The sequence below is a fragment of the Ixodes scapularis genome, unplaced genomic scaffold (genome assembly GCF_016920785.2).
Source record: "Ixodes scapularis isolate PalLabHiFi unplaced genomic scaffold, ASM1692078v2 PGA_scaffold0__279_contigs__length_252992795, whole genome shotgun sequence".
NCBI classification, from domain to species: Eukaryota; Metazoa; Arthropoda; class Arachnida; order Ixodida; family Ixodidae; genus Ixodes; species Ixodes scapularis.
In genome coordinates, this window is record NW_024609835.1 from 179444552 (window position 1) to 179516640 (window position 72089).

At 44.2% G+C, this 72089-nt stretch overlaps 1 protein-coding gene across 1 annotated transcript; it reads right to left on the reverse strand.

Annotated features, from left to right (window-relative positions):
- Positions 1 to 16087: 16087 nt before the first annotated feature.
- On the reverse strand, positions 16088 to 51800 carry LOC120842350 (major facilitator superfamily domain-containing protein 6). Its single transcript, XM_040213418.3, has 7 exons — positions 50532 to 51800; positions 47328 to 47597; positions 44938 to 45034; positions 34851 to 35012; positions 28799 to 29122; positions 18317 to 18507; positions 16088 to 16252 (listed from the first exon to the last, which is right to left on the reverse strand). Exons 1-7 carry the CDS (start codon positions 51798 to 51800, stop codon positions 16088 to 16090), a joined length of 2478 nt encoding a protein of 825 aa, XP_040069352.3.
- Positions 51801 to 72089: the final 20289 nt, after the last annotated feature.

A 72089-nucleotide genomic window follows, 5' to 3' on the forward strand; every position in this document is an offset into this window, starting at 1 on the left:
CTCGGCCACGCGCTCCCAGTGGGTCTTTCATATTGCCGGAGAGTGTACATATAGCGCCCGACTTCGACCAGCCGAACGGACACTGGCTATTCAGAGCGCTCCAAGAGGCTAAACTAGATTAGCCAAATACACCATTAGTAAACTGTCCTGATTATACTCACGTTTACCCCCCCCCCCCCCCACACACACACACATACACATTATGTCCCCCTTGTGACCATATTTATTTATTTATTTATTTAAATACCTTACACGCCCTCAAGGGGCATTATGTAAGAGGGGGGGGGGGGGGGGTTACAAAGCAAAATAAATCAAAAGTATAGAACACAAAAAACACAAAATCAACCGCACTTAAGTAGAGATGCGACAAGGGTCGCAAAAAGTAGTCAAGTCTTGTCAAAAAAGAACCTGATCACGTTGACAAACAATGTTATCGGGCAAGTCGTTCCAGTCAGCAATGGCGGATGGCAAAAACGAGCAGAAAAACAAGGATGACTTACAAGAAATAAGTTTAATCTTACGTGAGTTATCGATGCGGGCTGAAACATAAAACGGTTGAGAGAGAAGTGATGAGTGAAGTGATTGCGAGTAGTATATTTTATGCAGAAGACATAGCTTTGATACCCTGCGGCGTATCTCAAGTGAATGAAGGTCAGCACGAGTTTTAAGGTTAGTTTCACTATTATGACGTGAGTAATCAGAAAAAATGAAACGAACGGCTCGGTTTTTAAGTGCTTCCAGTGAGGCAGCTAAGTAATGATAATGAGGGTTCCAAATGCTGCAAGCGTATTCCAGGATCGGTCGAACAAGCGTGACGTATGTTAGTCGTTTAAGAGAAGATGGGGCAGAATTAAGGTTACGTTTTAAATAACCGAGACTACGGTTAGCTTTTGAAAGAATGTGATTAATATGCATGTTCCATGATAGATCCGAGGTTAGGTGAACTCCTAGGTATTTGTAAGATTGGACTAATTCCAACGGGGTATTTTGAATGTGATATTGACTGGGGTACGAACAAGAATTATTAGGACGAATGAAACGAACGCGCTTGCATTTAGAAGAGTTTAAAAGCATGAGCCAGTTAGTACACCATGAGCTGATATTTAGTAAGTCGTCTTGAAGGGCAGTAGAATCTGATGGGTTAGTGATCCGACGATAAATGACGCAGTCATCCGCGAAAAGACGAATTTGTGAGGTCAAGGAGTTAGGCAAATCGTTAATATAGATAGAAAAAAGAAGCGGGCCGAGCACACTACCCTGAGGAATACCGGAGGTGATGGGAACAGGATCAAAATGATGGTTGTTAGCGCTAGTGTAATGGGTCCTGTTATGTAAAAAGTCTTTAATCCATTTGAATACATGCGGGTCAGTATTTAGTGCAGATAATTTCGAGAGCAAACGCTGATGAGGAACGCGATCAAATGCCTTAGAAAAGTCGAGAAATATAGCATCAGTAACTTCATTGCTGTCCAAATTAGTGTGAATATGATGTAAGAAAACAGCTAGCTGTGTCTCACAAGACAGTCCTATCTAAAACCATGTAGATGATGTGAAAAGAAATGATTGTTCTCAAGAAAAGTAACGAGGTTAGTATAGATTATATGTTCAAGTAATTTACATAAAACACTGGTTATAGATATTGGCCTGTAGTCATTAGCAGATAATTTATCACCACCTTTGAAGACAGGAACGACCCGCCCGATTTCCCAATCATTGGGCAGCCTACCCTCTAGCAATGACTGGGAAAATATTTCGGATAGTAAGACACCGCTAATGTCCCTAGTACACTTCAGTAATTTCGAGCTAATGCCGTCTTCAATAGCGGATGCAGAAAGTTTAGAGCTGTTAATAAGGTTAAGAACACCGTCCGGTGTAATGTTTACGTTAGGCATGATATTGCTTAAATACGAAGGAAAGGAAGGGATGGCCCCTAGTGGTTCCTGAGTAAACACGGCACCAAAAGTCATATTCAACAGCGAAGCACACCCTTCCTCAGGTACAATGTTTCCGTTATCAGTTAAGTGAAATGCGGCATTAGCTTTTGGATTAACCACCTTCCAAATTGTTTTTGGGTTATTCAAGAGAAGTGACGGCAAATCTTGAGTAAAATATTTTCTACGGGCTTTCCGACTCTTCCCCTTGTACAAACGATAACACTCCTTATAACTCGCCCAGTCAGAATCGGAGCAGCTTCGCTTGGCTTTCCTGAAGCGACACTTTTTTTTTATTTAGTATTAGCTTCAGGTCCCGGTTAAACCAGGGCGCATAATGATTAGTTTTTATACTGATGACGGGAACAAATTTTTCAACTAGGTCAAGCATTGCATTTTTAAACAGTAGCCAGTTGTGTTCCACAGTACGAGAAGAAAAATCGAAAAGAAAATCTTGAGCGAAAACTGTTAGATTAACATTAATTGCATTATAGTTGCCGTTCCCGAATCATGCATCGCTCTGCCTTCTAGGCGATTTTAACATCGACCTTTTGAAACCTTCCAAATCTTTGGTTTGTGAATATCTTACTCTTTTGGCCGATCACGGTATTGAACCTCTGATACTTGCACCCACAAGGGAAGAAATCTTGGGAGACAAGTTAGTGATTTCGGCAATCGACCATATCAATGTAAGATCTTCATCCACTACAACAAATGCGGCAGTTATATCACACAAACTAGCGGACCATTACTTTGTAGCCTGCCACTTGGAATTTTCAGTTTGCGCTTCAGAACCAATCCCCAAAAAGCTTCGTCCTCTTGAACTTGTAGATAAAAAAAAATTCGATCACTTAATATCTACTCATGATTGGTATACTTTTCAACGATCTGTAGCTCAATCTGACATCTACTCATCCTTTGTGCTACTAATCAAGGAGTTCTCGCAAGCTTCAAAAAGGGTTGTTATGCTAAAGCAAAGGAAAACAAATATCCGCTGGCTAAATACCGAAATACTATCTGCTATAAAACTTAAGGAATTGGCCTGGAAAAGATGTCGCCGCTCGCCTCATAACACCAGCCTACGTGATGACTTCAGAACATTACGGAACAGAGTGAGTGCGCTTATTAGATCTGCGAAGCGGCTCTATTTTCAGAAGCAATTCACTGACTCGATCCAACTCAATTAAAACCTGGTCTTTAATTAACGAATTGCGCGGAGCTACATCGCCTCGTTTAAAAGCAAACAATTTCAATGGTGTTTTTGGACATAGTGCGCAAGCTACAGCCAATATCTTTAACAACTTCTTCGCCTCCTTCTCGGCCAGAGCACGCTCAAATGCCACACCGTCATCTTTTCCAAATTCGAATTCAAATTCCGCATTTCTCCCTAAAATGTCCATTAATGATATGGAGTCGATCATATTAGGGCTCAAACCTAATAAAGCTCCAGGTCACGATAATAAATGTCTTATTGATCTTCGCAGAAATTTAAGGTACATACAGGATACACTTCTTCTTATATTTAACGAAATAATCGAGACTGGGTCCATTCCAAATGAAATGAAAACTGCCATTGTAAAACCGCTTTACAAGGGAGGGCAAAGAGATAAAGTAGAAAACTATCGACCAATATCTATTCTATCATGCCTAGTTCAAATATTGGAAAAATTTATTTATAGAACCATGGCTTCTTTCGTTGATAAATATAACATAACAGCTTCTTCTCAATATGGTTTTATTCCAGGACGGGTACACAAGCACTGCTCGAAACACTCTCTGACAACCTAAATTTAGGTTTTGAACACAACCTGTTTAGCTGTGCATGCTTCCTCGACGTTGCGAAGGCGTTCGACACTGTGAGCCATTCGATTTTGGTACAAAAACTTTCTTCTGTTGGTTTCCGGGGACCTTTCCTGTGTCTATTACAAAATTTTCTGCAAGATCGATCCCAAGTGGTTTCGATCGACGGTGTATACAGTGCCAAAGTTTTCTTAAAAGCGGGTGTTCCTCAAGGTTCAGTTCTTTCTCCTCTTCTATTTAATATATATGTGAATGATATGTCTAGCATGGTATCAAACTGTACCCTTTTTCAATACGCTGATGATACACTCCTACTAACGAGTCATCGGTCTTATCATACAGCAATACAAATGCTTCAGGAATGTACACATAAACTCATGGAATGGTTTGAAATTAATCTTATGAACATAAATATCTCCAAAACAAAGCTTGTCTGCTTTCGCAATCCTTTAAAAGTTGTGGTTCTAAATATTCCTTTTCTTATTCACACATCACACTGTGTAGGATGTCATTGCAGTCCAATTCCTTACTCAGAGACGGTAAAATACTTAGGCATCCACTTTGATTCGGACCTTTCATGGAATTCCCATCTGACAATAGTATGCTCAAACCTAAGAAGCGTCCTATGCTTGCTCTACAAGATTAAGACGTTTTTACCATTCAGAATTCGGAAGCTCTTAGCCTACTCTTTAGGATATAGTATACTTCGGTATGGCATTACAGTTTTCGGCCAATGTTCTGGATTATGGCATAAGAAAGTAAATAATATCTTAAAAAGTATTGTACGAGAGGTTAATAACAAACTTTCAACCTCAAACGTGAATCGTTTTCAGGCCTTATCTATGCCCACCTTCGAATCACTGTTTTTGGAATCAGTTATTCTAAGTCACTATTGGACAAAGGATTTTAAAGCATCTCGACCTAATTCACGAGAACTGAGAACGGTTTCACGGTTTCTTGTTCCAGTATAATACACCCGCTATGGCAAGAACCTGCGATCTTTTTATGTCCCTCAGATATTCAATTCTTTACCTTCCGAATTCTTCGACTTCACATCCAAAAAGAAACTCAAAAAAGCGCTTCGACATCTTTTATCTACCAACGAGGCCCTGTAATCCGTCACAATTTCATTTCACAATTCCTTTTCAGTCCTATAAAGAATGTTGAACACCAGATTTTATTATTTTTATTTTATTTGGTTTATGTTTGAGCAAATCAACACGACTTACAACACCCAGTCTTTCTGCTTCAAGAACCACAACACCAAGAACATAACATCTGTCAAGACCTTCTTCAATGGTGACAATGACCGGCTTGCGTGTTTGTGCATATGTGTAGGTGTGTGTATACGTGTTTTCCCTTGAGTCTAAGTGTAATAAGTGTCACAACTGTTATTGGAACTGACTCAAACTTTTTTTTTAGTACGTGGCATAGTTATGTTTGAGGCCACTGCAGATAGGTTCAGTCATACAAGCCCTGGATGGCTTTGACGAACCTGACTTGTGACATGGACATGCTAGTTTTATTAAATAAATTTATTATTATTATTATTATTATTATAGTTACCCTTTGCGTAATTTCTTATAACTTTTCGGGAAGTTACATTAGTAGGCACTGGGAACATGGCATGAAGGTGAACAAGCTTATGGTCGCTTAGGCCATCGAGGCATGATATATCTGAAAACACTTCGGTGAAAGTAGTCAAAAGAAGGTCTAAAATAGCGCTGCAATCCGTGGTAATTCTGGTAGGACTTTTAATGAGTTGGGTAAGATTAAATTCAAGGCACAACTCAAGAAACCGTCCCGGTTCTGATCTTTGTAGCAGAGGAGGATTAGTCCAGTCAATGGTAGGTAAATTAAAGTCAACGAAAAGTGTGATGGATGCATTGGGATAATTGGCAACGAGCCCGGCAAGCGCATCATGCAGCGCATCAACAAAAGAGGCATCGCATTTCGGCGGGCGGTAGCAGACTCCGACAAGATGGCGCGACGCTTTGGTATTTATACATATGAAAAGCAATTCGAGGTTAGTGGTTATGTTAACTAAAGCAGATGTGATGGTTTTTCTGATTCCTATCAAAACGCCTCCTCCGCACCGACCAATCCTATCGCAACGATAAGTGTTAAAAGATGGAACGCAGTCAAAAAGTTCTCTGTTTTCAATAGAATCATGTAGCCATGTTTCCGTGATAACAATCATATCAGCACTGGTGGAATCAATAAAACTTTGTAATTCATCGCACTTGTGCATGAGGCTTCTTATGTTAGTAAATAAAACAGAAATGGGTTTTTCAGAGATACGTGAAGGTGCTACGCATAGTTATTCAATCTCAGGCACAACAGTTTTACTCATAGGATCGTAAACGAAAGCATTATTACCAATGGAAAGTTTATTCTAACGAAGCTTGAATCTTTCACTTTGAGCTTTCGCAAAGGTGAGCAAAACTCGTCGCGCTTCACGTATACTGCTGGAGAAAAATCCTCATTTACAGAGTATGCCGTACCTTTTAGCTTGCGGCCATTTTTAAGAATCAAATCCTTGTGCTTAGTAGACAACATTTTTACAATTACTGGGCGGCTTTTGTTCGGACCAAAACGACCCAATCTGTGGGCACGTTCAATCCAGCTTTGATCTAAACTAAGGCCAAGCTTCTCTGAACACATTTTTAGGACCACTTGTTCGGTGATCGTTCACGTTTCATTAGCTGTATCAGGTAAGCTATGAATAATCAAGTTGTTACGCCTTTGTCTATTTTCGGCGTCTTCGCAACGAGCTTCAAGAACAGAAAGGCACCCCGTCACCCCAGATAACACTGTCCCAGATGTCACAATCTCTCCACGCAAATCTCTTAGTGTTGAAGCGCTAGCGGACGCTTGCGTTTCAATAACCGTAGCTCTATAGAGCTACGGTTATTGAAACGCAAGCGTCCGGACAGCTCGGTAACCGATTTATTTGTACTTTGCAGATCTTTTTTGAGCGTCTTTAATTCTTCGATTACGTTCCTTTGCCCTATTTTCAGCTGCTGGGCAATAGCGAAAACAGAAGCCAACTGTTCCGTCTGTTCCTTAGTAATTGGACCCGGATTGCATTCAATATCACCGCTAACGAGAAGCAGGAGGCGCATGTACAAGAAACAGACATAGGTATGAAGCCTATGGCACAAAAACACAAATATCATTCAACTGCACAAACAAAACAAAACAAAAAAAAAACATATTAAGAGCCTAAAAACACCCTATAATCCACATTGGTTCTTGGTGATTTATAAAAAAAAATATTAGAAACCAATGGCAGCTTATAATTTTCCTAGTTCTGGTCGTGGTCCTAATTAGATCCACGGGATGCTAAAAAAAAAAAAAAAAAAAAAACACTTCAGACAGCTTGGTGCTCAACATCAATGTTGTCAGTTATCAAGCTTTATCTGAAATCAAAAAAAAAAAAAGAAAGAACTTTACGTATTCCAGGAACATTAAAACAGCCAGCGACAAACCAAGACTATATTGCCTGAGATTCCTGATACCACATCGAAGGCCTATGCAGTCGTTCCGCTCTGCACCAAGATGGCAGCGCCCACAAGTGAATCAGGGAGCAGAGTGTTGATGCTATAGGCGTAGCCTATTTATTGGCTCTCGCTCTGTGAACCAACGGTTGGCACCTTGAACACGGCGTTCGTGCAAACGCCAGGGGGAAGGGGGAGAGGGAAGGGGAAGGCTCGTCCTGTGCCTCCAGTCACCACCTTCTTCCTTATAGACGTGGGACAACCTTCGCCCTCCTTTCGGGAAATTAAAGGAAGTGGGAGAAAGGCGAAAGCAGGAAACGAAGTCGGCGATTTTCGATTTAATTTATTACTATAGCACACCAAAAATACAGTATGTATACTTTGCAGACAAACCGGAGCGCTGCACCTACTTGCGCCCCACCACTACTCGGCAACCACACGAGGATCGCACGAGACTCTCCCCTCCCCTGTGGGCCTCAACGTCGTCCCGTTCGACGCGGGTGGCGACAGAGGGAAATGATTGTCAAGTGCGAGGTTCGTTTCAACCGTTCGACTCGGTTCAAGGCAGTGCGGTGTACGACTCGTTCCCTCTTCCTCGGGCGCCGATCGGCAGGTCCCGTATGCCTGTTCACTAACAGCCTTTATACGGAGAGAAGCTGAGGGAGAGGATGTGATGAGAGCTTGCGGTGACGTCAGAACACAGACCTTCGGCGGGAAGAATAGAGGGTAGGCGCAAAGTCTAGCTGCCTTTTTCGCTACCCACTGCCTTCCCTCCAATCACAGCAAGCAAGTTCATCGTCTGGTCCTCACGCAGAGGCAGGCGTTCAAACTCCGAACGCCGGACACCGGCGTTCGGCCGTCAAACGCCTGACTGAGCGCAAGGAGCAGACGACGCCCTTGCTCGCTCTGAGAGCAGACAGTAGGTATAAAAAATCGTTCAGCCTTTCCACTCTCGTGAAGAAGGAAGACCAGCGGAGCTGTACTCGATACACTGTGTGCTTCTTCTTCATCGTCGTTTGTTTTTCGCGCTGTTTCCTACGATGAATTCCCACCAACGCGCCCAACTATCCATTGTTCTATTATAGCTGGAAAGGTTGCCGCCATCTACGAGCGACGGCGGAAACCATACTGGTTGTGTGCTTGCCGCCGTCGCTCATAGATGGCGGTAGCTGTCTAGATAGGCTTGTGTCGACATAGGTGGAGACGATCCTGGGGAACCTAGTCCTTAACAGCTCCGCTGTAAAAAAAGGCAGCTAGCCTTTGCACCTACCCCCCATTCTTCCGATCAGAGTTCTGTACTAAGACGTCATCACACGCTATCATCTCCTCCTCCCTCAGCTTTTATTCCCTCATTAATTTCAAAGCTTTGGCGACGTTGGCATTTCGTCTTCAGTCCTGATCGCCATTGCGATTTTAAAGTGGCATGCAAACCTTACACGAAACTTGTTTATTCGTGTTGGTGTCGGTCACACCGTGGCAAGCCAATGAGACAGTGTCAGAAACGGAGCGTAGGTGTTAGTTCGACGTCATGGCGCGCACGACCAATAGCATTTGGCCTCGGGGATTGAGAAGAGGGGGGATAGAGGCGGTGCATTATTTCTCCCCTCTCTCTCCTCCTCCTCCGCTGCGTTGGAGCGAAGGCTTCGCAGTAGGTTAGAAACTGAATGTTAGTGTTATCGCCTCTTAATTGCATTTGACAGAGCGTCTAAGCCGGACACTTTTTTATTGTACTTTATTGCTCGGTAGCTATTTTGTTTCCGACAGCAAAGTGGCAATGAGATTTTCTGTTTGGTAGCCACTTTAGGTTCCGGTTAGACTCGTAGTTCCTGTAATGATGCCAAGTGGTGTGTTTACTATGTATACATATGCTTACAACATACACAGGAGGTGGCGTTGAGCGCAACGAATCATCAAACTGCTGTCTACTTCGCGTTCGTTTCTTTTTTTGCATTGTTGTCAGTTTTTAGAGTGCAGCTCTTAAGCGCCGTTCACATATATGCGACCGAGTAAGAGCAAGAGAGACCAGACCGGTTTTTAAACCTCTTGCGACGTCTTAGGACCGGATGCGCTGCAGCGGAGCTGGTCCTAAGACATCCGAAGAGGCTTAAAAACCGGTCTGGTCTCTCTCGGTCTTACTTGGTCGCAAGAGTGTGAACGGGCCTTTAGGCGCCCGTTTCCCGCTTGAGCGACGTCGCCGTCGCCGTCGGCGTAACCATGGCGACATTTCGGCATGGTGATGTTTCGGCACCGTGCCAAAACGTCCTCATGACTCCCTTATGGGGGGTTCTAAGGGGGGTCACGTTACACCCCTCAGGGGATCCTCAGGACCCCCTCAGAAGGGTCCTGAGGGGGTCATGTGACCTCAAGAGGGTCACGTAACCCCTCAAAAAATCACGTGGCCTCCATCAGGGGACCTCAGGACCCCCTGAGGAGGCTCCTGAGGGGGATCAGGTGACCCCTTTGAGGTCACATGACCGCCATAAGGACATGAGGGCCATGCGACGTCACGAGTGTCACATGACTTCCCGATTACGCCGACGGCGACGGCGACGCCGACGCCGCTTGGAGGGAGGAGTAGCAGGCAGGATGAGGAGGTGAGGAGAAGGGGTATACCCTCTCCTTAGTGCCTTTCCCTCCTCCTCCTCAAGAGCTGCGCTCTAACTCGGCGTTACAGGGAGTTGCGAACGGCTTTCATTTTTCTTTTTCACATAGGCGAGTGAATTTTGTGGGTCAAGCAGTGATAAAGGGCAAAAGCACCACTTCCGGGGTCGCCGTGCAATTGGTGAACCACTCTTCTTTTTGGGTTAAAATATTACAATCCCGAGCGTCTGAGCCCAAAGGACAACTGCGTTCGTATACTGTCAGTTGAGACGTTCAGCAAGATATTAAATATTTGGACACCGAAACCGTTCTCTCCTTGGGCCGCTGCATTCAAATGCGTTTCTTGACTGAAAAAGAAGTTACGTGGCGATCATAACCAATAAATCACTGCCCAGCTGATGATTATGTAGTAACCGTCATTAAAAAAACAAAAACAAAAAAAGCGAAGAAATAGAAATTGAAAACGCCGTATTTTATCTCAAGATGATGAGCAGCGCGCGAGACGCGCGACGAGACGCAAAACGTGTATATACTGCCATTAGGATCGGTGCGCTATTTAACCTTGAACGATGTCACGTACAGAGCGCGAGAAAGTTGGCACAAGACAAGATTGGCAATTTTTTCCCTTCATCTGCCGAATTTGAAAGTTCGATATCCACACTATAATTCATTCCTCCTTAAGCTGAAACTAGAAGCTCCGCCTTCAGCGCGAGCTGGCTGGCTTCCGCAGTGCTTTGGTTGCGCGTGTCTGCGCGTTCACACTTGTGTTAGCAAGGGCAGAAAACTTCCGCTGAAGGCGGAGCTTCTAGTCTTAGCGTAAGGGGGAACGAATACACTGATGTACTGAAATGTGCTTGCACGAGGTGCCAACCTGAATGATAACAATTAAGGCCCGATTAACACACTTGCGTTTGACTTTGACCGATCGAGACAAGACCGGTTTTTAAGACTCTTGTGACGGCTCGCGACCGGCCGCGCATCAATACAGTCGTTCGTTAGCCGCCACAAAAGGCTTAAAAACCGGTGTTGTCTCAGCTGGTCGAAATCAAGAGGAAATGTGTGGATGGGCTTCCGGTGTAAGGTTCTAACCTGAATGAGTGATTAGCGAAAAAGCGCGACTGTCGTGCTTGACCATAGCCTTCTATATACTGACAAAGCCTGGCAGAGCGCCTCGAGACGCAGCCGCCAAAAGTGTAAAGCCAGTGCGGCAGACAACGGAGCAGAGGATAGGCGTCTAACGGGCGCCCCGCTGTGGCGAGACGCCGAAACACACTTCTCCCGAGCGATGGAATGTTCACTCGTGCTCCTCGCGTTCTTCGCGATACCGCTTCTTTTCTCCTTGGGTTCGAAAGCTATGTTTTGGGTCCTGACCGCTGCAGAAGCTTTGCACTGAATACCAGAAATGCTCTCTGCTACCAGATCCTCGCGCTCCAAATCTGCGACCGGGCACCCTATGGCTCCGTCGTCGGATTGCCAGGCTTTGTGAGTATAGGGGAGGCTATGGTTTGACCGATGTTGCACAGTGTATGTGCAATTCTGTTCTCGTAGTCAGCGTTTCTACAAAAAAACAAATTGGCACGAGGCTTTCGCTGAACAACTTCTCATACAATCGAAGCCGCGAAAATGTTCTCGCTTGTGAGGCCGAAAACCACTCGAGACTTTTCTGTGGCTTTAATATAAGATGCCTTAAAGCTAATATCGCAAAAACTAATTGCAGCGTGAGCTTTTTTTTTTTTTTTTGGAAAGTGCTATTTGTTCCTTTGTGATAGAGTACTTCTTTCTTTCGATCACGGGAGGAGAATTTTAAAGAGTCAAGGTTTTACACCGAGCAAAATAATATATTAAATTCCTAGTAAAGATGCGTTATAACTTTATGCGGAATGTACTCAAATCTCGGGACAAAATATCGAACACTGTTTAACAAAACCGGAGTGCAAAATACTTTAACGCGTACAATCCAACAATCGTAGATATTAAAACATTACAAAACAACCCTTACGCCTCGTTCACTGCGATGCTTACGCAGAGAGTGAGAAAGCATTTTTGGTGCCAGAGCACGCAATTTTTGTCCCGATTGAAATAAATTGTAAGAATTAGGGCAGCTAAGAATCATTTTGTGTACTCATATATGCCAAGGAGCCGAAAGGAGAGGGAACAAGCGCACGGCAGGCGATCCACAGGAGAGAGAATAGCTCGCATTTGTCTCTCTTTTGTTTTCCCCCAAGAAGCTTGCGCTATCACAGCAGCAGCCGTAAGGTAAATTAGAAATCTGAGAGTAACAGTAACAACTGCGAATAACTACAACACGCGTACAACTGTAGGTTAATTCACGTGTACACAAAATCTAATAGCCATTCAACGTTCAACACTCGACCAGGAGATATCGTCAACTACAGTCCTTTACAGCCCAAAATACGCGGGACGTGGCGAGTTCAGGGCATGTTATTATCCCTTGGCAGTCAATGAGGCTGCATCGTCAGCTGATAAGAAGTCCAAAAGAACAAATCACGAAGGAAGACCCGTAATCATAAGAGGCCCCGTCCTACGTGTTTTAAGCTGTCACGTACAATCGAAAACTTTCTTGTCCCAGTACAATGCCCGGTGGCACTAAGAATATTCTCAGGCAGAACATACACAAATCATTGGGAACATTCGCGAATGTTTTGCATCAAGAAGCATTATAGTTTTTTTTATACATTTATATATATATGTATTTCTTTATATTTCAAGCTGCGGTTTCGGGCAGTATATTTGATATGATGAAAACTGGGCGTTTTTGTTCCTCTTAAGGACCAGGAATTGCTTTCAGCATTTTTTAATTGTGCACATTCATTTCAGCACCAATTAGGTATGATTTTATAACAAATCCTTTGCTTTTTTCGTCTCACTGTTGATAGCTGAGACGCTGCTACCGGGGAAACGGAGACAGTGCCTGCGGCGTTTCGTTCTTAACAGCGATGACGCGAAAAAAATGGCCCACTAAACTGCGTTTAATGCAACGCTACAGCTGTCGAGGGTGGGTAGTTTCTCTCACATAATAGTACACGCACGTTTGTATAACACAACGAGTTGATGACAGTCAGGAGGCGAAGACGATGACCGCAATGTATAATAAGATGAGTAGTGAAATGATGTGCTTGAGTCAACCGAGGTGACACTCCTGCGTGTCGTTTGGTCTGCATCTTCACAAAGAGAGCATTGCAAGAAACAAATGATATTGCATGTCCTTGGTGGGGGTCCCCGACTACTGTGCAGAAAAGTAGAGCAGTGATTAAATTCAACCCCGTAATTTGCTTCTTCAATTTTACGCCTCGAATTGGGCTTCTGTTGTTTTGGTTCTTTGTGTTCGTAATACAACGTGATTCAAAGGTGACAACGAGAAGACATAAGTAAAAAACACTGAGCGCTTTCTTAAAGATATGATATGTTGGAAATCGGATACCCAACCTCTGGCACGCGCTCGTTGATGTCCGTCGTGCTTCGGCTGCGCGTCGAGATTGGTAGCTGACGAGACGCCCCAAGTGCTATCGAAGGTAAGACGCTTGCGCTGCAGGTGGGACGAATCGAAATACCTCCATGCCGTTTCTGTCCTGGCGGGGACTACAGTAGATTTACGGCATACTGCGCACTTCAGAAACACATTGCAATGTAGGTTACCTTTTATAAACTGGTTACAGGTTTCAATAAGTAGCATCTATTGTATACTAATAGCGTTATTTTGTAACTATGGAAGGAAAAAAAAACAGGTAAACAGCTTTACTTAGACTCCGCGATACAGATCTACAGGTATTCAGTACAATACATACAATAGTATACTTTTTTAAATAAAATATTATATTATTTATGCTAAATTGTTGTTATTTTGGAGCGCCTGTTGCTTATCATGAATTTTTGTATCAACCAACTTTAAATAGAATTGATGAAAACGAGCTTATAGCTGTGAGATGCACCATTTGGAATGTTTATGAATTCCCTGTGTTTTCCTTGACTCGAAGTGTTACAGCGAAGACCGAAAGTGGTGCATACTTTTTTAAACAACGGGCAACATGAACTTTTGAATAGATCAGTTTTTTTATAACCAAAGCTAAAAGATTTTGTGACAGCTGTTATTCTGCTTAAAAAGCTTGATATCTCTAACAAAGATTTGCGATTCGAAAGAGAACAAAAAAAAAAAAAAAAACTTGGGTTTATTCATGTGATTGTTATACCTTAATGTCCACAGAGTTCTGAGTCAGAAAGAGGGGCTTAGGCGTAACATGATATGTTGCATTATGTACCGTAGAATATACATGTAAAATTCTCAATGTGGGTGGCACAAGGTACCGCAATAGTAAAGCGAAATACTTTGCTGAAATCAAGATAATGCTAATAATGTAAACCTTCAGAGCAACAACGGAGGCGTTTTTAATACTGCAGTCAAATAAAATAACTAAAATATTTAATAAAAGAATGAAACCCAAAGCCATATGCCTTCATAAACTGCAAAATAATTTGTCGTCTGTAGAAAAATATGAAACTAAGGTAATTGCACGTACATGTGTAGATGATACATCAGTGAGTAGATTACACTGGTCATGTTACTGCATATTTTTTTTTTTTTACTTTAGGAAAAATTCACACACTTTGGTCGCGTGACAATTCAGTTTTTCCTTTTTCATTTGAATTACATTCCTGGCTTCACACTGACCACTGAAAAACTGAAACCAAAAAGTTTCCCAATTCTCTCAATTATTGCAATCAATCGCATTCGTTTTCCGTGCCCTATTCATAGCGACTAAGGTACATGTACGTTTCTCACTAATCACATGTATAGGGAAGGATAATAAGACCTTCGATGAAAATTTCTTTCTTTCAGGTGCAGTTTCATAGAAATCATGGCAACAGAGCAATAGTAGGCAGAACATCAAACGATCAAGCTCGTTCGACCAAAGCACCAGATAATCCGTCGTACTTTGTCAAAAAGCTTCGTAATAAATGTCCAGGCCTTATTCCATGTCGTGCGAAACTTCGAGCCGCTTTTAAAGGGAAACTAAAGCGATCCTCTATTTGAGACAAAAAACAACACTTATACTGTCTTCCTTTGGCGTCCAGGACTACAAATATCTAGATTATTTTTCAATTTAAAACATCGAGGCTGCAGAAAATATTTTTTTGAAAGTACCGTTTTTCCTTCCAGGAGTGTGACGTCATACGCATAGTTTTCGTCATCTCCGCTCTCGCGCATCTTAAGCGCCTATCAAAGCTATGCACGCGCACTCTCGCTATTTTCATAAAGGTCAAGAAAAGGCGTCTAGACTGGTATCAATGCGAGGGAATATACCTGGCAAGCTTGCCACTGCACGAGCTGTCCACACGAGCGATACGCACTTGGCGGCCGAATGATCTACGTATGACGTAACGACTGGTCGGAGGGTTTTCGTGCTTTCTCGCCTTCAGTTACATCTCCGGGTAAAGCGAACGTGATATCCAAATTTACGGGACAAAAATACTCTAGAATTCATCTGTAACACGTTATGTTTTTCAAGAACCTTCTTAGCTTCCCTTTTACGCCTGACGCTTTTAAACGAATGCTGGGTCTGACTGTGCTGTCTCAAGCCAAGAACAGAACGTAAGGCCTTTTCTTGAAGAACCATTTTTCGAGAACATACTTGGCGGTAACCAAGCAAGTCGTTTCTCAACCACAACCGTAGATGATATGTAGTTATTAAAAACTATTTTATTTTACCCTAATGGTTCTATAAAGAAATAGCGCTTTAACTCTTCTTAAAACGCAATGAGCCTGCGTACTAAAAGCCGTCAAGTCACTAGGTATTTAAATAAAACTTGAAGATAGACCGCAGCAGACGAGAACAATGTCTCGTCGGGGGGCCTTAAGGTGCGGTCATACTGCTGATACATCATATAAAGGACCATCCGCAGACATGTTCTCAACATGCAAGAACCAAACACGTTTCGAAGACACATGAGGCGTGTCCGCAGACAGTTCTGTCGTCGTGTCTGCAGCAAACACCAGCGAGGAACGCCAGCGAACACAGCGTCTTTAGTATGGAGTACGAGAGGTGTGAGCGCAGCTTTAAGAGGATGGCTTTGTTATGGCATGTCTAGAGCCCAAGCAGCTGCGCTACAAGGGTCGCTGGCGTGTCGCAAGCAACGACATTCATTAAAGTTTCCAACCTTTGTACCAGAGCCACCGCGCCCTATCTGCTTTACCACATAACGCTGCGCCCACCAGGAGGCGAGTCTTCCGTCGGACGTCTACCAGGCGTAGGCGCCAGCAGCTTGTCTCCGGTCGGGCTGGAGAGCGAATGGTGAGGTCTTGAGTCGTGGCGCTTCCAGGACCTTCCCTTCGATGCACGAAGGGTCTTCTTTTATTGATGTGATGTCCCGGTAGGCCTGAATGAGAGACAAGTAGACATATACCTTCGATGTAGATCTGCCCATTGAAATACTTTACTGGGAATATATGCCCCAGTTATTGACCTAGCTTGACGAGCTTCTGTGCCGCGCTCGCCCACGCACTAGGCTCTATACTGTACAACGAATGCTCGATTCTGCTTTTCTCGGGTAGCATTTAGTAGAATATGGTGGTGCAGTACTAAAAACAGCGCCAAGGCCCCAAGTTTTTTTGTTTTGTTTTGTTTAGAACTTGCTTGTGGCACTCTTTCCGCGCTATCACACAAGAGTAGGGCGATTGTGTTTTTCCCCTCAATATCTATGTCGGCAGCATGGCCAAAGACATTAATTAATTAATTATTTTATTTATTTATTTATTTAACTTTCGGGCTTTTACAGAAGACCCGTGGCCCTACAGAAGAGTGCGCCTATTGACAGGTACATGCGTTGTAACATTACTATAGAGCACGTGAAATCATGCATTTGACGTAACGGAAAAACAATTTGTGAGAAAAAAAAAAAAAAAAAAAAGCTGGACGTCGTAGCGACGGCGACCGGGACTCTCGGCGGTACGCAGGCTTAACTGGCATAGAATGCACTACCCCGCACCTCCACCAAAATGTCACGGATAACAAGTGAAGAGAGCGAAGGACTGAGTAAACTGAACGTTTAATGGGGCGAACTTGTGCCCAAAAATAAAAGGAGAAAGAAAGACAACAACAGAGCGTCGGGGGCGTCGAAGGCGGTGAAGCAGCACGATCGAACGCTGAGGCGAAACTGACCGTAGCTCGCCACGCGGAGCCCCTTATGTACAGTCGGGGACAAAAGTCCCCAGGACGTGCGAGCTGCGACTGAAATCGCGCGTGTTTATAAAGGCACTCTAGACTGAAACGCACTGCTCTGCCATCTGCCGGCGGGTCGCGTGGTTTCGAGATCACCGAAAAGCGCGTGCGCGTCCTACTCTGCCTGCCAAGATGTGCGCTTTCCCGCTCTTCTGTGGCGCGGCGCCTAACTCGGAATCGGGCGCATGGTACCGCCTCTGAGATGGCGCTTACTGACATGGAACCTATAAAGAAAGAAGGCATGGCAGCTCAACTGAGCCATAAGCTGAACTGGTTATAAAGCAAGGTGAGCTGACACGGCGAAATTCGGCGCAACGCCGCAGGCGGTATCTCCAGTTTCGGAATATGTAGCAGACGCTCATCAGCCGCCAGTGCTATTTCTGAGGCGGTACCATGCGTCCGATTCCGAGTTAAGCGCGGTGCCACAGAAGAGCGGGAAAACACACATGTTTGCAAGCAGAGTAGGACGCGCATGCGCTTTTGTGTGATCTCGAAACCAGGCGACCCGCCGGCAGATAGCAGAGCAATGCGTTTCAGCCGCAGCTCGCATGTCCTGGGGACTCTTGTCCCCGACTGTACATGCGTGGTCTTCTAGATTAATCGGCATAGAAAGTTCTACGCGTAGAATATTCGGACCTCGAAGAAGCAACAGGATTCTCGATTTTTATTAGAATACTAGTCTGCAGGAATAAACAAAAAGATGAGCTGCTCCCAGGAATCGAACCCTGGCTTATTTTTCGCGTGGGAGCCAGGTACGATAACCGTTAGGTCACGCGCGCGCTGCCTACTTGGCCAGCTGCGCGCGCGGCAATATAGAACATCAGAAAACATGTGACTCGTTACATAATAAAAAAAAAAAAAATGAATGGCACGCGAGATGGCTCAGATAACAATATTAACTGAAGAGTTTCAAATGCATTAAAAAAGAAGTTATTCACTCAAAAAAACTCTAAGTACTGATGGCGTTCTAAAATCTTCACGCGTAAAAGTATCTACCTCAGATGAGTTCGTTACTCTCGACCGATTGCAACACATAAAAAAGAGCAGTCTAGGTTGTGACACTGGGTATGGTGAAGCTTCAGACTTGGTGCCTCAGGCCGTTTCATTTTAGGTCTAGACATATCTTTAGCATCGTCATTCACCAAGCTGCCTCCGGCGATTGCAACGATTGACACTCCCAAGTGCTACGCGAGAAAGGAGACGCTCCAGGTTCTTTTTTTAGAGTGCAGGCCAGCCATCAAGTGCTCACCTCAAAGTCCCTGTTGATGCGATCCATCTGGTGAGGTGCTTCGGGACTGACGGCTCCTGCCATGATCCCCTTGGGATTGAAGGCAGCAGCGAGGGAGGATCTGCCGAAGGCACGCGACGGCACCTCCGGAGACGTCTCTAGCCTGCTCTTGGGGTTGATCCTCGAGTACGTGGTGCCGAAACCCTGTTGATCTGCAGTATGAATCGAGCACTCTCTAAGTCCACGTTAATTTGTTTTACCGACAGCAGCCGATGACACGATCCGATGAAGACAACCAAGCAGCGCCAAAAGCGCATCCACATGATGCTCGTTGTCTTTCTGGGTTTCTTATCACCGGCTCAGTCAATCAGGCACAGCGAATACACCGTGATCCTGCGATTTTTTAATTGCGTTACCGGGTTTTCGTCAAAACGAGCCTTTTAGTTTTCGTCGAATTCCTGTGCACAGGTGGCGCGGAGCCAGAGAGGAGGAGGAGCCACGTCGCCAGCCCAAAACGCAATGCTTAGTGTTCCTTTTACGAAGCCGCTCCTTGTGGCTCAGTTTGTCGGTAGGGAAATGACCAGATTGTACAGTGGGGACAAAACGCACTTGTCCCTGCCTGCGCTGAAAGGCAGTGCGGCCATGTAATTCAGACACTGCATGTAAAGAAGTAGAAATTTGATACCTAACACACTGTTAAGGTTTAAAGATCCTGCGACTATAGATTGTACTTTTCTTTGCAGCTGGCACTTGAAGCCACACTCCGGTTCGGCTCTATGGTGTCCGAGATGGAACTCAAACTTCGCGAAACTCGAGCACTACTAAGCAAAGAAAGTTTCCATGATATTGACCAGGACCTATGGCCCAGCAGGGCAGAGTTCTCTCTGATAAGCGAGTTAAGAGCGGTTTTCCACTCTAATGTACAGAACAGAGCCAGTGTGATTCTGAAAGCAGATATCTGAGGAAGCAGATTGTTAAAAAAGCATATCATCATTCTTCCAAAAAAGTCTGAGGAAAGGTGAGGAAAGACCTGTGACCTGCATACACAGCGGTTATAAATGTTACTCTCTGAATGCTGCTTCTTACAGTTATGATCATGTCATGGAAATACCTCTGTCTCTGCTGCTATAAAAATAAAGCTCACTTCAATAAATACTGGAACTAGATAAAAACCTTCAAGTGTAACACTCAGATTGCCGATCCAAATTTCTTTTTTAATCCATGTTCGGGCTTGCAGTCTTTGATTTTGGTCCAGAAGGCAAATATAACGGTTGAAACTACATTAAAGCATAGACTTTTAAAGTGATCACAATTTCCCTGCCTATAGCAAACAACCGAAATTTATCGCTGCGTCTGCCACTTCTGACACACCAGTGGAATGCTTCATCTTCCCTTGAACTTGTGTGTGGAACTCTAGAAACACATTAAGGATACAATAATTAAGAAGTGTTATGCACCATTCATCCGCTCCTGCTTGTGGATGCCGATGTTATTATTCCAGGCTCTGGATCAACGGCGCCACTGGACGCTGGTGTTTGACACAGATGGACGCTTTATTCGGAGCAGCGTTTAGTTTTCTTTCTGTTGTAGTGCTCTTGTAAGGATGTGCAGCTAATTATGTCTAAGTGTCTTACTTTGCATCCTACAAAAAGAAGTTGCATTAAATCGTTTCAGAGCTAGTAACTGTGAACTTTTTCTATGCTTCGGTAACGGTTTAGTTTGAACATGGCGGCAAAGTTTTTGCTTTAGTTCCGGTTCGGCTAAAAATAGCAGTTCCGTTTTGATTTTGACACTTGGTAGCAACCATTCTGCAAATCTATATCATAACGAAGCAATAAGATTAACATGTCGTATTATAAATTTCACAAGCAAGACTAAACAATTGACTTAGTTTTATGCACAAAATTTCACCGAAGCCTATTTTTTTATTCAAGGGTCAGCATGAGGTTGGGTCGCTTCTGCCAGGACCATGTATCTTCTCGACAGCAGCCAGATGGCAGTTGTTCTCTACAAAAGGACGGTTCACCTTCCACCATGTTGTTTCTTGGAATACGCCTTGATAGAACTACTAACCATCTACTATGTCCTGAACCTTTCCTACCCACACTGTTTTGGGCAAACCTTAGGACTAGTGCCAACAGTATTGCACGAGCGTGAAAGATTTGACAGGTGCCTCATGTCTTTTAAGCTAAAGATGATGCTTGAACAGTTGCAACCGATGCAGAAAAAAACGCGCAGCGAAAAAACGGGTAGCGAGCACATTACCCACCTACTAACGGTTCGGCTATTAGATTATGTGCACTTTGCTTTAATGTTTTTTTTTTTCGATTATGCCAATTCTCAGATGTTTAAATCGTTACTTTTCTGGGCACTATTTTTGAAGGAAGTATTTTATGCCTAGTAATTCTGAAGAATAAAGAATTCAAATTGGGCATTGTTATGGCATTTATGCTTTGTTACATAACAGCTCTTAATTTTGGAGTGGAGCTCAATGCTGCACAATTTCACCATGCATTGCTGTTGTCTACTGTCACTGTCTTATGCATGTTTGTAAACTGTGCACAATAGGGATCTAAGCTTGATATTTGTTATACTGTGGCACATTGTTAAAACGGTGATTAATGGAAAGTGCAACACACAGCAAACGGTATGAAGCCGAACATTGGTTTGTTAATGACAAATGCCAGAAAACGGACGTTGGTTTTACAGGAGTTATGCATTTCACACTGGCTTTGCTTTTCCAGGAAAAATCTGATTTGAGATCCCTGATTGGAATATTTAAAAGGCAGCATGCCTATTTTATGTGGAAAAGCATTTCAGAGAAAACCTGCCTTTATTTACCTGGAACAGTGTTCCAGATACCTGTAGCTGGAACGCGGTTCCACAAGCATTAAGCGAAACATGGTTCCAGTTATTGCACCATAAAATATGCGGAACAGTGTTCCACCTATTTTTATGGAATTTGGAACGCAGTTCCACCTAGATTAACTGGAACATTTTTGCAAAAATTTTCCACTTACTAACCGGAACTTATGTGGAACCAGCTTAAGAGTGCAGTGCTGATTGAGATCGCGTCACCAGAGAAGGCCAACGCCGGACACGAGTGCCGCGTCAGCGTGCGGCTTCGAGTCAAGCTTGAACTTTGAGTCGAACGTTTACGTAATTGTCGTGTCCAATCTGGGCCCATCGTTGGCCTTCTCTGATGGCGCCACCTCCTTCAGCATTATGGCTTTGTTATGTGGTATGTGTTGCGCCGCAGCGTCACTAGGGTCAGCGGCACCTGGGGTGATAGCCCGCCGTGACCGGCCCCCTCCCCTCTACCGCCAATCTCGTAGCCCTGCCGCGACACTCTCCCTTCCCCCCAACCCCACTCTCGTGGCCGCCGCCACACCGTCTTCCCCTCCTTTTCACTGCCCAGCTGCATCCCCCTGAGCGCTGTACCGTGGGCGGCCACCCGTCCCCCGCCCCCCTCCCCGCTTCACCCTTATGACGCCACTATGAGCGCGTGCTCAGTTTCTGCTCATGCCGTCGCCGGTTGTTCTTCGCTCTGGGTTTCCGAAATAGCTGTACGTGGGCAGTGATGCGCGCGTGTGTAGTTAAAACGATGGATGCTGTTCCCTCTGCGAGTGACATGAACGCGGTTCCTTTTACAAGTGGTATAGATGTGGTTCTTTCCACGAGTGATATGGATGACCTTATCCAAGGGCTTCGACGTACTGTGATGTGCAGAGTACAGAAAAGGGGCAAAACAGATGACAGGAAGATCCATTGGTGGATTCTTGGGGAATCCATTAGCCTGACCCTTGGAAAACGCCGCACACCTCCTGCTTTGGTAAACGCTAACACTGACCCTGTAACAAGGCCAAAAAGAGGAAGCAAAAGCGAAAGCCAAAAGAAAAAAAAGTGAAGGGGTCAGCGTTAGGGTTTCCTAATGGAGGAAGCGTGTAGCGTTTCCAACTGTCATGCTAACGCATTTCTTATTTATCTGCGTGACTGGTTTAGCTGAAGATTGCATACGCGCATAGACGACGAGCGCCGTGATGATGCGTAGAGCAAGTCGTCTGCTTTCTAGGCAGGAGTTGCAGGGACGACGGAAAGACGCCGAGCTCTGATTGAAAGATAGTGGGTATGCCTCAAAGCAAGTTGCCCTTGAGGTATACCCTTCATTCAGAACCAATCAGAACTCGGCGCAGTTTTGACTTCACCACAACCCCTGCTAAAGAAGCAGACGAACTTGCGCTCCGCTTGTGACTCCGCATGCCAGAGTCTTCGGTGGCAGCGCATGCACAATTCGTACCGGAGGGCCCATCGTACCAAATGGGATGTGCAAAAACGGTTACTTAAAACTCTAATATTAGATTAAAATTACCGAAATCTTATCTACTTATCTTCATTCACACATTTTAGTATACCATTCTCTTGTCGGAGACTTGGTTCGAGCATTCCTCGGTAGAAAACTCGTACAAACCACAAAGGAATGGATAAATGGTAACGGCTACAACTAATTTTTGATACTATGGAAAGTGATCAGGTTACTCTTGCGATTACTTTCTAGTAAATATAGTCAAACAATTAAAATATATCTCCAAAAAGATTTCGTTCACAAATGATTTGAATAGTTGTTGTCAGTACCGTACAACTCTGGATGTTGCATAATTGCGTGAACTTCGCGAACCGTTTTATACATCATACATTTTCAACAAATAATAGTGAAAAAAGCTAACACGATTTGGTCTTCGAACGGAGAATGTAACTTCAAATGCAGTTATTGCAAGAGAAACAGGGCAACAAGCTTGCTGGTATGTTTGATGTAACAAGGATTAGCCATTTCTTACAGCGAAGCTGTTTATGGCTAGGGTTCCGGGGATGTTTCGTGTGCGTGTACAAAAACTCTACGATCGCACCGCACTTATACGCCGCACGTGCTTGCGTCATCATCAGTAACTGTTCTAAACAGAATGCCTAAAACAAATGACATCTTGCACGCGCGTTCGTCAAAGCTTTATTTTGGTTATTTACTTCGAATCTTTTACACGGGAAAGGCGTGCGCATGCAGCGTATAGACCACCATTCCCTGCATTCTCCTTAAAGCTTGGGTAATTTAGCAATTTTTGTGTGCGTGACCAAAAACTCTACGCTTGCACCTCCCTCTCTTTGTCGTCGTTCCAAGCGCTCGCGTGCCTAGTTTCCTTTGCTTCCGCTCTCCTGAGGGTGGCGGTCCCGTCACACGTGTCTAGTTTCCTCCGGCACCTCCGGGCAGCGATAGTCGTCCTCACAAATGTGTGTATATAGATGCAGGATGTTTTTTTTAAGCTTAACAGATTTGTTTAAAAAAAGCAGTGAAAGTTACACTTATGCCGCTTGTGGAGGTGAGTAATACGGCCAGGGGGACATATTATAGGGGGCTAATCGTAACGATCAGTCGACTAATTAATTAAAATGTGTTAAGTAACTTTTTAACAATGAAAATAGACAGTTCCAATTAGAAACTTGCTCAGCGTCATCGAAAACCACTAAATCAGTAATTTTCAAAAAAACTTTCAGCGCATGAGAAGCGTAATAGTGCACTAAAATTACCACTCGTGGAGCAGGTACAAAGCTAGCGGTTGCGATAAGGCGCCCGCGCGATTTTTCCGTCTCTTATCTAGCCCCAGCCTTGTACCTGCTCCACGAGTGGTAACTTTAGTACAATACTACGCCTCTCCACGCGCCGAAATTCTTTCTGAATATGACTGATTTAGTGGTTTTCAATGACGCTGAGCAAATTTCTAGTTGGAACCATATATCTATCTTCATTAATTAAGAAGCTAATTAACGAATCTTAATTAATTAGACGACTGATCATTACGATTAACCCCTATAATATGTCCCCCTGTCCATATAACTCACCTCCACAAGCGGCATAAGTGTAACATTCACGGCTTTTTTTAAACAAATCTGTTCAGCTTAAAAAAAAAAAAAAAAAAAAAAAACTTGTATAGATATATACAGGGTGCGGCCGTAAAAACTTTCACATTTGGCACACCTAGCAAAAAACGAATTTCAAACGTACATACCTGAAATTGGGCACTCGAACGTCGTTTATTCCAAAGTTTTTTGCCTATTTTTTTCAGACGTCAACTCGGGAGTAGCGAATTATTAGAAAGATAACAGAAATGGCAGACGTGCATTTCCTATGGCCTATACCCACACATTCGCCGTCTGCTATCTAATTCGCGACGCCGCTCCCAGATGGCGCACTGAACGCAAAAACGCGGGAAACGCCGCACGAAAGGCTGGTGTCGGGCGAGATAATCGCGATAAAAAATTATTTTACCGAAATATGTGAACGCTCATGCCCTTTTACTTGAAATTTAGAAACTGGCGGACGCCCTCGTTTAATGAAAATGTGTTCTAAAGCAGACGAACGTGTGTCTTCCTTCGTCGTCTGCTTATCTGTTGACGGGTCCGTTCCCGGTGAAAGCTCAACTTTGGAATCAAGAGTGCCGCTGCTGGGGCATCTTGATTGTTCCTATTTATTGTTTTTGTTGCACTATCTTCTGCAGTTATTATCAAAATATTTTGATAATAACTGCAGCGATGCCGCAATACTTGGCAAGTGAGTGTGCCCAGGCAGTCAAGTGGTACGTGGAGCGGAGCTCTGTGGCCACAGTACCACGAAAACTTCGCACTGCATTTCATAAACGCCCGCCTTCACGCCCGACTGTTTTGAGTTGGGCGGATTGTTTTGTGAGTTGAGACGACTTTAAAAAGAAGAATCCAGTCAGTGAACGTGAGAGCCTGCTGAAAAATGAGAACATTGAAGCGGTGCTTGCTGTCTTCGAGAGCGACCCGCAATTGTCAACAAGACGAGCAGCTGTAAATTAAATGATCTCGTCGCATCATGGTGCTTGTTTTCTTGCTTGCATGACGATCTGTCATAACTTGACTTGAAACAGGTAATTTCAACAATCGTTCATATATTTTGCTCAAATCACTTTTTATCGCGATTATCTCGCCCGACACCAACCTTTCGTGCGGCGTTTCCCGCGTTTTTGCGTTCAGTGCGCCACCTGGGAGCGGCGTCGCGAACCAGATAGCAGACGGCGAACGGGCGGGTATAGGCCATAGGAAATGCACGTCTGCCATTTTTCTTATCTTTCTAATAATTCGCTACTCCAAAGTTGACGTCTGAAAAAAATAGGCAAAAAACTTTGGAATAAATGACGCTCGTGTGCCCAACTTTAGGTATGTATGTTTGAAATTTGATTTTTGCTAGGCGTGCCAAATGTGAAAGTTTTTACGGCCGCACCCTGTAGATATATAGAAGATGGGCATTTCACGTCATCGTGCGTGGTCTCCGAGGAGGATATAAACGAATATGTGCAGATGAATGAACCGTACTTAATCCAATGATTCAAAGAATCCAAGTTTTCAGGAACCCGCCGTTTTTTGGCTTTCGGCGTGTTCCTGAAAACTTTGATTCTTTGATTCATTGGATTAAGTACGGTTCATTCATCTGCACATATTCGTTTATATATCTATATATATATATATATATATATATATATATATATATATATATATATATATATATATATAAAGAGCAAGACAAATTGTTGTTTTCCCTTTTCAATTCCGTTTTTCTTCTTTTGTTGTAATGGGAAGGCAGCGCAGAGTCCGCAATCCCGAAGAGTAACGCGCGTCTACGAAGAGCAACGGCGGGAACGGCAACGAGAATGTCAGCGGCGGCGGCGGGCGGCACGTGTGCGTGCGTACCTTTCGTCAAGATGACCACAGATAAAGACAGCAAATGTGTTCGGGCCTTTGTTCAATATTCTGTGTCAAGTCTGCGTCGTGTACTAAACAGCTTCACTGGTTATCCACCTTCAGAGCGTGGAACGGCGCCCAATTTTTTTTTATTTTACAGTACAAATACTTGTGACAATTACGTGGAATTGCTTTGAATAGTTATTTTCTAGGGTATGTTTCGTTATTTTCTTCACTAAGATTGTAAGCTGTTGTAATCCCTCTCGTCCAATTACCTTAAATGAGATAGAAGTATGTACGAATAAATATATAAAATAAACTAGTGTGGTGTAAATTGCTCAATTCGAGTACTTATAGAAGTGGCACAACTTTCTGCTCGTTTATAGGTAGTATTTACTGGTGTTCATTACTGCGTCAATTTCATCTGAGTACATGTCGAGGGCAGTCATTAAAACAAAGCTTCAGCAATTTCCGTACACACTATCAAGATTATCGTTCTTGGCTGATAATACGTGGAACCTTGTCTCGAGCACACACTGTGAACCACAAACTCAGAGATATGGAGATCAGTAATTTACACAAATACCTGCCTGAGTAAAATGCCAAGATGCGGCGATGTCGTGTTTGCGCTAACCGCGTTGCGCATTATATCTATGAATATGCACAGTGGTATAAAAGGCGCCTGCCGACGAAAAAGATTTGTACATTGGCCGCGACCTGTAATTCCTGAATGTTTAAACTGTATACAAGTTAAACGAAGAAGCCAGGAAGGAGGGGAATTCCAGCACAGATGTTAGGTACTTCTATTCATGGAAAACACAGGATAGTTGTTTTAGCATTTATTTATTTTAAATGGGTGTCGCACAACCCTCATCAATACGAAATACCTACTCAGAGCGTCTGATGCATTTGAAATAACGAAGGAATAGCATGTATTGTTTTATTCGGTATAGTTGAAATATGCAAACAAAATAAACCGCACTGATCGGAAAAAAAAAAAAAAAATTGCAACGAAGTCGGCGAAAGATAAAATCTCTGACGGTGCGGTTCTGTTCATTCATTTGCATATTTCTACTAGTTCGTCTCTATAGAGACGACGTCAGATGACAAAAATTGCTCGTTCTATACGCTAATTCCCTCCCTGGCCGCTAGAGCTGTGAAGTCTGCTGTCGACTGTGTTCTGACAGCGATCTACTGCGACGCTCGCTTTATGCTATCAAGTTCCTTGTTCGCATAAAGCTAGAGCTATGCTTCAATTCACACTAATGAGGCATTCACACTGTCGGTTGAACTGCATTCGCGGTTCAACCGCCAGTTTAACAATTTAACGCGCATTTGCTGATGAAAATGAGCGGATCCGTTTCGCGGTTGAAATTCGAACACGAGTGTACATACACCTTCTCCCCTTGAGGTACGATGGTATCAAAGAAATACACCCGCCCCCCCCCCCCCCCCCCCCAAAAAAAAAAAAAAAAAATGGTTATAGAGTACAAGACACGGTGACGTCAAACCGAAACCACCGCGCTTTTCAGATTGATAGCGCCTCGCTCAGTAGACAAAAAAAATATATATATCAGTTCTTTAATGCGAAAGCTTCAACATCCCACAGAGCGAAGCCGTCGCCGTCTGTAGAAGCAAAAAAAAAAAAAAAAAACGCGAAAGCAATGTTTATTTTCTTATTGGCCGAGCAAAACGGCTGCTAGATAGCCATTCGCGGCCGCTTACGAGAGCGCGCGCTCGGCCACTGTTCTCGTGTAAAGCCTAGTTCACATGCAGCGGTTTTGGCCCTAGAGCGGCGCGATTTCTGCCGTCGCGGCGCTCTGGCCAGCACCAGCAATTCTGCGGCACGAGCGCCGCGACGGCAGAAATCGCGCCGCTCTATAGGCCAAAATCGCTGCATGTGAAACACGCTTGAGGCGTTGCCGGAAAAAAAAAAGGGGGGGGGGGGGGGGGGGGGGGGGCTGCGGCAACTTTACGAGAGCGCGCGCTAGGCCGACGCGCTTGTGGCGAGCGTTTTTGGAGGGGGGGGGGGGGGGGGGGGGGGGCTGCGGCGGCTTCACGAGAAAGCGCGCTTGGCCGCCGGCCGCAACCTTGGCAGCAACGAAACGTGACCGTCCACGCCAGTACACCGCAGACAAACTAAGTTGCAATTTTTGCAACTAGTTTTCATCTCGGGACTCGCAATTTCACCTCCACATTTAAGCATCGAATTGAGCACCAATTCGCTAGAAACTGTTTGAAGCTGATTTTTGGGGAGTTTTTCAACCGTTCGGTGAAGTTTCAAGTTTAAACGTGGTTATGAAATGCACCCGTACCTGAAAGGGTTAAGCCCCAGAGCAGCCGACGCTAGGAACCGATGGAGCCAATCAAAACAACGCTAAAAACTGCATCGTCATGGCGTCATCTCTTTACGTTCGCCATCACTAATTCAACGCAGCGCATGCGCAGTTCCGACAAATCTTCGCCGACGGCCTCCGCCATTAAATTGCAAACGCTCTCCACGGTTTCAGGTGGACCTTCTCTTCAATCTAGGCTTTTTAAAAATTTCATCGCGGCTCGCGCCCCTCTTTATCATTGCTCGTATACGGTGCCCTCCACCCTACTCCACCCTTCCCTTGTAGCTACCATAGCACCAGCGGTCCTGTGTGACCGGCTGCGTACGGACTTAGAGTGAAATGGAGTATGCCACCCCTCCTTCTTCGGAATCTTTCCCACCCCCAAACATCAGAGCTGGGCTTTCAACAGGGAACACACCTTGGCTTCCAGTGCCAGGAATATTGAGGAAGCCTCCCTGAGTGTGTCCTCCGGGCGTGCCCCCTTGCTGATCCCCCTGCTGTCCGCCACCTCCGGGTCCGGCACCCTCGCTCAGGTTCTGCTTGGACAGCGAGTGCTGCATCGGGTTGGAGGGCACCCCGTGCGGCGCCAGGTGCGACGACTCTTCGACCACCAGGTGGGGTTCGTCGTCGTCGTCGCTGAAGGCCGCGAAGCCCCGGTCCTTGCGGTAGTAGTTGACGAAAACAAAGGCCACCAGGACCACCAGGCAGGCGAAGCCGTAGGCCCGGAACGTGACCTGCGTGCCTGTCACGTTGACCGCGAGGGACGCGGGTCAGTGGAATGCCGATCTCTAGATATATAGCTCTATGTTAAATAAATGTTAGAGGAAAAAAAATACTGGCTAGTTGGCGAAAGCCGCCGCCCGATACAAAGGATTCAGCTCCATCCGTCCATCCATCCACCTAGAAGACAAGACATGGGCATGACGTCATCCTTAGTTTATCCCAACGTTGGTTGATCCCCGAGCCGCGTCAAGGGATAAACACGTCGAAGCTCTGTCAGAGTCGCTAAAAAATGTCAGACGCCTGCATGTAGGCGCCGCCGCTCGCTAACGTCGCGCCCGTTATAAGACGATCAGAAACACGCTGATGGCAATGCCGACGCAAGGTAGGCGGCGCTGCGTGAATCCAGTATAGGCACGACGTTTGTGGGTGATGGCAGAGGCCTTACCTTCTAAGGCTAAGTGATACTGGTCAGTGACGATCCGAGTTTCAAGGAAGGCACGCTTACTTCGATCAACGACCGCCGTCTATCCGTTAATTCGTTATTCAGGGATTGATTCTTTTTTTTTTTTTTTTTGCGGCTCTCTTTTTTTACTTTGTCTAATTATGTACCCGCCCGTGTAAATCAGGGAACACGTGAGCGGACAAAAACGGGTGCCGCGCTCTGATTCCCATAGCAACAGACCAGGACGCTGTGACGTCGACCTGTGCCAAGCCGCCACGTCAAAGCGTGCGCGCAAGTTGGCATAGAAACTGTTGCGCCGTTCCCGTTTTTGTCACTCATGTGTTCCCTTGGTGGTGATAGTGCCGTTGCTGACGATGTGACCTTTCCATCGCGCGTGGCAACGGCACCATCTCCACCATAGTTGACCGTTCCGACAGCTACGATGTCCATGCCACTGATCTATCTTGTAGTAGGTTGAATTGGTGATCGGGGCTTGTGTTGTTGGGGTCGAGTGGCACCACCGGCAGCCATCACTTGACACCAGCTAGTGCATGGGACTCCGTGGGAAAAACGAGAAAATGTGCCGTTTCCCCCGTCTTTAAGCTGTTGTCGGCGCTGAAAATAGTTGGCTACTTTTTGGGAAGCCTTTCAAACGGCTAGTGTAAAGACGTTTAAATTGACAGATCTCACAGTTTTTATAAATACTTTTATTGTGGTCAAGAATGACTCCGATGGACGAAAAATGTAGTAGAGCTCAAAGAGACACGAGTTACATATAGAGTTATTCCAGAGTCTGTGGCAGTTTTAATGAGTTGGGTTTAGCTGACGACAAGCTTGAAGGCTTTGCTACGCGTAATTCGCTTACTACCGACCCTGAAATTCGCCGTTAAGATGAAAATTTGTTGACATTCATCAACTCTTAGGCTCCCCCGAGGATGGTCTTATTGACGGCAAGTTCCTTTGTTTACTTCAAGCTCGCCAGCTCAGCCGTGTGTACTCTGACACCTTAGATTTTTTTTAATGGACGTTAGAACGCTTGACAATTAACAATTCGAGCTCCAAATACCAGATATATTGATCGGAGCCATATCATAATATACTCACCTTTGAGAACCGCGTAGAAGCTTCAATATTTATACGTTTGTGTGCTTGTCCCATAGACTAGCGTGTATGGCCTGCTGTCAAGCAACGGCCGCCGGTGGTGCCACCAACAGGCTTCCGATCTGCGATCCAGCCTACTAAATAGAGATCAGTGATCCACACCTGACAACGATACGATGCTTAAGCAGGGGCGCCTCCAACGCGTTGATTAGTCAAAATGTCGAGAACAAATGTTAATAAAAAATTCACACGTAGAACTAAGGCGTTACAAGTAGCATAATTACTTGTAATCTGTTACTGTTTGACCTCTGCTGTTGTTACTTATGTTATTATTATTATTATTATTATTATTATTATTATTATTATAATTATTATTATTATTATTATTATTATTATTATTATTATCATCATTAATTAATTTTATAACTTGGTTGTTAACAAATGACTGAAAATTACTCTTTACATTTCTTTGATTCCTTCAATGCCGAGGAATGGTTAGTAGAAGGGCGATTCAGTGGGCACCTAGCTCGATTGCAACACGATGGATGGGTTGCGTTGCGGGGCTCCGTCCCGGACCACCGTTTTTTCTAGCGAGAACGCGTCCCAAAACCCCGCTAAAAAAAAAAACAAAGAAACACGATAGTATGGTACTTTTAATTTTGAATTTGTTTTTACGCTCAGCCAAGTTTGGAGGTTTTAACCGTCTACAGACAAACAACGGGCCCAGAGCTCTTGTTGGAAAACAAACAGGCTTGAAGCGCCGAGTCACAAAAGAGTAGAATAATAATCGCCAATAGGAATTGTCGCATGGCGTCGGTGAGCGGCCGCTCACCGACGCCATGCGACAATTTTTGCATAGCGAGGCGACGAGGCCCTCCCCTCTTCCGCCTTGTCCCCCACCTGAAAAAAAAAAATCATCTTTATTTTATTTTATTTGTCACACGAAGCTGTGCCGGGGGAAGTGAGTTGCTTGTTGATATTTCTGCCTACTCGCACCCGCCCCGCAAACACAAAAAGGCCGCCGATGGGGTTTTGCCCTTTATCACGTCTGACTAAGCTGGAAAAGTCAGATATTGGCTAGGCCAATCGTTTATGCGCCTTTTTCCACGTGACCTCGCCCTAAAATATTGACAGAAAAAATAGGGTATGAACTATGCTGTGAGGTTCAGAGGGTCCATAAATGGTTTTTCTACTTCTTCCTTTTAAGCTTAAAGGGGTCATGAAACGATTCTCCTACTTGTTCCTCCTTAGCTTTAATCCTCAACTCAAATGCGAATTGTGAAATCACGTGGTCGTGACATTCCTTCGGTACCGGTGCGATGACTCATAGCTTCCACCGTGCTTTTTATGCACACCATAGAACTTGTCATTCCCCAGTGACAATAAGTTCCGTCAGGGCACTCATTGGCCGCGAACGCGAATCCAAATATTCGTCGACGGATTGATTGTTGACGAGCGCATACGACGCAGTTCTCGTATCCAATGCGTGAGCTGGGCTCTGCTGACGTCAGTTTGGCGCCGGTGACGCGGTTTTGGAACCGCGGATGTATCATAGTGAAAAGACGGAGAGCTTTTGAAGGCAAGAAGGTACAAAATAGTCCGCTCTATTTTCAAATGTTCGTACCGAAAAGCTGGCTTTTGACTTTCTAGCCTCTTTCTTTTGGCCAACTAAACGATATGCGATTAGTAAAGTCCCAATTTAAAATCATTCATCCCAACCCAAATTTTGTTTCATGGCCCCTTTAATCCTTAACTCAAAAGCGTAATGAGAAGTCCCGTGGTGCTGACGTGGCTTGGGCACCGAAAGCGTTGACTGCAAGCTTCCACCGTGCTTTTTCAGCACACTTGTCATTCGTAAGTGATGATAAGTGCCGTCACGTCACCCATTGGCCACGAACGGGAATTCGAAAATTCTTCGACGGATTGATTGTTGACGATCGCATTTATCCGAGTTACGCATTGCTCGTGTCCAATGTTTGAGCTGGGTTCGGCTAACGTGCTCAGACACCGTGGATGCATCAGAGTGAAAATCCGAAGTGGTTTCGGAGGGCAAAAAATACAAAATAGCCTGATATAAAAGAAAAAGTTCGAAAAGCACGTTTTAGGCTTTCTACTCTCGTCCACTAGTTTTATTATGGCGTACTAAACGAAATTCATTCAGTAAAATCTGATTTTAATTCAGCCGTAAATCAATTTCATGGTCCTTTTAATCAGAGATCGGCGGTAAACTCTAATTGCAGACACTTACACTAGCAGGCAATGACCTAATAGGAGAGCACTGCCGAAATGGTTTTGGACTTCGAAAGTGCGCCTTAAGTTTTTAGAAACAAGAAAGTTAGAGGGAGTTCAATGAGGGGCCGGCTAAATTCATTGTCAGGAAACTGTACTATCGGGGAAAAATGAAATCCGAACAGAGGAGCACATGGCTCGCGGTACAGGCTGCGCCGCCTGGAAGTGAGCCTAGGAGCGAGGGTGCGTGGTCTACTCTGACGTGTTCACGCCCCTACCTCTGCGCTCCCCAAGCTTCAGTAGCGCGCCTCTTAGCGTGCTGAAAGCTATCACCGCTATCTTTGCCGGCTCAGCGCTTGCGGTGCAAAGAAGCTCGCCACACTCGCGGAGCAGGCAAAGATAGCGGTGACAGCTTTCAGCGCACTGAGAGGCGCACTGCCGAAGCTGGGGGAGCGCCAATCGAGGGGCGTGAACACATCAAAGTAGGCCACGCACCCTCGCCCCTAGGCTCACTTCCAGGCGGTGCAGCCTGTACCGCGAGCCACGCGTTCCTCTGTTCGCATTTCATCTTTCCCCGATAGTACATGCACGACTTCACACTGGACACCAAACTATAGAGTAAAAGAAGATGCCATGGTTTTTCTGAGAATAAGTAATGGCTAACATGGACACTGGAGTTCAGACAGGGTAAGACGGCTGTGAACTCGTGAGTGACGTGGATGCAACCTCATAAGTTATAATGATACTTTTAAAAATTCCTATGAGGCATATTAAGTATGACTGCAAGGTCGTGTGTTAATATCTCCTGTGAAAAATTGGTTGTGACGAGAGTGGTGAGAAACAAAAAGGGAAGATCAAGTGGGTGATTCGATCGGATAGCAAACTTCATTTATCAACAATCTTCAAAATGTGCCTCAAGGCAAGCACCGCGTACTGCTCTCACTTCAAGTCGGTTTTATATTGGTGGCCAAGAAAAGCACTTAGTTTGTCACCATGCCGCAAACATAGAGCACCAAAGCTTCAGGTGAATTGTGTCTTCCAGTTCCCTGATGGCGAACTTGGATTGTTTGAAATGATGCACGTGTATCCACCACCTTAGTGCGATCCTTGCATGATCGTGTGATTTAATTTTGTATCGGTTGAACAACGCAATGGCCACTTATTCCGAATACTAGCTTAAGTCGTTCATAACTTAAGAAAGTTTTGGCCTAATATTATTGATACTAACAAAAGGAATAGATAGTACTAAGTTTGCATACTTTGCGTTCTAGTTTGATGGGTCAAAATAAGTTCACTCATCAAACACGCAGTAGCCATTGCATGTTCTATGCGCGATTGTTCGGAACAACGCAAAAGTAATAAAATAAAGTGAGAGAGTAAGTATTCGATTACGTTTTACGAACTTCAGTTTGTGTCGGTAATCTGTTACATTTAGGCCAAGGAATTGTAATTCTATTCAGTTACCTTTTAAAGTTACGATAACAAGTCTAACTAACAACGTACATAAAGACGTTTTAAATGAGATAGCATTGCTTTCGAAAGCACCGAAAGAAATGCTATCGCCGAAAACGAGAGAAAAGTCCAGAAAGAAATTCTATTCCGTGTTTCACTCTAGTTTGAAATATTTGAAGAAAAAAAAGTCATACAAGTTATCTATGAGAAAGAAAAAAATTGCGGAAAGATCACATTTTAAAATTTGCATTTTGACAGGAATTTAATGGTTAGAAATGCTGCATGCATCGCTAAAATGTTTGGCCATCAATTTAAAAGCTGTTGCCTATTAATTTAATAAAAAAACGCTCCAAATAAAGTAATTTATTAAAAAAAGATAATACTTATAATTGGTATATTGATCCCAGGTAAAATTTGTAAAAAGATTCATGATCCCTCCCCCCCCCCCCCCCCCCCACCTTAAAAAAAAATAAATAAAAAGGAAGAGGGAGAAAGAAAATTATGAACAATTTGAATAGCTCACCAAAGTTGTTGACGAAAATTCCGCCGATGACAGCGCCGCAGCCCCGACCCAAACCGTGGTGCAGACCCTGAAGAACTCCCTGGGCCGACGACCTCAGGTTGGCGGGTGTGGCCTGGCTGATGTACGAGCAGCAGGCCGCCCAGACCGCGGCGTGCGTCACGCCTGGAACATGCGCACACACATAAAAACATCTCGAGTTATATCCGCAACCTCTACAGGAGGGGTCTCCAAACCTCTGCCCGCGGGCCAGAACCGGCCCGCCTAAGTCTTCCACCGGCCCTCGGCTTACCGCGGGCCTTCCAATAAAGCCCGGCCCGCGGCCCGCTTCTAGCAGAAGCTTCACTACAGGCGCAAATTGTAGTGAACGTAGAGAAACGGCGTTGCAACGCACTCGAAGTTACCAGTGCGCCAACGAAGGTACCAGAAACAAGAGAAACTGCATTGTAACGCGGGTTCTCTCGCCTAAATATTAATTGCACATTATAATCACCACCGTCATTATTCTTTGTCCCTGGCTTCATGTCTCTGCAACTATGTTAAAACGTTTTTGCTTTCTTATGTACAGGGTGGCCACCCAAAGAAATTTACACAGATTTTTTGCCCCTCCAAAATAAACGATGCCTCACCGAACGCTCAATTTCCGTCCAAAGGTAGCGCTAGAGGTTTGAGCCGGATGCCAAAGTTTCGGAGCGAACAGATATTTTATTCAGAAGTTATGTGATTTTCTGGAATGTTCACTGAGAAAATGGGGCCCATTTCCACCCGGTTTTGCTACCTGGCGCCATAAAGCTGTGTGTATTATAAGAAATCCATTGGCCGCCATTTTCCCCAATGAAAATTCCAGAAAATCGTTTGTAACTTTTGAATAGCATAACGATGAGTACTGAAACTTTGGCATCTGGTTCGAAGCTCTAGCACTACATTGGGTAAAAAATTGAGCGCTCGGCGTAGCGTAATTTACTTTTTGAAATAAAAATAGTAAATGTTTTGGATGACGTTTAGTATATTGTATTTAGTGTCCTTTGTCAGCATACTGTCAGGAGTACTTTTATTATTCTCGCTAGCCTGGGCGAATGTGCCAAGTTTACCATGCGCTTTTATTTATGCCTGGTGAAGTTTCCTTTTCACAATTTTTGTGTAGAGTTAGCTAAATGTTAAATTTCGAACTGAGGTATTGAAGTGCGTATTACTCCACCTTAGGGTGCTGTTTTTATTGCTTACTCTAACAATAATTGTTGTGTCAAATTGATTGCCTAGAATTGTTTCTAGAGTTTTTTTTTTTTTATCATTTACTATTACTTTTTTTCCCGGCCCTCGAGACTGCTACAGATCCCTAATCTGGCCCCTCAGCCAAAACGTTTAGAGAACACTGCTTTAAAGCATGGTCTTTCAAACTGGGTTCCCAGGAATCTCAAAGTTTCCGGAGCTCTCAAATTTCATTCTTTGTCACAGCACCAGGTATTATCCCCAGTTTAAGCACTATTTTAGCAAATCGGAGCCATCCACTGATGCAGAGCTATATACACCAGCTTAAGAGTAGCGATCGGAGGTCTTTCTGCCTCGGGCAATTTAACGCATCTTCAATTACTCTGCCAAATTGTTGAACCAAAATAACTAAGATTTCATCGGCAAATTAATTCGACAAGCTCCAACTTTGATACACACAATTCGGTTTCGCCCCTCGACGAAACCTGTGACGTAACAAGATACTACATCCACTAATTGTGGCGTCACGGCTTTTGCTGTTCCTCTCCTTACCAACATCGAGTCGCTCTCAGAAGCCCCGTCCCGTCTAGTCCCGTCAACAGACGAGACGACGAGAGGGGAAGCAATGTATAGATGGCGAGGAGGGTAGAGGAAGGAGAGCCATAAGGAGATGGCATCCTGATCCTGTTATATCCCAGCTCGTTTATCGATTTGCAATGCGGGAATTTCCAGGCACGTTTTATACGCTTTATTGTTCAAATCGCGAGCTGAACTTTCGTGGACTCGTTCACGAGTAGATCCTGATACCTGCCACAATTTTTTTTTATGAAACTAACGACCCTCATTGTAGGCTGGAGAGATATTTTAATTATGTGCATTTATCTTCATGGGTTTGTAGGCTTCTGGAATGCCATGTGTCAATGCCGATACGAAGGGGCGGGGGAGGGTAGGGGGGGGGGGGGGGGTCTTTGGCATCCGTACAAGAGAAAAAAGTGTTCCTCGAGATTAAAGAGTTTGAGATACCATTATGTACAGGTGATAATAAACGAGGAGAGCGTCATTAAGTTTTCAATAAATTTCAATCGAAAGACTCATTTTTTAACGCGTTGGAATATAGCTATACAACGCACACAAACACCTATTGCGACCTGCACAGAAAAAAAAAAGAACAACAAAAAAGTAAGGTTATCTTGTTTTAAACATCTTCAATTTGAGGAACTATTTGAACTATATATTATTTTACTTTATAAATTCTATATTAGCGAAGAAGGGAAAAAAAAAAGAAGAAGCTACACGGTGTGGTTTGATATGTCCCAGCCCCAGTCAGGCTAGTGAGTTCGTTCTTGAGGCTTGCAATTTCGCCTTTTTATTCCATTTCCAACGACCGCCCCCCCGATGCGAGCGAACTTATGCATTTTTTTTCTCAGTGCGCCTGCTTTTTGTATAGTGACGGATATTTGTAGGTCGATGAACACATGCCAGACCGCGGAATGTGGATACAGTATTAAAAGATGGAGTATTTTTTTTTTTTAATTTTAACGGAACCCCCCTTCCAAAGTTTGGTCCGTGCGTCTATTCATTAGTCCGTCCGTGCATGTTCTGCTAAATATATCGGGGAAATATTTTCAGATGGCCTATACACCAGGTGGGGACATTGACGCCACGTCGACTTATATGTCAATTCCGTTTCCCCGCGAAATTTCGCTGAAACATTCACGTCTCGTGACCTAAACACCAATGCAGTTTACCCGCTAAATTCGGGGGGAAAATTGGCCTCACGTGACAAAAATACCAGTTCAGTTTTTCGGCTAAATTTATGGGAGAAATTCAAGACAGGTGGCCTATACACAAACTCAGTCTCGCGTCTAAATTTATCGGGAAAATTGAGGTCACTTGACATGTACGCTAATTCAGCTTCCACGCTAAATCAAACGTAACAAATATACTCTACGGGACCCAGACTCCAATCAAGTTTCCTCCCTAAATTTAGCTCGGGAAATATACATCACCTGACCTATGCGAGAATTAAGTATCTACGCAAAATGTGGCCGGAGAAGCGTCACATGGAACACACATCCCCTCTACCTATTCCTCCTCTGTCCCCCCTCATTTCTCACTCCATCCTTCCATTTCCTACTAGGAAGCCGTCTCCGCTCTGATTAGTTTAACTCCCCCCTTTACACACCTGTGTTGCTGCTGTGGTTGGTAAATGGGAAGGGCGGAGGGTATGGGTATCCAGAAGGGACTCTGCCTCCGTTTTTGCTGTGATAACCCTTCGGAGGCCGCGGCGCCGGAGCTGTTAATTGGAGGTGCCTCGGAGTGTAGGCGTGAGCGCTGTGTTCTTGCGCTTCGAGTCTTGAAGCCGTCTGTCTCCCTTCCCCTCTTTTCCTTTCACTCTCCCCTTTCACCCCACATTCCTCCAATTGTTTAAATCGCTCTCCTTTCCCCTTCCTTCCTTCCTCTTCTTTCCTTCACCACCTTCCTGTTTCCATGACAGGAAATCAGTTTTCTTGCTAAATTTTGAAAGGAAATTCGCGTTACGTGGCACACCAATTCCCTTTCCCCAACCCTATTTTTTTTCTTCATTCTTTTTCCCTTTCCCAATTCTTCCCCTCACCTTCCTACAGTGCTATTTCCCCCTTCCCATAGCCGCCTCGGTGGCTCCGAGGCGAGAGCGCTGGCCTACGGATCCCCATGTGGCGGGTTCGAATCCCGGCCGAGGTGCCCGCAATCTGACGGATGCTTATTGAGGAGAAGGCGCTGTGTAACCGAGCTTTCGGTTGCACGTCAAAAGATCCCCAGGTGGTCCAAATTAATCCTCAGTCCTCCGCTGGAGTGTGCCAGATGCCCATCGTTGGTTTGGCACGTAAAACCCCCAAATGTTTTCCCCCTCCTCATCAGCTTCCCTTCCCTCCATCCCCCTGCTCCTTGTTTCCACTCTCACTCCCTCCGTATCCCCCTTCTCCATACAGTGGCTTTGCCTTCCTGCCGCTCCCCTCCCTAGTCATGTGTGCGTATGCAAAAATTACAAAAAACTTCAACGAGAGAAAAAAAAAAGCAATACAAAACTTCTTTTCGGAAATCTTGGAAACAGTTGAAAATTTGTCTTAGCAGGAGTAATGCAGTAACCTTTGGAAAGATACCGGCATCTATCCACAACGGCAAGTGTTTTTGGCCAGTTTAGCATTGTGATTAATGTCAATTTTACCTTTTGTTACAGAAATTTGCCTGTTAATACTTGAAATAATTGAAATAAATTATTGAAATAAATTGGGTTTCGTTTTTTTCCCCAAATTTTTATGTCAAGAAAAAACATTTTTCTCCAGAAATAATTTTTTTTTTCGTGCCCTCCATCACTTTTTTTTATTTTTAAATGCTTATGAGAACCTTGTCTATTGAGCAGATTTTTGACTACGCATCTGGCAATAGCAAAAATCTTGATCATACTAAACGGTGTATCGGTTTTCATGTAACGATTAACTTAAAACCATCGTTCGTCAATTATGATACTATATTACACAAAAGTATGAGCATATGGTGATGCAGTAGCGGTGGCTCGGTTGCGTGTCATACATATCTCACGGTTTTCCTTGACTGCAAACCGTGACAATGTATTCACCAAAATATATGCGATAGATGAAAAAAATGGCATGTTTACATGTATGCACACACTACGCGAACAAATATTAGGCAGCGTTCGGTTATCATTCCTCTCTTATAAATTTTATGAAATTTAGTTTGAGATATTTTTCATATTTATAGCCCTACTGCTGCACAATTCATGCTGAACAGCAGAATAATGCTCATTTTCTGTATGCTTTTATGGCACTACAAACAGTTTGACGACGGATAGAGGCAGCAGAAAGCCACGAGCACTTGCGTTTCCTCCCATTCTCTACGTTGCTCCTTCACCACATCGGTTTTTTTTTCTTTTTTTTTTTTGCTACCGTTCTTTTATTATTTTTTTGCTATCGACTAGCACATTTAATTATAGTATAGTGTGTTGAACCTTTCACCTGCACTGTCTACGAAATGACGGGCGATACGAATATTTGTTGTTTTAGTGTTGTGAGTAATGCCAATTTTATATTTTGTAACAGAACTTTGCCTATTAAGACGCTTCTTAATTTTTTAAATAAATCTAGTCTCGGTTTCTTTCCCCCGATTTTTATGTAAAAAAAAAAAACCAAAAAAACCCAAGGAAAAACGTTTTTTTTTTTTTTTTTTTCAGAAATAATATTTTTCCGTGCCCTCCCATCACCGGTCACCTGGCAAAACACCAATTTAGTTTCCCCAAAATGTACAAACAATATAGGTTGTTCACTTCTGGAACTTTAAAACAATTTAAACGATCGCTCCTAAATACTGCATTCTACGCATTATGCAACTTAGCCGATAAATATCGCTGACATTTCTTTTTGGTTAGTGAAACAGGGGCCAGAAAATACAGTGGCCTACTGGACTACAAAATAGTAAAACGGTAAAATAGTAATTGTACTTGTTTGAAGTTATTTATTAGCCACTTAAACCTCCAAGACGTGTGCTCAGTGTACTACATGTTTAGACGGTTAAGGTCATGATCGCTGAGTAGTCGACACTAAACCTTTTAATTAATCTGGTTTCGTGTAAATACTGAATGAAATTGTTTACTTCAAAGGTACTTTAGAAATACGTTCGCATTGCGCTGGTGCTTCTAAGTCGGTACGCTATGTCCTGATATCACGTACTCGGCACAGCCGCTTAAGCGCGACGTTCTTTCGCATGAATGTGATCTGACTTGTGGTGCCAAAAAAAAAAAAAAAACAACAACAACAATAGAACAATATTTTTTTTAATGATCTTATTGGCGATCTTATTACTATTGTGCTCGATATTATGCGCCGAATCAGCGTGTGGCTGCTTGCTAGAATCATAACTATACTCGGCGACAACTTTTCTTGGCAATGCAGTGGAGAGTACAGGCACATGTTTTCTATCCAATTTTGAGCGCTGGATAAGGCTGTGCGTGGGCTATCGTCAACTTCCTCTGCATTGCCAAGAAAAGTTGTCGCCGAGTATAGCATACTATATTTTATACTAACCATTAACTGCTGAACATGAAACCCTCGTATTCATTCCATTCTCTCCTTGTCGTGCACATACATTCCAATCATAGAAATATAGTGAGAATAAGTTCGTTGCTCCTTCCTACACGAAGGTTTTCTAAGGATTGGGCGCACTCCTTAAAGGCCTGCCGCTCGCCAAAGTAACCTGCGCGCTCACAATCTGGCTCCTCAATAAGCGTCTAATCTTGGCGCGAAACTTCGCCGCACGAGCGTACCATTCGTCAAACCAAAAACACACAAAACAAGACATAAAATCAACAACAAAAACAGTCAAGGTGCTTTTCGTCGCAGTTCGTCAGTCTACCAAGTTCCCTAATCCCGAATGGAACGCGAGCGCCGTCCTCTTTGACACGTCTCCGCTCCGGCAGTGGTCAGCAGGGCGCCTCTTCCCATCCCTCCCTAGAGAGCCTAGATTGAAGAGTGTCACGAACTGTTCGGTCGAGGTCACGTGGTTTATGGGCCGTGTTTGCAACGCAGGCTGCGAAGGAGAGGCTAACGCGTCGATCGAATGCAAGCGCCTCTGCCTCTCCGCCCGCTTTCCTCCTCGCCACGCTACAACACAGCGCATGCGTACTTGCGATGAATATGCGAGGGAGGCGTCCGTCATTAAGTTCCAAACGCTCTCTTACGTTTGAATTGCTTCTTCTCTTAAATCTAGGCCCCTCTAGTGAGTCTACATATTTGAGAGTGCAAACAATCGACGCGTTCGCGTCCTCTTCGCACTTGGCGTTACAAACGAGGCTCGTAAACCACCGGAGCCCGATTAAGCAGTTTGGAACACTCTCGATATCTGGGCACATTAGGTTTCCCGGCCGTCGGCGTTTCCGCAGCCTCGTTTCCATGCCGACCGAGCGCACGCAGCTTCGCGTTGCAGTCTCATCGTTGAGCGCAAACCCTCGCCCATCGTTCGGCTCTATTTTATTCTTTCGCGCACGTTCGAGTCAAGTAAAGAAAGAGAGAAGAACAAAGTACTATAAGCGGTGGAAGGATGAAGGAAAATCGGGCCGCTGGAAGATAGAGCAGGGAGATCTAAAAAAAAAAAAAAAAACACTCAAAATTTCGATGCTGAAGCCGTCGCCCGCACGATGCAGACAAGCAGACAAAAACAACAAGCGGAGAGGGAAAAAGTGTTCGCAGACAATAAACTAAACAGTAAGGCCAAAAAACATATTATAAAGGGAGTCGAAAAAAATGAGGAAAGAAAGAGGCTAAAAAAAAATACTAGATGAAAAAAAAAAAAAAAAAAAAAAGGAAGTGCATGAATGAGATGGAGTAAAGGCGGAGGAGTCCAAATGAATAGATGGAACATAGAATGAAGTGGAGAGCTGGGGTGGACGGACATGGCGGCGAGCCTTGCACTAGATGGCGCGCCGGCGGGGCGGAAGACAGGAGTGGTCAGAGAGGGGAATAAATACTCCATAGATAAATGTGGTGCACAATAGAGACGCGCAACAAATGTTAACTGGAGGACTAAATAAACGTCTAATTGTTTGCGGTCGGTGCACAAAGTGCATTGAATTATAGTTAGATGCATTCCAGCTAGAAAAAGAAAAATATTCCGTGAGAAGAAAATAAGCCGTGAGGCGGATATCAAGATCTAGTAATCAGGCTATTCAACCTGGTGTTTCTATAATTGCACGTACAGATTGCAGTTTCTTTGAGATAACTAATATTGTCCTATTTACTATAATACTGCCTTACATTAATTCACACGTGCCAATGGCTCTACACGTACATTTGTTTTCCCACTAGTGATCCTGATTTACCTCAGCGAGGGTAAATGTTTCACATCCTATACCGCAAAATCATTATTAGAGCTTCAAAAAAGTGCTTAAAACAACTTTGAAAACAAATTAACAGGAAACACTTTGCAGTGCGCTTTTTCACTCTAGATAAACATGCAACTCAAATGAAGAGGTTGCGTTAAACTCTCCCTATTTTTTCCTGGTAAATTAATCAATGTTATTAGCATATAAATCATTAAAAGAACCCAGAGAAGATAAAATATGCCGAATTCAACGACATGAAGTCACGTTAATGAACGAGCTTTAAGGACAGGCGAACGTTTCACGACATCAGCAGCTCTTACGTCTATTTACGTAGCGACATTCATTGTAGCTATTTTTTCGTTAGTTTTTAATACTTAAGCTATAGGTGAAGGGACAGAAACCAGCGAGAAGAAGCCATAGACTGTGTTAGCTTACAATGAACTGCAGAATACGCTACAATCCCCGCGAAGCTAACCCAATGCCGCCTGAGCATCACATGAACTTCAGGAGGAGCGCAGCGACAAGTGGGGCCCGAAGTCAAGTGCCATGTTTGCAGCCCGCGATTGGTTTGGATGGTTCGCAGTGTTCGCTACGGTCCATGGTAAGGTGAAACGGAGCATAAAATCCGCTGGAGTCCTCATCGCCGGTAGCGTACTGGTAGGAGTCATAGACGACCGTTTCCATGGTTACCGCATTCGCCGGACCGGGCCTGTACTACGGCTGCTTTTTGACGGGTACCTCATTTGGGGCCAGATTCGCTCTATCCGCGTGCGAGTCGGCAACCAGCCAGACCAAAGGTTGATCTAAAAAAAACAAAAAAAAACCTATTAGGCCTTTTAAAGGAGCCCCCAGTTACGAGTCGCGTTTAGAAGTTCAGTTAGCGCGGCTTTTGAGTGGGATGCACTTCCGGTGATGGTGCAAAAACGTTTTCCTCTTAGAAAACAAACAAATAAACAAACAAAAACAAACACAGTTCATTGGTTTATGCAGGGAAAAAGAGACACTTACGAAATTCGTTAATGCAGTGGTTCTCAAACCGTGGGTCGGGACCCCAAGGAAAACCGCAAACCGACTCAAAAATTAAAAAAAAAAGACTTGTTTTTTGGTGGTGTTGATGAAATCAATGTACGGGCCGTAGCTCCACATTGAACAGGAAATTAGGGTTGCGGTGTAGAAACTGCGCTCTCGTTTTGAGAAACAGCGCTTTCACAAATAATATAGCCCTTCTAAACGCGCCTGCTGCCATGCGCTTTATTTATTTATTTGTTCTCGGTAGTTTCTTGCTCAGCTTTCATCGCGTGTTTTTGAACCTACTTGCACGGCTTAGCCTTTAAACCACAAGGCGCTTGGAGTAACTGTCAAATAAAAATTCAGCGTCAGTTTTGACGCGGCAATCTAAAAGCTTGTGTTATTGCGCAGAGAAAGAAAGAGAAACAGAGAAAGGAAGAAAGTAAGCGAGAAAGAAAGGGATAACGATAATTTATATTTAGACGGGTTGCAGGGTAATTTACTTTAAAAGGCACTGCGTTAATGCTTACGAATTAGAGCTTTGAGGTTAGCCTTCTCCTCACTTTTACAGATAGTGTGGAGAAGCAACCGTCGCAGGGGTCGTGTTTTTTTAGTTTTTTTCTTCTCTAAAATGAAAGCATAATAAGAGAAGTGTGAAAACACGGACAAGCGGATGCACGACCTCCCATGAATACCCAAAAACTACAAAAAAAAAAAGGAAAATTAACAAGCATATACAATATAACAAAATTTGCTAGTGCTTTTCTATTATAATTTTGTATGCACTCACCAACGTGGGAACATATTTGCTTTTTATATGTGGCTACTGGATTCGCATGAAATCATAACCTGGCTCGGTTTAAGTGATTAGTATAGTTCTTTATTCTATATTATTACCTGCAAATATCACCCATATCACTTTCAGAAAAGGGGGGGGGGGGGGGGGGGGGCGTTACTGAACGCGAATTCCACGTTAAAGAAACATTGCAGTTTGCTTACCTTGAATAAACTCGAATGGTAGAACCCACCAAGGGTTTGTCAGCCAGGATATGTAGAGAAATCGGCACACGTTGCCGATGAGTCCAACGCAAAGTACCTGCGAAAATAGCACATCACAAAGCAATTCTTCAATGTTGTGAACGCTTTAATTTTATAATTTTCGCAATACATAATAGTTACATTAAAAATATAATTTCTGAAGTATCAGTAGTTATTAAAAGCTTAATCACAGAAGGAACAGTTTGGTAACCAGTTAAATATTAGGCAAACTTTAAGGAATAGGATTTCATTTGCCTCTTTAAGTTAAATATTTTCATCGCATTAACAACACTCTCTCAAGACTATTCCGAATAATTTCCATGACTTTTTGTAAAAAGTGGAAGACATTTTGAATAGTTTTGTTAGGCTTTTTTTTTCCAGCAGCAATTCTGGGCAGCGATTGTTGCCGGGGTTTCAAAGCGCTGAAACGCAAGTAACTAGAAACCAGCAATTACTAATATTACTAGTAAAAATAACTAGAACATACTAGTAATTAAAAGAGCTAGATATTTTTCTAGTGATACCAATATCAATAAAATATATTAAATACGTCACACATAAGAACTTGACAAACTTTGCATTTTGATGTTCTTCCCGTTTTTTACCCGCTCCTAGGTTACCATGGCTGGATTGAACCAGCTCACTTACACTCTTGCTTTAGTTTCAGTAATCAAAGGAGCACAGTCCAAGACTTGTTTCTAAAGTTATTCGAAAATATATTTTATTTTTCAAATCATTAAGCACAATTAAATTTTATTCCAGAGTGTCACAAAAGTGTCCTAATGCCTTTACTTAGAGGAGTGAGAAAATAGAGGGCAGTTAGACATGTGATTCATGACAGACGGAAGACACGTCAATAGACCATTTGCTATATTACCCAAGCATCAAGGAGAATGCAGGGATGGCTGTTTTACGCGCCACACGCGCACGCCTTCCCCGTGTAAAAAATTCGAAGTAAATAACCAAAATAAAGCGTTGTCGAACGCGCGGGCAAGATGCCATTTTTTTTAGGTATATGCTTTAGAAAAGTTACTACTGCTGAGGCCAACGTGTACGGCGCGTGAAACATAAATTCCTGCATTCTCCTTGATGCTTGGGTAATATAGCAATAGGTCTATTACTGCCTTGGTCACTTCAATATTCTGATAAAAAAAAAGTTTGCCAAACTTGTTATTTGGGTTCTTCGTTACTTCAAGACGGCCCTGAAAACATTTTACTTTGGTAAAACTAAAAAAGAACTGACCTTAAAGCAGTGCCTCATTTGAGGAGAAAACACCCATATGCATTGATCTTGAAGTATAAGGCCGGTGCATTCCTGCGGTTATGCATGACGAAATTGACGGAAGTAAAATGCGCACTACGATCGTGTGGTTCGTACCATTATCAACTGTAATGGCTGACCAACTACGCGCTGTATAAATATCCCCACAACCCAATTTTTTTTTTCGTACCATTATGGATCACGTAATAACGAGATCCGTGCTACTATGGGTCACGCGATTGACGTCACTACGAACCACGTGGTCCCATAACGACGTGACGCAATATCAGGTCAGGTGGCATTCATGTGAACTTGCGTCCCCTTCAATTTATCTACGGGTGAACGCATGATTGGCTACAGTTTCGTGGTGGAGGGGGCAGCCCAGAGTCGTAATCTACGTTCAAATGTCATAGCGCAGATAATTGGGGAGCCCAAGTGTTATTAAAAGCGCAGCATTTATAGGCCCAGTTCTTAAAGTTTTATTCATGCGCCTAGGACATGGTCTCGACGATGTCATTGTGTCACATGACACTATGTCGTCAAGTGACAACGTGACGGCATCAAGGAGGCATAAATGTCAAGCATTTTGAGGACTTTTGAAATAGACCAAAAATACAGGTAGTTTTTAAAGCGTGAAATACGTTTTAACGCTACCCCCATGCCGAAGATGTTGTCCCTCGGCCCGTTTGTGCATTTCCCGATGAATTTAGCGGGGAAAGTAGCGTCACGTGATGTCACGTGACTTACACAACTTGGAAAAATTAACGGCACCTGACGTGTACGTCAATTGAATTTCCCCGCTAAATTCAGCGGGATAATTCACATCTTGCGGCACAAACATCAATGCAGTTTCCCCGCTAAATTTAGCGGGAAATGGACGTCCGGTAACCTATGCCCCAATTCAGTTACCCGCTAAATTTAGCGGAAAACTTTACGTTTTGAAACCCAGACACCAATCCGGTTTCCCAGCTAAATATAGCGGGAGAAATCGAAGTCAACTGACCTGACGTCATGTGACCTATGCAACCATTCAGTTTTGCCGTTACATTTAGCGGGAAAATTCACGTCACTTGACGGATCAGTTCTCTACCTTGACGTGTCCTATCTGCCGGATGAATCGGAAGCTGAAGAAGTAGGCGAATATCTCCGAGACGTGGTTGATGACCGAGGCGACGCCGAAAAGCGTGGGCGTGCCTTCGAGGTCCTGTAGGTGCCAGAAGAGGAAGGTGAAGACAAGGCCGATGCCGAAGCCCATGAACCAGGTGACGCACAGGAAGGCCGCGTAGCGCAGGGTGGCGAATGACCGCAGCACGGCCAGCAGTTCGGGCAGCTTGCGCGTCGTTTGCGCGAACACCGTGCTCTGCGAGTAGCAAATGGACACGCTGTTTTTTGGTGGCCTAGTGTCAAAGCTTTTGAGGCTGGTCGGGTTTGTGTTTGTGGGAAACATAAATTGATGTATAAAGCACTCAACACTGATCTTCGAGCGAAGTAGAGCCGCGAGTTTAACGACACGGGACGTCTACATTAATTCACAATCTCTACTAAATATACTGGGAAAATGAGCGTCACGTGACTCTGTTGCTTAACTCAATTTAATGAGAAAACTGATTGCGCATGACTTGACGTCACGTGACGGAACCCGAAGTGGCGTGGCGCTAATATTTCAGCTCAATTGAGTAGGGAAATGAATATTCAAAATGTTCTTCGCTTCCTTAAACGAACATTTAAAATCTTCCAAACAACCTTAAACGATCGAGCCGTAATTACCGCATCCCACGCGTTCATTTATAGGATATCTGAGATAAACGTCGCTACCAATATATTTATTTTATTAGCTCATTGATAGCTCAATTTTGTCGTGTGCGAGGGTAGAAGTGACGATTAAGCATTGTAGTCATCGGCAACTTAAGAAATGCAGGGTGTGGCGAGCCCCCCCCCCCCCCCCACAGCCTTAATCTCGCAAATAGTGTTAAGGGCAGATCGGAAGTTTTTGTGGACTACCTGCTCAATGGTGCCAGTTGTCCAGTGTGTTTTTTCCTCGTAAGCAGTCAGATTACGACTGTAGTCCACCAGAAAGTCGACGAACGATTTACAAACCAGAAGCGTGAGAATAATTATCCACTTCCTGCGATGCTAGCAGTTTAAGCCGCCAGTGTCTATAGCTGGATTAGGAAATCAGTCGACGAGAACAATCTCTCTCTCTCTCTCTATATATATATATATATATATATATATAATTTTAAAGTTACGAGGAATACAGGCTCTAGTATATTATATTAAAAGCGGGCTTAAAACATATAACCGAATTTCGACTTTGACAGATTTTTAAAATAATATAACATATTTCGTAGGGAGTAAATAAACCACAGTACAGTATATAACCCACGTCAGGTCAGTTCATACTGGGAGAGCTTTGGTAGTATTTCGGAATACGCCGACAGCCCAGCAACGGCGAGAGGTACTCTGCGATCCAGAAAATAACGTGTCGTGTTTGAAAGTTTGTGTTTTGACCAGTATTGTAGTCGCTACAAAAAAAAAAAAAAAGTAACGAAATACCTTACTGGTTGCTTGCAAAATAAAGGAACGCGTTAGTGACCTACGTTACCTCAAAATGAAAAAAAAGCGTTACCGTTACCCATAAAAAGTTATACACGTTACTTTTGCCTTACCTTTCAGTAATAAATTGACGGTAACAACGTTTTTATGGCGACAGCGTTTTTCGATATTGGGACAAAGGACGTTGGCGTTGTGGTTTCTCTAAACTGTTATTCTTTGCGTGGGGAAAAGACAGGTAACAATTTGAAGGTATGTAGAATGAGTCCATTACTTAATGACTTGGCGCATATATTACGTATCAACTTAAGTCCAGATACAGCCGAAGCTACCAGTTAATGGGCCCAATCAAGCAGCGTTAAAAACGCAAGTCATGGTGCCTTTTTTGTTTATGATTTGTTCAGCCATAACATAGCACTTGCAAAAACACGGCGACCACCATCGTGGTGCCCTATTGACCTTGTCTGATCGGTCACATCGGCTCGCAGCGTCAGCTGAGTCTGGACTTGGGATAAAACAAAATGTATAAACACGAAAAAGTCTAGGTGCACTTTTTTCAAGTTTTCGAAAGAAGACGTTACCAGTAACGTAGCTGCGTTATCCGTCACTTGAATTAATTCACGTAAGTACGTTACCCGTTACTTTTAGAAAAATAACGAGTACAAAAATCTAACGCGTTACAGGTAGCCCCGCTACTTGTAAGGCGTTACCGTCAACACTGGTTTTGACACATAACATATTATGACTGTAACACGATCAGATAACGCACTAATTTTTTTTTATCGGGAAATCGACTAGCTTCAGTGGGCGACGAGCCCCGCCCACCGTCTGAACTTTCCTAGTGCAATGGGCTCTGACTCATGTGCAAGATTGTGGGCGAAACACATTTAGTAAACGCCGCACGTTTTAAATAATCTGATACATCGTTTAAAAAATGAAACCAGAATTTATGTAGTACAACGTTTGACTTTTTAATTTTATTTAGATTATGAAATATGGTCCATTTTGTTCATTATAGATAAAAAAAACTAGTTGACATCCGAGACATTCCTACTGACAACTTCTTGAAGATGCCAACAGTCTAGCAAGCAGGGCTGAAAGTCTGGCAAGCGGGAAATGGTATGATCCCTCCGCCATCTTGTGTTGTTGACGTGAAACAAACTATGCCGCTATCTCTATAAGATAGCAGCGGACAATGTTCTTTTATCATGAAGTCGGCTTGTTCTAGCAGGCCACAGACTTTATTTATTGGCCACACTCTCTCAATATAAACAAATGTGGGCAGCAGATTATATATTTGCAAAAAGTAAGCTATTTTCGGACTTTATACCACTCAATATAACCAAGTAAAAAAGCTTACGCAACCGAAAACGAATTTTTACTTTGCTACACTTACATTTTCTGTAGCACAATAAAATTTCTGAACGTTTTGGAGAACAATTTTGCTTTTAACATACATGGCAATCGTATGATTCTATTTTACTTCAATTAAAAAAAAATGGTAATCATCCGCCCCTAACAGTCCTGGCTGATTTGATATGACAACCCACTGTGACCTAAATAAGCTTGGTTCTCAACATAATTTTTGACCTATAACTTGAGCCCTACTATCTTGTTATACCCATTTGCGTATAACGTCATGTTCGGCCAAGCGTCTTAGTACTGACAGCCGTATTGTATACAACGAAAAAAAGTAGAAATATATTCCCATAGCTAAAAACCACGACTTGTAATTACTTACTTTAGCTGTTTCAGGAACCACCTCTTCCTCTTTCTGTGGCCGTGCAACAGGAATTCCCGGCGCGATGTCTTCTATGGTGATGGGCTTGTTGGCGTCGCTGTTCATCACGACGGGTTTCAGCACAATGTCGTCCTGCGGGCCAGGGTAGTACTCAAACCTGAGCTGCGTGGCCGAGATAAAGGCGCAACCCATGAGCACGGAGAAGGTGGCGAAGCAGATGGTGTAGTTGCGCTCCTTCTCGTAAGGCCCGCACGGATGGTTCGGAAAGGACGTGGAGTGGTCCAGCGCGATTCCTACGAAGAACATGGCCACACCCCAGCCCAGGGAACCGAACATCCGCTGCCTCCCGTAGTTGTCCAAGTTCTCTCCCAGATAGGAGATTGTCGCAGAGTCAGCCAACGTGATCGCCGGAGCGCTGAAGTACTCGCCGAGTACGATCAGCAGGAGAAGCAGGAAGAACACCTCTTGGACGTCTTCGTACTTGTACACGATGGAGCTGAACGGCGGTGAAATGTAGGACGTGTGGCGCTCCTGGTTGTAGTTGAGCGTGTACTCCACCGTATTGGGAGACTTGCCCACCACGTAGTTGGGTGGAAGCTGCTTGGCCTTGGCACGGCCCTTGCCGACCGGCGGAAGAGGAGGTGCTTGAGTGCTGGAGGGCTTCCGCTGCAGCCTCGGGGGCATATCCTCCTCCTGGACCGAGACCTGGTCCGACCAGAAGTCGGCGCCGCGCTTCTCTCGCTGTCCGGTGTCTGGTAGGTACAGCACGTGGTGTGTGTCGTTGTAATCGATGCAGGACGACGGGGGCGGCTGCACGAAGGCCAGCGACAGTGTGAACACAATCCAGCAGGCCAGGGAGCCGAGCAGGATGACTTTGCCTTTTTTGAAGCGGTCCGCAATGCCGCCCCACATGGGAGCGCTGATGAACTCCACCAGAGGTCGAATGCCGATCAGGAGCCCACTTTGCGTTGCGTTCATTCCCATTTGTTTGAAGTAGACAGCGAGTAAGGGGAAAAGCGAGCCGAAGGCCGAGAAGAAAAAGAAGTAGAACGTCTTGGAGACGAGGAGGTCCTGGTTTATGCTTGTCAAAAAGCCCCCCACAAAGTCTTTCGGAGGAGGAAACTGTGGCGAAGGCCTAGGCTCTTGCTGCTGCCGTTGCTGCCTCTGGTAACCCTGAGGTTCGGAGCTCAAGTCGCCTCTGTCGAATCGCGCATTGCCACCACCCATCCTTGCACCACCACCACCGTCTTCGTCATCGAAACTCTTCATCCCGACCATCCCAGCTGGAACGTTTCACTTGAAGATGATCCCAAGTACACTTGCTCCTCGGTATCAAAATCTGTCGCAGAGACGAATCAGCACGTTGGCTCAACCGCTTCTTCTTGTTTCCAATTCATAATGGTGGAATTGGCTTCTGAAACAACACAAACCAAAACAAATATTTAGTTCTCGACTTACGAATTTTAAAAGAGGCCGTGGCGGAAAGCAGTGTTTTTCACATCCGTCGTGGGTAGGATGTTTCGCTCAATCTCCCACTGTGGATTTTCAATCCACATTATATTAACTTTTTCAAGCACTTTGTGAGCACAGGTAAAAGGCTCTACTAGCATGAAATAATTTTAGTCGTTTTGCTTTTTTCCCGTAAAAATGTCAAAAACGCCCCATCGGTTAATTGTTGGCGAAGTTCAACAATTAAATACTGGCGATCTACTTAGATTACATCAATATATTTTTATGTTTATGGAGAGCCCAAAACACGGTCCTTATATATACCAAAAATCACTATGCTGTATGAAATATATTTTGCGTAACGTTTACGTTAATATTATGCGAAAACCAAAAGGTACAAATTTTGAAATCAGTTTTCTCAAAACACCCATTTTTTTATTTTTTTTTTATTTTTTGCTAAAATGTAGATATGTTAGCTGTATACTTGAAAAGCAAGTCGATAAAGTGTGTATTTTGTTTGTATGTTCTATAATTAAGCCTCAATTTCGGAAAAAGACGTCTTTGTTTTGCAAGACCCAAGTCAGACATAGCGACCCGTGGGTTTTTATGAATTATAAAAAAAGTTTTAATTGAATTTAGTCTCCGTTTTGTAATCAATTATAAACGTATTTTGTGATATTGAATAGTTTTTATGTTTTGATCACAGTGGGAAACCACACGCAACATATCTAATAAAAAAAAACCGGCCTAGTAGACTTTCAATATCGAAGAGGCACAGACGCTGTATTGATTCGACTTTCACCGTAAACTAGCATGACTAGCTATTTTGTCATATTCCTAAGACATAGAAAGTCACCATATAATTGATATATTATATACAATTATATAAAACCAAACGCTAGGGTTTGTTAACCGCACATCTTACAGACCACCAGGGAATGTCCTTTCACTTCCGTAATACACAGAGGTGAAGACACAGAAACGGTCCGAAACACATGGAGAGATTGTCACGGAGATGGTTAGGGAACTAAAACAAGTTAATAAGAATAAAATTACCCAACTCCATCGTTAACCATAATTTTAATCATCATTGCGTTAAAAGAATAAAAGATTTAGGTTCGACCGGTGGCAAGGCGATAGGTCCACGCCTGGTGGAGAACCAGACAAGGAATACGACGGCACGTAAAGGTAAAACAAGAAAAAAAAATGTAATCAAGACGGAAAAACCCAGCCGCACATGGCGAGAACAAAATCGAACTCCTCCGGGCATTCCCTAAAAGGAACGCAACCAAATGCGTGCGAACACGATCTCAACAGCACCGTCAGGCCGTTACGGCATGACGAAATAAACCCAACAAGTAAACGATGCTAACACACAGTTCGTAAGAAAACATAAAAAAAAAAAACGTTTAGCGGAACTGCACTTGAGACACAAAGTTCAGTGAGGCAATGAAACACACACGAAAAAAAAAGTCTTCACTGACCGAAGCCAAGTCCAGCCCCATGACACTGCAGCCTGGCAGAATTATGGCGTCCAGATGATGCTCGAATCTATTCTTCACTCTGTTCCGTACGGCCACGACGGCTGTGCGGAACAGAGTGAAGAATATTAAAATTGGGGGGCTTGCTTTGTATGTTTATGGAGCCTTGATGGAGATACGCGTCAACGGGTAATCTGTCTTTAGCTGCAGATGAGAAATTTAGCCCGTGCAGTAAAACCAGGGTGGGGCAGTATCGCAATACAAATGTATCGCGATAGTATTTCAGAAATACATTTCGTATCTGTATTTTTGTATCGCGATACATTTGTTTCGCCAGTATCTGTATTCCTGTATCGAAATACATTTGGAATGTTTCTTTGTATCGCGATACAATCAGGATGAAATGTATTTCGTTTCATTTCTTGAGAAATACACCCCCCCCCCCCCCCCCCCGAAAAAAAAAAAAAAAAACAAGGCCGGACGCATTTTTTTTTTTTTTTTTTACTCCTGAGGGCATCAGAGTCAAGGAGATGCGGGGGCATTGTTACTATGCTGACCAAGGTTCCTTTTGATTCTGCAAACTATTTTTCTAAGCGTCCTCTTCTCTTTTCTGAGAAGTGTTACGTAGTCGGGGACTCGAACCAGGTGCCGTGCCAGGAGTGGAGTCAGAGCATCTTCTGCCGCAGGTCCTTAGGTAGGGATTTCTTGAGTCATTGTTTGCTGGCATCCAATGCCCGCTGCTAACCGTCTCTCTCGCCTTAGCGTACAGAGTACACCCAGCCGGCAAAGCTAAGTCACATTCCGTTGCAGCACGAGCCTGGCGGTGGTTGACTTGAAATAGTAGGAAGGCTCACGCTGTGAAGTTCAACAGATATTCGAATTCAACTGCGGCTGCGCCCGTGACATTGCACGGTTGAAGGGTACGACATCAGCGAACGTGAACGTGACCCGCTGCTCTGGTGATACGAAACCCAGACGGAGGCCAGAAGTAGCCTCGCTGTGCCATCCCAGACTGCGTACTCCCGCGACTCGTTTCAAGACCGCTGTTTCTAGGACAGCTCGCGCCTGTGCCGGCAATATCAGCTCGCAATCCGCGAGGTCTCTGCTTGGATAATTCGAGGAAAATCTTTAGGACTGTAATCCGTGCGTCAGTGGCGGAGGGTCGGTAGTAAGGACCTTCAGAACAAGGATGCTACCGTATCGTTTTTTCAACCGTAACAGAAGATAAGACATGTATTCCAAGATGCTTCAGGTGGTCCACTATACTCGAAAATTCCAAATGACACTGTATGCACGACCTTTAGCTAGGTAACCTACAACGAAAGTACGTACTGTTCTTTCATACAGCAGCATGTTAAAGTTTTATGTTCAAGGCCACACCTACAGATAAAGAATATTAGTTAATTCCACCGTGACATCATGTGATCAATGTTGACAGGATTCTCTCGTCAGACAGATAGGGTGTCATGGAAGGGACCGCGGTCAGCCTTTGATGGGACGTTTTTTTTGGGCCCATTGAAGACTCCTTGTCGTCCGAAATCACTATCTTCAAGGCAAAGTGCCAAGCCTACAGGAAAGTAATTTCGGGATCAAAAACATCCGCTTCAAACTTCAAGCTTCATCTCAGTTGGCGTTTCAAAAAATTTGGAAAATGTATTCCGCTATCAGTATTTTTGTATTTGTATTTCTGCCCTCCCTAAAATGTATTCCAGTATTTGTATTTCCAAATACTTTTTGCCTCTTTTTAAGATGTATTTCCGATACGTATCGCGATACATTTTTACAGATGTATCTTAGTATCAGTATTTCGGCTACTGTCTTAATGTATCCCAGTATTTGTATTTCCAAATACATTTTTGAGTATTTCTGCCCAACCCTGAGTACAACCGCTAACCTGGGGTTTTTAACGTGCATCACGCAGTAGTGATTACACGAACGCGTGCCGGTACGAAACTCATCCAGACCCATATATTATCACAAATGACAACTGATGAGGCGGCGAATAACGGGGTAAACTGAACGTTTAATCGGGCGAACTTGTGCCCAAAAGTAAAAGGAAAAAGAAAGATAACAGAGCGTCGCGAGCGTCGAAGGCGGCGAAGCAGCAAGATTGAACGCTGAGGCGAAACAGACTCGACGAGGTCGCGGGCGGCCTCTTATCTAAGGTGAGTCACTATCTGGAAGATTCGGTGGAGAAGGTTCGAGCGTAGCGCACCCGGGGCGAGAATGAACACGCACTTTCTAGAACAACAAAAGCAGGGATAAACGATAGAAGTTACGTCTGGTACAAGAATAAACGAGAACTGTTAGAGGTCCGTGATCGAGCGTTGCTTTCCCAGCCCTGTGGCCCTAAACTCGTGAAACACGAAGTTGGGGCCGAAGTTGAGGGAGCGCACCGATTGGATTATCACGACGATGACTCGGCGTTTTCGTCGCCAACATCCAATCGACGCGCTCCGCCACCTTTCGGCTCCAACTTTGTGTTTCACGAGTTTAGGGCCCCTGCACGCGGCACTATTCGAGAAGCGCAGTTTTTTGCGCGAGAAGGCAACCCAGACGTGACATGCCTCGAGCTCCATATCAGGAGAGGAGCTTTCGAGGTCGTTCAAACTTCCTCTTCCCCACGCCTCTTTCAGAAAAACACGTCAGCCGGCACTAGTTTGTCATCTCAGGAGAAGACCACTCTTCACAAACGGTTATAGGTAACATGGAGGCTGACTTCGACCCAACTAGTCACCGGGCTTCGCTGTTTCCCAAAGAGATAACCCTTTGGTGCTATCGGATCCCCGCGGAGATTGAGAGAGCACGGTCTTTTCAAGGGTAGGGTGCTCGAAGCTTGGGCAAACGCGTTTCAGCCATCCGTGAACGTTTCACGCGTTCACGGATGGCTGGTTTCAAGATTTGCCAACATCCTATTGGAACCGGCCCATTTTCGTGTGTGCGTCTACGGAATTGTTGTCCCACGCCGCCGATTCTAGCGCGCACGCGGCTATGCTTTGGCCAGCAGAACTGTTGTTGACCGCCAATATTGTAAGGTCGTGGTGCCCTCACCTTCCGGGGCAACACTTTCTATGCTTTCCCTACTCAGTAGGGAAAGTTCTGGAAGCACTGTGGAAGTTAACATATGCAACTTAGTACACTCGTTAACGTCAAATCAAAAGTCACATTCAGGACGAAAGAGGCATACTGCCGCGAACTGGCGCTGCTACTTAGAGGCCGATGACGTGGTGGCATTCCAAGGGAGCTTCACAAACCGCCACCAGGAGCATTTTTAAAATCTGTGCATTGGTTTAAAACATTTTTCTTTAATCTTTTATGTCGGAAGCCTAGAAACAATAGTCTAGACTAGTGTTTCTTGGTTGCCGCCAATACATGAATCATAAATTTATAAATACGAAAAGAAATAAGAGCAAAAATGTAGTTTCCGTACCCCTCTATCTTATACATTTGCGTTCACGAAGACACAGCGTGCAATATGAACACTAGCGTCGTTGGATTTACCTGTATCTCTTGCGCCGGCGCTGGAAAGTTAGAGTGGTGGACTTCCCGTTGTATCTCAATACACCTTCCAGAAGTATGCTGCCCAACACTTTTCTGCACCGTCGGAGCAGGTGCAGGTAATCGAACAAAACTTTTATAGTCCGGTGCAACCTATGATCTGAAGTAGGAGCCTCGCCTACAGCGCTGGCTTTCTACCCACGAAAAAAGCTTCTACGCCTCATGAACAAGCGGAGTTCAAGCACGACGGGGAAAAAAAGCACATGCTGAAGACGGAGCTGCTTCAGCGAATATTGTGCGTTTCAACTATAGGTTTCAGTTTTTTTGTTTTTTTTTGTGAATTGTGCGACTGCCGCGTTGTAAAACCAATGAAACTCGTGCACCGAAAGACTTAATTTGACTACGCCGTTAAATTAAGTCTTCCCTGCATAAGTGAAAAACTTTACGTTAACTAGAAAAAAAAAAACGCAGTTTCTATTTTTTTTTTAATCAAAAGTGCAGAAGCTAAAGTTACAAGCGGTAGCCCGTTGTCTTTAACGTCGCTCTCGCCGCGTGAGTGCGCGTGGACGGCGGGAACGCCTATCTGTGTTGAACAGAGCTGCTGCCACTCACCAGATTGTGTAAACGTGTGTAAATGCGGCATATACCACGGCCGGATTGGATTCGAGCGCTTCTTTTTCATGCGGCATTTTCCGCCACAAGAGAAAGCATGTGCAACTTGGGGGCGCTGACACCCTTCTGCTCTCGCTTTTCCACCCTGCTAACCTTGCTACCTCCGTAACCCTGCTGCTCAAAGGTTTCCGTTTCTCGTGGCCCAATGGTTTATCGTCGTGTTCTGAATTGCACGTCAACACCGGGGAAGACGTCTGGCGTGTCTTTCAACCAGCTGCCCAGTGATGAATCCTTAAGCACCATGTGAAAAAAGATGCCAAGAAAAAACCTTGTTCTCAACAAGCACCCATCCAGTGTGTGTGCGCAAGACCCTCTACTCCCTTAGTAAATAATTGAGCAGATATTTAATTTGATGGCGATGAAATGAATTAACGAGAGGATGCTCATACTCTGCAATTGTTGTGCCGCGGCGTTACCTCGGGGAGAGTCAGCATACAGGGGCCCTATGTTGCACCTTTTGGACTCCCTCGGTGACTAGGGAGAAGGAAGTGACGTCAACAAAGCAGCAAACGCAGATTGGATGTTGATTGGTGAGAGTCACTGATGACGGATTTCCGCAGAAGGGAACAAAGCTCACTTCTCTTTGTTTTTTTCTGCCGATATTCGTCATCAGCGACGGTCACCAATCGGCATCCAATCTGCGTTTGCAGCGTTGTTGACGTCACTTCCTTCTCCCTGGTCGCCGCGGGAGTCCAAAATGCGCAACATAGGAACCCAGGTCTTCGACCAGCGGTGTAATTTGGCTTTTTCTAGTGATTTCTAGAATTCATACTCAGAGTTAACGTTAACTGCAAGTCATTGAGATTCAAGCAGCACCTTACGAGCACGTTGCATTTCCAGTACAACGTAAGCAATAGGGCACAGCAGGCTCCGCGATAGTTTCCAAACGATTTACGCGTTCGCTTCTTTTTTGTCGGCTTCTCCAGCTTGTTATGACCAAACTCTATACTCGTGGACAACCTTTTGTGGCATGTCCAAGGAGGAGAAGAGAACACCGGTGCACAGCTTAGAACAGCGCTCAAGAGCGCGCTCCCGTACCTTGGATTGCATGCGTAGCTGCAGAAAGTTGTCCCCATGGCAAAGGACAGTGACGCGTCCTATGGCCACACTGTGGCGCAGCTCCCGGCCACCCAGTGGCCGCTTAGGGGCAGTAATCTGTAAAGTCCCTCTATCCTGAAAATTTTGTTATCTGGACACTTCCGAAAAAGTCGGCAAGAAATCCGGCGGCCGGATTGGTTGGCGCCACACTTGACCTTGGCGCCGACCAATATCAGTCGACGTATTTCTCGCCCACTTATTCGCAGAATGTCCAGATTAGGAGCCCTGAGCCTACTATGTACTATCGGGGAAAAATGAAATGCGAACAGAGGAGCGCCTGGCTCGCCGTACAGGCTGCGCCGCCTGGAAGTGAACCTAGGAGCGAGGGTGCGTGGCCTACTTCGATGTGTTCACGCCCCTCGATTGTAGCTCCCCCAGCTTCGGCAGTACGCCTCTCAGTGCGCTGAAAGCTGTCACCGCTATCTTTGCCTGCTCGGCGAGTGCGGCGAGCTTCTTTGCACTGCACGCGCTGAGCCAGCAAAGATAGCGGTGATAGCTCTCAGCGCACTAAGAGGCGCACTACTGAAGCTTGGGGAGCGCAGAGGGAGGGGCGTGAACACGTCGGAGTAGGCCACGCAACCTCGCTCCTAGGCTCACTTCCAGGCGGCACAGCCTGTACGGCGAGCCACGCGCTCCTCTGTTCGCATTTCATTTTTCCCCGATAGTACCAGTGGCTCTCATTGAAAAGCGATCCTCAAAAAAATTCTCGAGGTTCAATCTGCAGGATTTCTAGAACGCATAAACTCGGCAAAAAAAAAAAGCGAGCAAATTTAGGTTTGCCATTTTTAAGCTATTTGACTTCAGAGACAAGGTAAGGATACTAAAATAGACTGCCACGGTTAAAAGGAACGAATTATGCAATCAGCGAAGACTTTTCCCGCCCGGTACAGGAAATTAGAAAACAAAATCGGTGGAATAGCGCAAAGGAAAATATAGATTGACGAGAAAAACGTGTATTTAGTATTCGACAAAATCAAAATCGACGGCAGGCTATTTGTTTGGGACGATATCAAGAAGAATAAAAATCCTCTTAAAAAAAACCAAAAAAAAAAAAAACAAGTGAACGCAAACAAAAGACTCCCACGGAACCGACCCGCGAAACGAAAACTAATCAATCTATACTCAATAAGCTTATTAAACAAATCGGTCGCCTTTGAATTTGTACTTCTTGATCACGAACCTGACACTGTCATTGTCACAGAAACTTGGCTATCACCGTTTTTGCTTGATAATGAAGTTGTACCACAAAACTATGTTATCATAAGAAAAGACAGACAATCAAGTGGAGGTGGCGTAGCCATAATCATTAAAAAAAGAATATTGTTCACACGTTTGCCCGACGTGCCTGACGTTGAGACCGTTTTTTGTAAAGTCATATTGGAAACGCATGCGATATTCGTTGGTGCAGTTTATAGACTTTTCCATCGCTTATCAACCGGGCGAAAAATACTTAGTCACCGAGATGTGGACACGTGCGCAGCGTCTGGTATACCGCGCAGCAGAGCTAGAGGGCATGTTTGTTCCAGAACTCAGCAGACAAAGATGGCAGCGCACAGAAGGCGATTTTTGCAAAGGTTTTTTAGGAAACTTGGCACTGAGGTAGACACCTTTACTGAGTTGCATTATTATATCTCTAGTCATCTTAAAGATTGGAAACTTATTTCGTCTGGCGATTTTAACCTACCTGGTATCAATTGGTGCATTCCTCAGTATGACACAACCTATTTTGACGCACTTTATGATATTAAGTTTCAGCCTCACGAAAATGGTTCATCAGCCTACACATGTCGACAGAACAACTAGTAACATACTTGATCTGGTATTCTTTGGCGACCATCTTCCCAAATATGAAGTATAGGGGAATGTTCTAGGAGAGCATATCTGACCAAAAAATGATTGCCTATTCTTTCCCAATTGGTGTCACCATTCGCTTTTTTTCGCCATCCTCCGTGCTTAATTTCAATAACGCCGACGACGCGAGCATACTATCTCATCTTTCCCATGAATTTTCTTTTTTTTTTTTATGGAGTATGCCTCTAGCAATAACGTCAGCATTGACGATTGGTGGAAAACGTTCTGACATATAGTTCATTACAGTGTTAGTGTACAGATACGCGCAAAATATTAACAAAAAACATAATCCATGAATTAACCACGATGCCATCCATGCTAAGCGAAATATTAAAAGAAAACGAAAGTGACTGAGAGCAAAAGCATCCACAGAGGGCAGACTTGAACTTCCTTAATTGATCAAAGTGCTAAAAATAAAACGAAAGAAGAAAAAAAAGTATTACCACGTGACTCTTCATGAATTCTTAAAGAACTCTCCAAACAAATTGTGGGGGGCTATGTTCGACAAATGTTTCGTTTCCCCTAAAAAGAAACGGAAGTGACGGAAGTGACGACATCGCTCTTGATTGGTTAGAGGCTCATATGAAGAAAGTTGCCTCTTTCGTCATTTGAGCCTCTGACCAATCAGACGCGATATCGTCACTTTCGTCACTTCCGTTTCTTTTTAGGAGAAAACGAAATATTTGTCGAACATAGCCCCCCCCCCCCCTGGAACCCCCCTCCCCCACCCCATATTAATCATAAGAAAACGAACTCTCCTAGTCTAATTCCCAAAAGAGCGCCGCAAAAGGTAAGTGTAACAGTCACTTTCAATCGGTTTTATACACAAGATAACGGTACTATCCATAATCTTGATCCTAACGCTATTGCTCTGGAGCTTCTATTCATAACTGAGCCAGGAATGTTCAACCTTTTACTCAACCTATATACAAGAAAGGCAGCGGTTTGGACAACATTCCTAAGAGCGCATTCACAATCGAGGTTGAGCAGCGTTTGCGAATCGGTTGCGGGCGCGATTCGCGAACGACCCCGTCCAGACACACCGAGAGGCGGTTGGCGGGTTCTCGGCGATAACGCGTGATCTTTTGAGACTTGCGTTTGGCAACCCTGTTCGACAATCCAAAGTCCACTTTAATTCACGATCCGAAGCCAACATTTTGCTATTTTGGAACTCTAATGATTTTTCTTAGGGATATTCGCACGCATCACGAGTTCAGGCAGCGACAAATGAAACATGGACCCCCAAAAGGCGCCTGCTATTTCCTCGACTTCGCCCACAAGAAAAGTACAGCTTGGCGCTCCCAGAACCATGGGCGCGCCATGCTGACTCAGAAAAGGATGCCCTTACCTTTTTTTTTTTTTTTTTTAAGTGGGCCCTTCCCGCATGATTTTGCTTTCGGGATAGAGGGTCAGTTTTCCCCTCTCGTGGTTCGCTCTCATCTTTTTCGAAGTTGTGAGCGGTGGGGTGGACCGTGGTTAGAGGGAATGTATTCTGTGCTAGCCGGTCGTGGCTTCGTTGGTGGCGGACTCTCCTCTCGTCACTCGCACGTCGATCGAGTCTACTGTCTGACATTAAGCTCAAATAAACGCCGTATGGATTACATCGGCATCGTTAGGTACGTACACTTTATTTCTTTAGTATATTCCCTTTATTTCTTTTGGTAGTAGTAAACATTACAAGTCGAGCTAGCGCAGGTGCCCTGCCAGCTCCGCGGCAGGACGTTGACTACGCAATCAGGCTCACGACGTCTCTATCGGCCTTCGTGGTGGTCATGCATGGTGTCGAGAACTTCCAACAGTTCACGTGACTGCCTTAGTAGGTACAAAAGCTGTCATATCAGTCGATCAGGGGTGGCTTAATTCTGGCGTTCTACGGGCAAAGAGTAACAAGGCAGTGAGCTTCGTGCCATGGCACCTGGAATAATCAACAAACTCTTATCCGAACCAAATCACCGGTGCAACGCCCGTTAAAATTGCGAGTCTATTCTTTTCGTGGCAGATTCAAGTGACGGATGTAAACATCACGGTTCTCCATTGATTTGTCTGCTGTAACGCTAGGACTACAGCGACTTGGACGCCTCACCAGCGATAGATGCCACCTTGTTTCAAAAGCCACCGATGTCACGTCAGCGTCCCGTTGCGATTGGCTGCCGTATCGCGGTTCGCGAAAGTGGTTGGGGCAAATCGGTCCCGAAGTGGTTGGCAAAAACGCGCTCCAACCGCTCGATCCCAGCCGCTTTGCGGTTGAGAATGCGCGTATCTGCTTCACGTTTGCGGATCCCCTTCCAGTGTGAAAGCGGCATTACGCGTTCTTAAAACAGTACACTGAATGGATGAAAAAATACTTGTACATAACCTTTCATATGTCACTTAGCACGTGTCAGCTACCCGTTGATTGAAAAAGATGTAAAGTCATAGTTATACACAAATCAGGCAAAATCACCGACCTTTCAAACTTTAGATTGATTTCTCTAACCTGTACCTGTTGTAAACTACTTAAACACATCATCCTAAAGCACATTACAACATTTCTCGATGCACACCAGATTCTTTCTCCTGAACAACATGGATTTAGGAGTGGTCTCTTAACTGCTTGAAACTTGGCATGACGTGAGCCTTAGTATTAACAACAGAATGCAAGCAGACATACAACTGCTCGATTTCTCAAAAGCCTTTGATAGAGCGTCAAACCCTAAGCTGATCATTAAACTAAAACATGCTATTGGCGAAGGACCCACAGTCAGTTGGATTAAAAATTACTTATCAAATCGTTCCCAGTTTGTGCATTATGGACAAGAGTCTTCAGAAATTGTCACAGTCACTTCCGGCGTTTCGCAAGGTTCTGTCCTTGCGCCAGTTCTCTTCCTACTTTTTATGAATGATATTGCAACTAACATTAATGCTAAAATTAGATTATTTACAGATGATTGTATCATATACCGGGAAATCAACTCATCGAATGAGAACTCTGTTCTAAATAGCTCTCTTCAATTGATCAGTAAGTAGTGTGCTGATTGGCAGATGTATCTCAACGTGAGCAAAACTGTTTGCATGTCTGTAATAAGAAAGAAAACTATTTCTCAATTTTATTACGGCTTTGATGATGTAACAGTCTCACGGATAAATGCTTAGTGTAAATATTTAGAGTCATTAATTACTTCAGATTTAAGGTGGGACCTACATGTAAATGATGTAACGTCAGAAGCATTAAAGAACTTATGCACGTAGAAAAACACTCAAACTAGCCTTTACACCCGCTAAACTCCTAGCATACGCTAGTCTTGTTAGACCAACGCTGGAATATGCATACATCGTATGATTTCCTCACACGTAGAATAATATAGCTAAGCTTTGAAAACATACAGCGCAAAGCCGTAAGATTTATTTTTAATAAATATAGACACACCGACTAACCAACTGAACTTAAAAAGTCTGGTCTCCTTACACTAGCTAACAGGGCTAAGCAACTTAGACTGAAGTTATTGCATTTTCTGCTATATGGTGCTTTCAAAATTAACAAATCCAAGTACGTCTCCGTTTCCAATACTAGGCAGACTAGGCACAAACATAGCAAAACCTTGACGGAGGCCTTGACCGATTGACCGACATCCAACAGAGCTTGTTAGTGGCTGTCAGAGCCCACCTGATGAGCATGTCCAAGGCGCCCGTGAAAGGCACGGATGACCTTTAACAAAAAATAAATAAATAAATACATAAAATAAAAAAAAAACTATCCCCCGGCAAAAAAAAAGAAAAAGAAAAAGACTGACGGAAGCAGAGCGCCGCACGATTTATGTCAAAGTCGTATCGCCCCACGATTTTTGAAGTATCCAGTTTGGACAGGCCTTAACTCAGGCTGATCGCGATCGAGTCAACTGTCGTTGGCTTAATGACAGTTCAGAGCGATAGTGTAACTAGGGTAGGGAAATCGGCGCCCGTGTGGGCGAGCGCACACCAGCTCGGAGCACGTGGAGTGACAGTTCTAGATCTGGATGAGCATCGTACCGCCGTGCGGTCGTGTATCACTACCGTGTGGTGCACGTTAAGGACTCCAGGCTAGCCGTTGTAGTGCACTGGCGAAATTGCTGATCTACAGCAGGGAGACACGTCGCCCGTTGAGGCAGACTACGTTCTAAACTGTATAAACATACGACCAATTTTTTTTGTACCTAAAAGTGTTTAGACTCGCGTTGCCAGCGAACCATTCTTCCACAAACGTGCCCGTTTTTTTCTTATTTTTTTAAGCAGTAATACAAAATTTGAAAGTTTCTTCTTCATCTGGAACTGACGGGATTAATTATAAATTTCTGAAGAACACTGAAATGTTCTCTTCTGTAATACTATCTAAACGTTTCTCGCAGTCCCTAGATCTTTGTTTGTTGCCCAGCGATTGGAAGGTGGGTGAGGTAGTACCTTTGTTTAAATCAGGTGATGCTCACTCTCCTCTTAATTACAGGCCTATATCTTTAACTAGTGTTCCATGTAAAATGTTGGAGCATATCATCTATTCTAACCTAGTTAACTTTCTTGAATCCAACTCATTTTTCACATATCGCCAGCATGGTTTTCGTAAATCATTCTCATTTGAAAGGCAACTCGTTTGTTTCACGAACGATGTTTTCTCTGCGCTAGACAATAATCTTTCAATCGACTGCATATTTCTTGATTTTTCGAAAGCCTTTGATTTAGTCCCTCACCAACTGCTCCGGATAAAATTAAAAAAAAAACAAAAAAACTAAACATTGACTCTAGCATTCTTGCATGGATCACAAATTTTCTCTCTAACAGAACACAGTTTGCATCTGCAAACGACTCAGACTCTCTTTCCTGCCCTATTAGATCGGGTGTGCCGCAAGGTTCCGTCCTCGGCCCCCTTCTTTTCCTCATATACATAAATGACCTCGTTAACAATGTCCAGTCATCCATAAGGTTGGTTGCAGATGATTGTGTCATTTATCGTGTAATCTATTCTGATACTGATACGTCTTTTCTTCGGTCTGACCTTAATTCCATTACTAACTGGTGTGACGTCTGGAAAATGCGTCTTAATGCCAGTAAATGTAAAGTAATGAGAATTTCACGGAAAGTTGCCTTTACTAACTTTCCTAATACAACATTGGTTCTGCTCTTGAGGAGGTGACATCGTACAAGTACCTAGGTGTCAATATAACATCTGACCTCTCCTGACAAACTCACATTAATTGTATTGCTAACAACGCTAATTGCATGCTAGGTTACTTACGCCGCAACTTCTCAAAGGCTCCTTCATCATTAAAGCTACTACTGTACAAGACCCTCGTTAGATCCAAGCTTGAGTATGCGCGTTTGGTGTGGGACCCATGCCATGAATTTCTAATTAATCAAATTGAATCCGTACAAAATCGTGGCGCACGTTTTATTTTGTGTAATTTCTCACGTTTTTCCAGTGTATCATCCATGAAACTAACTTTACATCTTCCGAATCTTTCATTGCGTAGAAAATTATCTCGTTTGTCCTTATATCACAAAATTTATCATCACAACCAGCATCTAAGTAAAGAGCTTTTTTCTGAACCATCGTATGTATCCCATCGAAATGGTCATCACCATAAAGTCAACGTTCCTTTCAGTCGCACGAAGCGCTTTTTTAATTCTTTTATCCCAAGAACTGCTAATGACTGGAACCACCTGCCCACCTCCATCGCCACAATCACAGACGCTCCTGCATTCAAGTCTGCCATTGAAAACTATTATGTTAACTAATATGTGTAAATTCTATTTTTTGTGCTTCTGTTTTTCCCCCACTCCCTTCTGTAATGCCGCGTGGCGTTTAAGCTATTGAAATAAATAAATAAATAAATCTAAACAAAGCATTGTGCCTTCGCATAATAATATGGCTGTCTTCACCTGTCCCAGAGAAATAGACTGTTTCCGCGGACAACGCGAAGCCCCTCGCTGTTCGGACAAATAAGAAAACGCTGAAGGCTTCTTCGGAGAGACCTTTCATACCCGTGGGACCTTAAAAAAAAAAAAGAAAAAAGAAAACAAAAACCTCTTATTCGAGGTTTTATAGATTAAAAGTACTGTGCCTGGGAACGCGTCTCCGACTGGAGTGTTTAGCGTTCTATCCCGTTCATACACAGAAAGAAGCCCCGATCTGTCAACAAATGTCGTCACAAAAACTAGAGTGTAGCGCTGTCGGATGTCGCTATCCTAACGGTTAGGCATAGAAGTTCTGAAAAAAAGCAAAAACAAGTACGAAACAAAACGCGAGTGTCGCTGTCGTCGCGGCGTCCCAACTCCTGGTCTCCGAAGTTTCCGTTGGCTGTCAAGCTGGGGAGAAACCCATACGACAGAACAGACAACTTCTGTCGCGACACCGCCAAGATCGCGCCCGGCGACAACGTGACACTTTTATGACGTCATCAGTTGGAAACCGAGGAACCACTTTTGGAAAGAGCGTAAACACACCGGTCGGAAACGCGCGTTCCGGGCAGCATAATTGAAAGGGACACGGAAGCGTGGATTGTTGACTTACCCTGTCCGAGAGAGACAGGGCGTTGTTATTTCTAATTAGAACAAACACTGACGTATGAATTGAACTCGGAACTTCCGGACAAGGCGACCTCAGCCAGCCGGAGATGCCAGTCCACGTGGCATGCTTTTGTGTTTTTTTTTTCTTGCTGAGGGAAAACAACAGCCATTTAATTTTACCCAGTACCACAAACGCCGCGCAAAAAAGAAACGTTGCAGTTTGTTTTGCGTTGGATTATGTCTCATTATGTCTGATCAGTCTAGACTGTACTGGGGTAATCTCGGGCACCGTGGTGTGGCCCCAGGTTAATTCGTGTCTATCATACCGTAGTCAAAACAGAAATGAACCCGGCCCGTTTTAACCTCAATTTCAACGCCGTGTTTTTGTAGATATAAATTATGTATAGATAAAGAAAAATAACTACGCAATTTGTTTTGGGAGCACGCACGAAAATAATTATTTTATTGCTTCGTGATATACTTTGTTCCGAAGACTGAAAGCATTTGGTCATTTTAGTTTTAGCCTTATCCTCACCAGACACTTCATTAGAAACGCTTGCGGGGTTAGAAAAAAAAAAACTTTTTTTGCACGTTTCACATATTTGTTGTATGTAGCGAGGACGTATCATCCAACTATTTTTCGGTATAAGAACGTAGCATTGCGTAGGGATATAAAATTACGTTTTTAGCAATCTACTAAAACTGCCAAAACGATGACAAACAACGATCAAATATTTGCATTAACAATCTATTGTAACAGTGCATGCGTGCTTCTAAATTTATTACACTGCTTTTACTTTTGGCGCGTGGTTAACTTTTGCTGACATAAAAGGCACGATTTTAAACTATATCCTTGCATGGCATTCACTGCCAATTAACTACTTGCTACACGAAAAAAGAAATTCGTGTGGTATGTTTTCCTGAATTGTTAGTATATGCGCGACTGTTCCTAATATGTTAACACACAGTGTCTTTTCGCTGACCAAATTCACTTTTTTTTAACCATTATTTCGCTTGAGCGTCCCTAAAGATAGGAAACATGCAGTACTGTTTGGTTTGGCGTTATCCAGCGAGGTGAAGCAAAAAACCACTCGATATGTCTGGGAGTAGCGGCTGCATTGTTTAAACGTCAGCTATTACTAGGGTGTGTACTTTCCGGTGATTATTTGTGAGAAAAATCGGCGGATGTTTTTCGGTGTTTATTTATTTTCAAAACACCGGTGTATTTCGGTGGAACGTCTCACGACGAGGCTAAAATCGGTGATTATCGGTGAAAAAAAAGCGATTGATTACAGACAAAGATTTCCAATTTTATTTACATATAGTTCAAACACTTCTTCTCTAGAAAGCAACTGTTTCTCACCCTTAGTTATTATAGTAGATGCAAGCATACTTTCATGCTTGCATCTACGCGCAACCCGCATTTATGAAAACGCACGCTCCTGTACGACACGAACGTTGGCAGTGTCTTCCAGGAACCACAGCAACCTCTAAATACATGGCTTTCACCGACATCACTTGGCCAGACACAATGAGAAAAGGCACGTGAGAGCCTACCCTCCACTGCGATAATTTGTCCACAAAAGGGGGCCATGGGAGACACTATGGGGGAAGGCGTATGAGAGCTTAGCTTCCACTGCGTTCACTAGACGCTTTTGACCCCCAGAAAGGAGGGCGGACTGACGCCACGTGCAAGCCATGTATGGACATTGGAAGAATGCAGGATCCACGAGATAACACGTTTGACGAACCTCTACGGGGAAAGGGTTTCGCTAGGTCGGAAACTAGCAACGACCGGTGTTTTTCGGTTTTAACCAGGGCGAAAATATCCAACCACTGGTGTTTTTCGGTTTTAACCGATTTTATATTTTCGTCACCGACGGATGTTTATCGGTGTATTTCGGTTAAAACCGGAAAATGCACACCCTAGCTATTACCCTAGTGGCGCCGCTTAGCCTAGTGTCAGAAGGAAGAAATATACTGGGTATAGCCCAGGAAGCCGTGATGGCATAGCATGCCACTTCGACGGAAGCTACTGTTTAGCGGGCCAATCGGAACGTGATAGGTATCCCCACCGGGATGCGCTTTTACTGCGAAAACGTATCAGGCTTTTCGTTGAGTCACGCTACAATATGTGTGCTTTGCGCTCGTATGCGTAGAGCATATTGAAGCCGTCCGCACGTCACGTAAGGCTTATCGTGCACCCTTTGCCCAGTTACAACGAGACAGGGTATAACCGTGGGCTCTCACTTTGCTGACGCCGCCTGGTTGTTGCCGACTGGCTATATCAAATGTGCTACGCTTACTATAACGGCACCTTGTTCTTTGATTTGTCTATGGGGTCTGCCATTTTGGTGCGTAATGCAGATCGAATGCCACCTATATATATATATATATATATATATATATATATATATATATATATATATATATATATATATATATATATATATATATATATATATATTTTTTTTTTATACGATAAGAAATTGTCATTTTTTTTTTAACTGTAGAAACGGTGTCGGGAAACTGTAGAGAAGATCTCGCTTTTCCCTGTCGTGGGACTACTTTAAGACTTTTGGGGAACGGAAATGCGTGTTCTGCCTTTTCAGATAAGGCATTATATATCTAGAAACAAATATTTTCAAGCATCAAAAAGCGTCCTTACCCTGAAGAGCCGTCTCATCTAAGTGACTCTTGGTGTCACAAACCGGTACAAAAAATATCACATTTGTGAAAATTCAGAACTGCCGAATGTTTTTTGGATCGTTAAGAATCCGATATAATATGTGTTGGCAAGCAACGTTGAAAGTGTTTTTAAGCAAGAGAGGCGAGGCCATAAAAGGTATTTGAATTTCCGGTTTTCGGTTAGTTATACCGAAATATATGTATGTATGAAATAGGCCGGCCTACTTTAGCAAACACATGTCAGACAGTTCCACATAACACGCGTTTTGAATTATAAATGAAGAGGGAGGCTCGTATGTTATCAACATTGAAGAAGAATTCAATCTCAACAACTTGAGTCCTAAAAACAATTTTGATAGAAACCAAAGCGGGTTTCAATACGCTTTTTTGTTTCTAAAAACAGTCCTGCTAAGCGATGCTCCCGCTGATTTGGATATACGTAGCTTTTCTAGAGGAAATTTAACAAATGGAATTAAATTCAATCAAATACTTTAAACATTTGAATCCCAAAAACGGAAAAAATAAACAAATTTCAATAGGCTCATTCTTAAAGCGATCCTACTAAATAATGATTCGGCTGATTCCGTTATTTGTTCCATTCCTGGCTCGAATCTGCCAAAAGAAATTCGTTTCGTCGCTCGTCTATATTCGTATCCGAGCGCCTCATCTTGTACACTCCGCGGTCCTGTTAGCGCTAACAAGCCACCGCCGGTTTTCCTCCGTTTTTATCTCAGCATTGAAGGACTGTCATCAAAAATACTATAGCGGTGTGGAGATTTCTCAGTTATGAAACTAACCTAAGCTGTAAATTTGGAAGCCCTCCGGCACCCCTTCCAAAGTAATACGAAAAATTCGTGTGTTCTCGCTAAAGGTGTCGCTCAGCGTACCTCATCGCGCCCTTGAAAGAGGCCGGGACCTTGAGGGGGAAATCCCTTCGGGGCAAAGCTTTCGCGTGCGCGCGCCAACCGAGACCCAGCTCGCCAAAGGTCCCTAGCCGCGAACCCCGGGCTTCTTTCGGTCCCGTTGCTATACGGGCGAGTTACGGAGCTCTGCTGATCCCGATCGCGACCAGCGCCGGGCGAGGACTCGGGAAGGCAGCAATGGCGCTCCTCGGGCACTCCGCTCGGCGCTCGCCGTCGGGACGCCGTGCAGGCAGAGGCGGCGGCGGGAGAGTCCCCGCGCCTCCCTTCGCACTCCCGATGTGCGCGCGATCGAACCTCGGGGCTCGTCGATTATTTATCGGGCGCTCGCTTCCTCGGCTTCGAGCACCGCATGGGACGTCGTGTCTCTGCTTCGTCGTCACCTGTGGTACTCGACCACGCGGTGATAGAAACAAAAAACGGCGACCCCCCCCCCCCCCCCCCCAAAAAAAAAAAAATATCTAGGTGTAAAACAACAACAGAATGGGCTTATCCTGGTTATATCAGGTATGACAAAATCAGAGTTGTTTTCTTTGTATATAAAAAGCTGATTTGTTTAGGGATCATAATCCGCCGGGTGCTTCGCTATCAGGAACTCCAATGTTCGTGTGAGTGTGTCTGTGTGTGTGGGCGAGGAATATTATCGTATATAGCATAAATATAAACGATATATTTTTCTTGTTAGCGAGACAGCGTTCTTCGGGAAGGCGCATTATAAGAAGAAAAAGGGAAGCTGTAAAGTAATATGATACAGAATGGGATAGCTCAGAATTTCGACGTCAAATTTCTTTAAAATATAAATAATTGGCGTTACGGGTGGCACCTTTCAAGTAGATATTTCGGAAGCGATAATATAAGGAAACCTATATGATGGCAATTATGAACTCGATTCATCTTATCGGTCTGACTTTCTCCCTCCATTTTGTTTTTTTGTTGTACTGCATATCAATGTGAAACGGAACCTTCTTCAGCAATTGCGTAAAACAAAAAAAGCTTAAACCACACGCGCAAAAAGAAACAAAAAAACCTAAAAGCGTAGCCTCGTTTATCCATCGGCACCTATACTTTAGAAACATGGCGTAAGACGCCCGGTCCCGCAGCCGCGCAATACGGTCGCTATCCCCAGCTAGACGAGCGATACGACTGTAGCACACGAAATAGGGCTCACCGTTCTCTGCCCTTGTGCGTGCTGTGTCTCTACGTCGACGACGAAGCCCTTGCGCAGGACGAGCGGGGGCCTGCGCGACGCTGCGGTCGTGCGAGCGTCTTCGGCGCTCGGAACACACGCACACAGTCCGAACCGCCCTCGAGCGGAACGCACTGCGCACGCGCGGCCTCTACTTTTTCCGCGGTGGGGCATCGCATTCGACTCCGTGGCGCGGTCGAAG

Coding starts and splice junctions, on each gene's coding strand:
- LOC120842350 (XM_040213418.3), bottom strand. CDS start 51,800: ATGAAGAGTTTCGATGACGAAGACGGTGGTGGTGGTGCAAGGATGGGT. Junction 47,598..50,531: donor TGGTTCCTGAAACAGCTAAA/GTAAGTAATTAC, acceptor TGCTACTCGCAG/AGCACGGTGTTCGCGCAAAC. Junction 35,013..44,937: donor ACCATTCGAGTTTATTCAAG/GTAAGCAAACTG, acceptor CGCATGTTCCAG/GCGTGACGCACGCCGCGGTC.